Source organism: Nicotiana attenuata, unplaced genomic scaffold (genome assembly GCF_001879085.1).
Source record: "Nicotiana attenuata strain UT unplaced genomic scaffold, NIATTr2, whole genome shotgun sequence".
NCBI classification, from domain to species: domain Eukaryota; kingdom Viridiplantae; phylum Streptophyta; class Magnoliopsida; order Solanales; family Solanaceae; genus Nicotiana; species Nicotiana attenuata.
In genome coordinates, this window is record NW_017670491.1 from 280,929 (window position 1) to 353,017 (window position 72,089).

The 72,089-nt window shown below is 37.9% G+C and overlaps 1 protein-coding gene across 1 annotated transcript; it reads right to left on the bottom strand.

Moving 5' to 3' along the window:
* Window positions 1-4,782: 4,782 nt before the first annotated feature.
* On the bottom strand, window positions 4,783-33,639 carry LOC109240176 (lysine-specific demethylase JMJ25-like). Its single transcript, XM_019406812.1, has 13 exons — window positions 32,253-33,639; window positions 32,021-32,136; window positions 31,623-31,722; window positions 31,383-31,524; window positions 30,883-30,946; window positions 29,968-30,799; window positions 20,762-21,091; window positions 19,672-20,235; window positions 18,645-18,717; window positions 18,453-18,538; window positions 6,234-6,353; window positions 5,583-5,644; window positions 4,783-5,141 (listed from the first exon to the last, which is right to left on the bottom strand). Exons 1-13 carry the CDS (start codon window positions 33,075-33,077, stop codon window positions 5,054-5,056), a joined length of 3,402 nt encoding a protein of 1,133 aa, XP_019262357.1. The 5' UTR covers window positions 33,078-33,639; the 3' UTR covers window positions 4,783-5,053.
* Between the last annotated feature and the right edge of the window lie 38,450 nt (window positions 33,640-72,089).

The window sequence follows — 72,089 nt, forward strand, 5'->3', positions numbered from 1 at the left end:
CACTACATAGCTCTAATCTCCAGAATGTCTAATCAAGAACATAAAGTACAGAAGGCTAAATACTAGATGCAGGAATAGAAAGAGACTCCTCGGTCTGCGGACGCGGCAGATATACCTTGAAGTCCCGTAGAATCGCCTCGCCTCAAGAATGGTAAGCCTGAGTAGAGATACCTGGATCTGCACATGAAAAACATGCACAGGAATTACATGAGTACACCACAGCGGTACTCAGTAAGTGCCAAGCCTAACCTCGGTTGGGTAGTGACGAGGAAGGTCATGGCCCTACTGACGTTAAATAAGATATAAGGTTTAACAATGTGAAATAACAGTGTAAGTAAATAACATAAGATATAAAGGACAGCAACAACTATCACAGAGGCAAGTAAAAATGCAGTAAGAGAACACAGCTCAGCTCCAAGATAACAACCGGGATCTCCCAGGATACCGTCCTATAGTCCCCAAATGTAAATATCATATCCAGTGGATCTACCGGGTGCAGTCCCGTAGTCCAACTCATAAATGTGCAGGGGGATCTCCCAAAATGCAATTTCGTAGTCCCAAAGTAAAATACAGGGGAGCTCCTGGGATACCGTCCCGTAGTCCCAAAGTAAAAGTGCAGAGGGATCTCCCGGAATACCGTTCAGTAATACGCAGCAACAGCAAGAATTCAATCCAATCAATTTCATATCAAAGTGAAGCAGGTAATCCAAACATAGCATGGTTCACGTAATACAACTAAGGAATTTAAGGCAAATAGAGCAATTTAGTCAAGTAGACATGCTTCTCCAGGCTACAACAGGTTTAATTTCCGAACAGTGTAAGTAAGAAAAGGAAGAACACAATTCAAGGATATTTTTAATGAAAAACAGGATTTCCAACAATTAGTTCAAGTACGCGCTCGTCACCTCACGTACAAGGCATTTCAATTACCACAATATCAATCCTAAGGGGAAAAGGTCCCCCACGCAAGGTTAGACAAGCCACTTACCTCGAACAAGTGCAAGTCAACCCGAAACCACGCCTTTGCCACGAGTATCCGACTCTAAATGGCCCAAATCTATTGAATTAAGTCTCATAATGTAAATAACACTTCAAATAACTGATTCTATAATTAAATTCTAAGCTAATACGCGAAATTAGGTAAAATGACCAAAACGCCCCTCAGGACCAGGTCTCGGAATTGGATAAAATTTACATTTTCGGAAACCTCGTACTCTCACGAGTCTGTACATAACAAGAACACTGAAATCGGAGTCCAAATGACCCTTCAAATCCTCATTTAAAGGTCTCTTAAACTCAAGCCCTAATTACCCATTTTTTCCAAATTTTTCACCACTAATTAGGTCTTTAATCACATAAAAACGAGTTATGAAGACAAGGATGTTACCTCCAAGTGATTCCCTTTGTTTTCCTCAAAAATCTCTCTCAAAAGCTTCAAACCCGGATGAAAATGGTGAAAGAATAGCTCAAATTCGCGAAGGCAACTATTTATATGTTCTGGCCGAGGCATTTTCGCATCTGCGGCCCAATCTTCGCTTCTACGGTTCCGCATTTGCGGTCCTTGAACCGCATCTGCGGTTTTTCACTTAACTCCCAATTTTCGCTTCTGCGATCCCTTTTACCGCATCTGCGGCATCGCAGATGCGGCCCCTAAGCCGCTTCTGCGGTTTCCAGCCTTCCCAGGCCCCTTCCGCTTCTGCGCTCCTTTTCCCTGCATCTGCGGCATCGCACCTGCGGTCCCCAATCCGCAGGTGCGGAAACACCAGAAGCAGACAATCTGAGGCTTCTTCAAAATTCTCAAACTCTCCGTCAACCATCTGAAATCACCCCGAGGCCCCCGGGACCTCAACCAAAAGCTGAGACATCACCTAATACCTTATTCAAACTTGTACCAATCTTCAAAACACTTCAAACAACATCAAATCAACCAAAACACATCGGATTCAAGCCTAAGTTTCAAAAATCTTCTAAATCACGTTTTTGATCAAAAACACAACCAAACCACGTCCGAATGACCTAAAATTTTGTACACACATCCCAGATAACACAACGGAACTACTGCAACTCTCGGAATTCCATTCCGACCCTCGGATCAAAAGCTCGCTATCGAACCGGAAACTTCAAAAATTCAACCTTCGGCATTTCAAGCCTAAATTAGCTACAGACCTCCAAAATACAATCCGAACACGCCTCTAAACCCGAAATCACCTATCGGAGCTAACGGAACCATCGGATTTCCATTCCGAGGCCGTCTTCACACTGTTCCGACTACGGTCAACTTTCCAACATTTAAGCTCTCATTTAGGGACTAAGTGTCCCAAAACTCTCCGAAACTCAAAACCGAACATCCCGGCAAATCGAAATAGCATAAATAAACTTGGGGGAAGCAGTTAATAGGGGATCGGGGCGTAAATTCCAAAAACGACCGGTCGGGTCGTTACAAAGATTGTAAAAAGAAAAGTATCTTACTCACTCGTTCCTCAGTCCCGCAAGATTGCAAGAAACGTTGAATAAAGAAAGAAGAGTCAACCAAAAGAGTACTCATGTTTTTGAAGCAAGAGCTTAGAAAAATTAATCACCAATGTTTATTTTTAGCATACTGAGCTCTTTGAATAGCCCTTACAATGAGTAAAATTTAAGGTTAAGAAATTAATCCTAATTAAACTAGAATAAGAATATGGATAAGAAAACCTATCCATACTAAAATAGGGAAAGAATTCTAGTAGGATTAGACTACCGACTAACAATCTTAGTTTGACTAGAACTGCAAATATAACCCTACTAAAACAAGAATTAAGGAATCCTAATCTTTGAGGAAAAGAAATCCTAATATTAAAGGGAAAAGAAATCCCAACCTTGAACGGATTCTTAGACTTTTTCAATTTCTTGAGATTTTTTACTAACACTAATTAGTTTAAGTATTTTAAATTCATGGTAGCACCTTTATGAGCCCAATAAGCTTCCATTGTTGTAGAAAGCATAGCCTCTGCTTGTCCTTCTCTAGTATCACAATTTGAGCTTATGTTCATCAAAGTAAAAGAAGTGTGCTGGGCACGACACTAGCAGAAGAGCCGCGTCGGCAATGGAATAGGAAAATGTGAGTTTTTTTTTTTTTTTTGGATAAAGAAAAGAAACAATAATACTTGGATATTAACTCATGCGCCAAAAGGAAACTAAGGAACAATTCTTTGCCACGTCTGAAGCTGTGTTTAATAGATATACAGTTTTGGCAACTAAGGAACACCTCTTTGCCGCGTCAGATGTTGTGTTTAATAGATACACTTCTATGTAGGTTCTTAATTATTGGAGCCACTTTGAGGGGCCATTAATGTATTTGGCAGATGGAGTATAAGTTTGAATTGTAAAAGAAGAATTTCCTATCGAAAGGATTCTAAATTTTTTGCAGAAATTAAATGGCTAATTACGTAATAATGTACTCCATAAGTTGACCTTGTATTATTTTAGCCCACTTACAAGTTTGCAATGTGCAGCCAAATATTAATAAGCATAGATCTGAATTTTTTTTCCAGCTTTTTTATTCTCTATATCTTCAAGCGTGAAATATTTCCATTCTCCTTTTTCCTCAAGTTTCTACATACCTATCACAACTAAGAAAATTCACGAACAGACGCGAGAAATCTAAAACCTCATCTTCTTTAATGCTAATCTTGTTAGTTTTTGAATATGATTTTATGAGAAATTTGGAGTGGGTATTGTTTGAACTTATTAAAATTAGTCTAAGTAGACTGTATACAAAGTTTGAAGTCATTTAGTGGAGATTTGGTATAGTCTTAATCAAGAATTGCAAGTGAAAATCGTACAAAAAAATCGTCAGAGATGCTTATACACTTTTATACAAAGAGGTATATTATATATATAGTTGTATAAAAGTGTATAAAAAATATATATATATAAAAATGTATAAGCACAGTAGTGAAAATGTTAGTGATACACCATGTATATAGGTGTAGCAGTTGAAGAAGAAGAAGAAGAAATGTAAAAAATCCACCAAATACCTGTAAATAATGCATCAACCTTGTGTAAAATAATGTATAAGATGTGTTTATACACTATTATACATTACTTATACAATATTATACACTATTATACACTACAAATGAATCCTATTAATGGAGTTTCACTGGTTATTCTTCTTCTTTGGGCATCTTCTGAAATTTAACTCAAATCTGCTCCAAATCACTTCAAATTTGAGTTTTGAACTTCCCTTGACGATCCCAATCAATTGGGCCAACACCCAATTCAAACAACTAACAAAATCGAAAAATTCAATTTTTGAAATTGAAGTTTCGAATGACCTTTAATGGTGACTCCAAAAATAATAATTCTCTTAAGTGGTATTTTTTCTTCTCATCTTAATAGTGATTATCAGCTTTGAATCTGGAAGGAGAATTGAAGAATATATATATAATGATAGAGAAACTTTGGGGTGCAAAGTCGTGAAAGAGGAAGAAGAAGAAGAACGAAGAAAAGAAAAAAATAGGGTGGGCTAACTGGTGAAAAATAATTTTCAGATTATGTACAACCTGGGCCATATCAGGTAAGGGCTTCAAACGTGGGCCATTTTATGATGGACTATTGGGCCAAGTGACAAGGAGCTTAATTCCCCCAAATTAAATAGGGAACTCAATTCTTTTAGAATATGTTCGAAATTTTCAAAGAAACAACTCAAGGGAATGTGACCTTCAACGTAATCGACATTGAGTCACTTTACGCTACAAGCCTGGTCAGACGAAACACCAAACAAATAGCAAGGACTAGATAGACAAACCAAAACTTGTAAGGACCGTTTTCATTGAATTACTAACATAATAAACTTGAAATGCACAGAGAAAACCCCAAAACTAAACAAACATGGGTCAGGTTAGAACAAAGAGCCTACACACCAAAGAGATTTAACTATTAGATACATCTTAAGTTAGATAATCATATGCAGGCATAATCCAAAAAAGGGCATCTTCACTTAGAGTTTTTGACAATCCATTTCAAAATCCTCCTTTGGGCTATTGAGTCGTCAACCTGAATCTTGTCTCGTCTACTCATCTTTTGAATCATCATGATCGTCTGCTGAATTTTCTCCATCATCTTCTGATTTTCTGTTCTCACCCTTATCGGTGGAATCCCTACGAATCAAACACAAAAAATTAGTCTGTCACAGGATTGGCCACGATGAGATCTACACAAAAAGCGACAATAGATACAAAGGGTGAACGCTGAAATCCAAAAGTAACTAAGTAATTGCAAATGATTATAGCTTGTAAGCAAGACAATTTTCTGGGTCCCAATGTTGCACGAAAATAAATTTCAACTTAAATACTCATAAAACAAGACAGTTCTTCCCACAAAAAAGTTGAAGCATGGGATGAAGTGATTTTTTTTATATGAGCACCACCCTTTCGCAAATTTCAGCAGCTAGCACCAGGAAACGAATGCTCACGTGTAGATTGCTATAATATGTTCACATAAGGCACGGAACCACGAAATATGGGATAAGTTCACAGAAACGGGTTGTTATAGGTTGAATAATGCTAGAGTTGCACAAAAGAAAGAATAAGGAGACCTACTTTGCAAGTTCTTCCAGGCATTTTAGAGCTTCTCTCATTGCATAAATACTCATTTTCTTCACCTGTCACAATAAAGGAACCACCAAGAAAACATAAAATACGTACAATTTTCCCAAGACATTTCCTCATGAACAGATTGAAACAGATAAAATTATCTTATATATAATTCAAATGTGACCATATGTCAACGAACAATTAATTATAAGATTAGAGCTATATTCATCTGGTTCACACTCTCCTCCAATGCATGATTCAACTCAATGTCACTTTATAACATAATAAAACGCCCAAATTCTGGAGAGCTGAAGAAAAAGCAACAGTACATTGAGACATGTGTAAAGTATAAAACATCAATTGAAAATAAAAGCAGACAACTACCATATTTGTGGTACACACTTTCTCCACCAATGGATGACTCAACTCGATGTCATTTTACAACAGAATAGAAACGTCAAAATTCTGGAAAGCTAAGAAGAAAGCGACAGAATATAGAGACCAATGTTTAAGTATAAAACAACAATGGACAACAAGAGCAGAAAACTACTATATTTAACCCCCCCCCCCCCCCCAAATAAAAAAAAGATACCAAAAGTACTCCTGAACAAAAAGAAGCAAGCAAATAACACAAACTGCATATCCAAATAAATGTACCTCCAACTTGTCCTCCTTGGCTCTGTGATTTTGGGGAAGAGTGCGGAACTCTTCAGTCAGACGGATGCACTCATGAAGATTTTCAGGAGACACAAAGTCAAGAGCAACCTTTATACATGACTGTTACAGAAAGGTGAAAGTGTTTTAAGTTAAAAGCTCATGCAGTTTACATAATGATGATCCAAGATGGGAAAGCAAGTACTTAAAACAACCAGATGAACACTAGAAATATATTATTGAATTTCATTCAGACAATATAAGAATATTTTTACAAACTCCCAACTTGCAGTTAAATTTTGCGAGAACTACCACATTGGACACGCCCATACTCTGTTGATTCATTAGATGAGCATCCCAAAGCATTTCAAAAATAAGCAACACAAATGCAATTAGAAAAAGTGCTGATAAATGCTAATTAATATATACAGCACCGCGTTGTCAAAGGTGAAAAGCGTAGATAGTATCAAAATCTACAAACTTTAAATGCAAAGTTTAAGTTGCTTGAACTAAGGTGTGGGTGTCCAATACGGGTGCGGATCTAGAAGTCGGATCCAGTGGCGAAGCCACATGGTGATTAGGGTGGTCAACTAACCACCGTTCGTCGAAAAATTGCACTGTGTACATAGGTAAAATATTACGTTTTAGAAGTATATAACATATATTGAACACCCGTTGTCGAAATTTTTTCCACTTTTCTTTTAAATGTCGAAATTTTTTCCACTTTTCTTTTAAATTTGAACACCCTTGAAAAAATTACTAGCTTCACCACTGGTCGGATCCACAAATTATATGCAATGCAGGAAAACATAATTTAAAACAAGCAATTACTTTATAGACATTAAAATAATTAAAATACCTAAAATTAGGTGAGGTATGAAATAAAAGCACGTTAGATTACAAAAAATAATTTTAAATTTCTAATTCAAATGTCGAATTCGAATTTTATGTTAGATCTATCTTACTATGCTTTTTATAATCTATCACTAATATATATTCATCCATAACATTAGCTTAAAACTTAATATTACTTGTGCAAATAAACATAGTTTAAGAAACAAGACTCTAACACACAAACTAAATAAATAAACTACCCACAATAAAATGAGATTATAAGAGTTTCACCTTCCTTCATCTCTCTTAATAAAAAGCCAAAACTTTTATATCAAGTTAATCCCAACATGTCAATAAAGCACAAGAACAAATCAATATTTTTAGAATATAACCAAAAAGGAAAGAGAGTATGACATAAAATATGACAGGAGTTATTTTTCGTCACTATTTTATGCTAACTATTTTGCTCTTCAAAAAAGAGCACAAAACCCTTCTTGATGCTTATGCCAATGCACCTCCTAGGTGAGGCGAAGCATCCAACTATTTCTACGGCTACTAACAAGGCTTAAGCAAAACTCAAACTGACGTTGTAAAATAGGTAGAACATTAGAACATACATAGGTATAGACTATTCCTATGCTACTCTATGCTTCAAATTGTATGAATAAGTTGCCAGCTTTGAGTTGGGCCCACTTTTCAATTCTTACAATCTTAATTGTTTGAAAGTGTGCCCAAAATAACAACCAAGTTTGGTCAAGCACCATTTAAGTCAACTCACCACCAAAAATTTATTTCCCACTCCATAGTAGTAGTCATCTAGCACCCAGAGAATCTTGCCTTCCTAGGATGCACTATGCATGACATTTTTGTAATTGGCGCTATAAAGTAACCAACAATATATTGAATCCATGTAAATGAATGCTCAAACATTCTATTTTAAATTCTAGACGCACAAAATTCTACATTACCGTCGAAAGTAGAACCAACTGTAAAATAATTTACACTCTCAACATAAATTGGGAAGACGAAAGTATATCTCAACTCTAGTGCCTTTCCTTGAATATATGTAATTTGCAACTTCTTTTGAGATAAGTAAAGCAATATTTTGTAAATGGTAAACTTGTATTAAGCTACTGCTACAAAACATAACTACAAATTGTGAAATTACCCGATCGTATCTAGCGATGCATGTACATCACATGCAAGGGTTACTTTGCACCAAAAAGCTAGCAAAGAAGTACATCCGTCTTAAAAGCTTTCTACTTTAGCCTTAAGATTTGGTTGTTTCTTTCAACCCAACAAGTCCACCAAATGATTGAGGTATAATTTTTTAAGTCTACTGCGACTTCTTGGTAAGTCCCTCACTACTCCAGCAAAGCACTAGGTCTAAGACAACACCACAAGCCAAGTATTGCATAAGAACATACTCCAAAGTCGTTTTGTTACCTTGCAGTGCATAAATAGATGGTAGGCATCTTCGTGGTACTCTTCACATAGTGGACATCTACTACAAAACTAAAATCCCCTTTTTCAAAGATTTGCTTGATTGTGACATGCCTCTTTAGCTACTATCCAAGAGGTTTGTTGAATCAGATCTTCCATGGCCAAATACCAGCATAGTTTGATTCCAACAGCTTGTAGCATATTTTGAGAGAGAGGAAACCAATGGGATGTCCCTTCAACTTCAAGGTATCAAGCTTGAGTTGGTCAACAGTCATATTAAATAAGTGTTGAAGTAAAAGACATCTTTCCCATTTCCCAATCATTAATACTCCTGAGAAAGGACAGATCCCAGCTTTGAGTAGAATAAATTCAGCAACTGTAGCATTACAAAGGGTGGATAAGCCGCAAATATCCAGAAATTGGTCCTTTAGAGAGGTGTGTGCCCCGACCATGTGTCTTCCTAAAACCTAATTCTCCAACCATTTCCATGTAGGAAACCAATGTATGCTCAAATTTGTTCCAACGCAACCTAATATATTTCCAGACCCGCGTATCGTAAGGTGCCAATAAGATTTTGGTGTGCAAAGGACTATCAGTAGGGCTGTGCATTTGGATCGGATATTCTTAATCGGAACCAATCTACTCAATTTCGGACTTCGAATTTCGAATATTTAGATTGGATTTCGGATTATGCTTATTAAAAATTTCGGATATACGGATCGGATTCGAATTGTTTAATTTTAACCCGATACGATCCAAAATTATTAGGGCATCTATAAATACTAAACTTTTATTTTAGGGTTAGGTTTTATTTCATTTTCAGTCTGCCTAGTTTATATCGCCGAGGGTGTTAAAAAAGCAAAATGCAAGTACTGTTCAGAAGAATATGTAGCTAATACCAAAAACAGTGGTACAAGCAATTTGCTATCGGATATTCTCAAGTGTTCGAACAATCCCAACAAGGCGAAGACAAGTCAGACAAAATTAGCTTTTCAATAGAAAGGTCAAACAGGTGATGTCTCACTTATCCCTTGAAAATTTGATCAAGAGGCATGTAGGAGGGCTTTAGCTCGTATGATATTTATAGATGAACAACCCTGTTGAAAAAGATGGATTTAGAGACTTCGTGAGAACTCTTCAACCTTTATTTCACATTCCATCTCGTACTACTATGACTAGGGATTGTCTTGAGATACACCATGACGAGAGACTTGCTTTGAAGTTAATTTTTAAAGAATCAAAACAGAGAATTTGTATTACGACTAATACATGGACATCAATTCAAAGAATTAACTAAATGTGTGTTACCGCACATTACATTGACAAGAATTGGAATTTACATAAAAAGATATTGAATATATGTCTAATTACTAATTACAAAGGTCAAGATTTAGCTAGTGGTATTGCTAAGTGCTTACTTGAATGGGGAGTGGATAAAGTATTTACTATGACAGTTGATAATGCGAGTTCTAACGATGTCATGGTTAAAGAATTATCCAAACAATTTACTAGATGGAACACTAACTTGATGGAAAGTAAGCATGTTTATGTGAAATGTATGGCTCACATCATCAATCTAGTTGTTCAAGATGGGTTGAGAGAAGGGAGTGTGTCTGTGGAACGAAAAAGACATGCTATTAGGTACATAAGACAATCTCCCGCAAGATGGAAGAAGTTTAAAGAATGAAATGATTTTTATTTCATATGTGTTGGATCCACGCCACAAGTTTCAATTTCTTTCGTTTCCGCTTGATGCTATGTTTAGAGAAATAATAGGTGTGAAAACACAAGATGAGGTGAAGACATACATGGAATCTTTGTTCAATGTGTATGCAAAGAAGAATGGTAGTTCTGGTTCATGTCCATCCTCTCTAACTTCCAATTCAATTCCATCTTTTCATGTGTCCCTTGATTCATGTCCATCTTTTCCAACTCATCTACTTCTTCATCATCGCTTTCAAAATTCATGCTAGATTTAAAGAAACATAAGAAGGGTGAAGGAATTGATTCTTAAACAGAGTTAAATAAATATTTGGATGAAGATGTTGAGGAAGACTACGAAAATTTTAACATTCTAGGGTGGTGGAAGTTGAACTCACCCAGATTTTCCACTCTTACTGAGATGGCACGTGATGTGCTAGCCATTCTGATTTCTAGTGTTGCCTCAGAAATCAACCTTTAGTACCGGTGGACGCATACTTGATCCATTTATGAGTTCAGTGACTCCTAGATTGATTCAAGCTCTTGTGTGTTTCCAAGATTGGCTTTGGAACGAATCAACAACTCCGGATAAAATTGAAGAAGATTTAGATAATCTTGAACAACTTGAAGCTGGTAAGACTATCTCATTTATTCTATTACTTTACTTGTGTTCAATGTGTACTTTTTTTCTGTTTCTTTAGATTATTTTTAAACTAATTTATTCTATTACTATCTTATTCTACAGACTATATTAATACCGCAAGAGAGCCTTGCATCGTCGACATATAGCGATTGAAGATCACTGTTTGCTATTGCCGGTATATTTTTTACTATTTTTGTGTGCATCTTGTATAAGCGTTCCATCTTGTGTTCCGTCTTGTCTACTGGTCTAAAGAAACTAACAGAATCTTGTCCATCTTATCTTCACTGCCTTATTCATCAAATGACATATGGCTTATCAATTCCTTTTTGACCAATCTCTGCCATGTAATGTTTCTTTTATATTTCCATGTAATGACCCTTCAGATGACATAACTTTTAAAGGTATCCTCCCTTAAATCATGTTTATCTTCGTCTAAGTTGCTCGGGCTCTTCACTTACAGTGCTGCACCCATGTCGACACGACGTGGGTGTGGGTATGGTGTGAGATGCGTGTCGGATCTGGTCAACCGATTTTGGGTACTTTGATCAAAATCAACGGAGAAATTTGGGACAGATACAATGATTTTTGAAAACAAATCAAAAGCTAGGGTGATATGGAAGAAAATGGAATACCTTGTAAATTTTCCACATAATTTAGACATTTTTATAACTCTATTATTAAATAATTGAATTATTTGTAGCCGAATCCGTACTTGGATCTGTACCCCTGAATCATTAAATTTAGATCATGAAGGATCTGACCTCTAGATCCGCACCCGTATCGGACACTCGCACCCGAGTCCGAGCAGCTTAGATTTTCGTTTCCTTTTCTGTGATGGCTTCTTTTTCTTGTGCTTTTATCAATTTTCTGTTGTGTCTTTGAAAAAGTTTGATGTCTTCGATTTGATCCCTACGGATAATGGTGCATCTGCAGCTTGTCCTTGAATTAAGGTAGTCATCAAGCATTTGTAAGGGCTGGAAAACTGATTAATAGGTTGAATGTTCTTATTCTTTGTGTATGTGGATAGGATTGATCGTGTCATTGCTGACTGTTTATATTAGATGTAATGAATTATATTGATTGGATATAACTGATGATAATGTGCTTTAAAAATGCTCTTGATGAATGCAATAAAGGGCTCACTTGAGTAGTTAATATCTTATGAAATGCAGTGTTGCAATGTTGTCAAATCTGATATCTTTTATCCTCTCGTTTTTGTCAAATGCAGTGTTGCTGAACTTGAAAGCGAGCCAGGATTGAGTGGGATGGCCATAGAAGTTGGAACTTGGAACTCTTTTGTGTAATCTATTAATGAATTCTTGTTGAGGATTTCAGTTTATTAGATATCTATTTGGGATTTTAGTTAATTTTATTTTGCTATAAAGATTGTGTTTTGTTTATGTGATGGATTTTACCACAAGAATTGGGATTTGCAGCTTTCCTTTTCATCTGTGGATGCTATGATGTTCTTTACGAGAAAAGCCAATACTTCATTTACATCTTCCTCCAAGTTACTACCTTTACAATTTATCGGATTTGGCTACAATCCGATATTAAAATCCGAAATAGTTATCCAATTCAAACTTTAAAATCCTATCTAATCCGATATTAATTCGGATCGAATTCGGATTGCATTTTGTAGAACCCGAAATGTGCTAAAACCGATCCGATCCAATTCATGCACAGCCTACTATCAGTGTCAACTTCTTTGGAATCTCCGATCCATTTTATTAAGACTCTCATCATGACTCTTGAGATTTTTGATTCCAACACCACCACTTTTTTGTCCTCGGTAAAATTCTTCTAATTCACAAGACAAAAAGAATTGACCTTCTTTTTACCACATCAAAGAAAGTCTCTCCTTGTTTTTCCATACACTTCAAAACATGTGCCAGAGTAGGAAACAATGACTGTGCAACTGGGAAGGGCCCTAAGGATACTGTTAATCAAAGTGAGTCTACCAGCCCGCAAAAGATATTGTTTTTTTCTAATGCCAACTTTCTCTCCGGCTTCCTAGGAACCTCGTTTGATATTGTCCCTGATATGTGTCTTTCGCCCCAAAAGTAGACCCGTCTACTTTGTGGGAAGAGATACAATGGTGCAATGCAAAATACTGTGGTTGGCCGTTTGGCAGTGTAATACTCCCTCCATTCTAATTTATGTGGCAAAATTTGAAAAAGCACAAAGTTAAAAAAGAAAAAAACATTAAAACTTATGATCATAAACATGCCATAACATTTGGGTAGTTATGAGACTTTTGAAACTTCTGGTTTAAAATTAGAGCCATCAATATAGGCTTGGCCAGTTGGGCCAGCCCGGCCCAACCCGTTATTAAGTAAAAGGCTGGGCTAGAATTTTTGAAGCCTATTTAAAAATGGAGAAAAATGCACGGCTAAGCATCTTTTAAAAACTATTTAAGTTAATGATACCATTTCTTGTTTATTCCATAAATAGCATTTTTTTTACAATATTAGCATATTGCAAAAATTATGCACACAATTAATGAGTAACATAATGCACAAATCATGGGATCCATAGTTATCTTTTCATGCACACTCTCGTTCCTTTTATTTTCTATTCTAAATTTCAGCAGGTTCGCAAGAGAAAAAAGAAACAAGGAAACCATGGCTGCCTTTCAGTAACAGGCCTCGCACAAAACAAAAAATTAGAGATAGATCAAGACAACAGAGAGAAGAAAACTAAAAGAAAAAGAAGTCTTGGTTCTCAAAAGTTCGAACAAATAGAAGGATGCATGGCGAGCACCAAACCGACCCTAATCATTTTTCAATTCCTTTGAAGATTTTGTTCAAGAAGTTTGCTTCGATTGAATAAATTTTACTACGTATATTTTATGTAGTTGAATTATAATCTTATGTATTATTACTGTTTACCAAGATGTAATTTTTGAAAATATCTTTTTGTGTTTTAATTGAGTGCCAGTGTGTGTGTGTGTGTGTATATATATATGTTTTGTATCAAACAAAATCATGTGTACTCGTATTAAAGAGAGTTGTTGGCCGATAATTTAATAAACTCCAAAAATAAGTTGTATACTCTTTAATATACTCCGAAAATAAGTTGTATATTCATCTAGTCAATCAATGTATGATTAAAAACCTATGTTCAAGTTATTGTATAATATGGATATACCACTAATAACAATGTAATTAATAGTAATACACTAGATATGTATAAATATACATAGTATATATAGTAATATGTAAATGATAGAGTCTTCGTGTGTGTGTGTGTGTGTATTAGATATACTTCTTTAAACCACAAATATTTATTATTAAAAAATTATTTATTAGGTTATGAAACAACAATAATATGATAATTGAAGTATAAATAGACGATTGTAGTTTGTGTTTGCGTTGTAGAAGAAAGAGATATCAAAGGAATGAATAGGGCGTAAATTTTGATAATGCATTATAGATTCTCCGTAAAATAATTCTTGATAATATACTTAGCCGTTATGGGAGATGATATGATAATATGGGCGATAATTTAGGAATCGAATTGGTGTAGCTTTAAATATTTCGGCCAGAAATGCAGATAATTAGCTGTCGTGTTTGTTAATTACTGATTGTTGCTAGGATTTTGTAAAATTTTCTTAGATATTATCTAGTTATGTTTTTTCCCGTGAGGCTTGGCTAGGCTGCCAGGCTGAGCCGGCCCGTAGGCCTAAATAAAAATACGTATTTAAAATATATAAAATATAAAAAGTATACGACAAAAAAAAATAACAAGAAGAGTATCACAAGCTTAAAGTTTATTAAGCTCAATTGTCTTAAAACATTAATTAGTTTTAAAAATTAATCTTAATATTTAACTAATTAATATTGCATAAGAAATGTAGATGTAGATGAAAGTGACGATGTTAAGACAACTTTCTCACACGCTTATTCAAATGTGTTTGATGAAGATGATGTATTGGATATCCCATAATCACACGCTTATTCAAATGTGTTTGATGAAGATGATGTATTGGATATCCCATAAGCGTCATGGACGTTCTCTTGAATTGTTTGTTTTGAGTTTTGACTTTTAGTAAATGAAATATAGTCTTATCTTTTACTTTTTTAGTGTTTATTATGATATATTAGAATAATATAAAGAGTCATTAAGTTTTGTCAAACATTTCCAATAAGATTTTTTAAGCTTTTAAATATTTATCTTTTTTTTAGGTTAAAACCTAAAGAAAAAATAAAGTTTATATTTTAAAAAATAATGGGCCGCCCATGGGGGCCCGCAGCCCACAAAGGGCTGGGGTGAGCTAACCATTATAAAGCCCATCAAAATGGTGGGCTAGCCCAGCCCAACCATCAATTGCTAAAGCTCACGTAGGATGGGCGGGGCTAGCCCGGCCCTGCCCATATTGACAGCTCTATTTAAAATATTCCATAAAATTTATGTCCTGCAAGATATTATCATTAAGGGTAAAAAAGAAGTTTAAGTTCGATTGTTTACAAATTTAGAAAGTTGTTATTCTTTTTAAAACGAACTAAAAGAAATGTTGCCACACAAATTGGAATGGAGGAACAAGCAACTTTTATAATCAAGCTTGTAAATTTTATACACTCCAAACATGTAAATTTTATACACTCCAAACATGTGTATCCTCTAAAGCTTCTCCTCCTCTTTCCACTGCCGCACATGCAACAGCAGCAAACATACATTATCTTCATTTGTACTCATACTTACCACTAAAAGCATTCCTTTAGTTGCCATCTACATGAAAAGGCATATGTGCTCTTGGAATCCAAACAAATAAGTATTGGAACTTCAAACTCTCACTTTTTAGTAACAAATGGTAAGTACTTCATAGATAAAATTTTATTTCACATCCATTTCAATTCTACATGCAAAACTATGACTGTGTTATGTTGTTTCATAGGGTAATTCCATCACGTTTAAAAGATAAACTGCTTTCCAATCATATATTTTTCTCGTGAATCCCAAAGCACTCCACTATCCTGTGAATTATAGATTTACTAAATTGACATTGGCATCTCCTTCTAACTCGATATTCAATATGCTATATAGATAGGAAAACAACCCTTAGTACCACAAACATGTGTTTCTAAATGTTGTTCTCATTTTCTCAGTTTAAAGATGATGTTGTCGTTAATACTTTACATCCCTCCATGATCTTCCTCCATAGTAAAATTGTTCCAAGAACCTCCATCTACCATCATGTATTCCGCACTTCTCCAAAATCACTATCCTCCATAAAGTCTGATCCTCCTTACCGAAGCTTACTTACCTAACCTTGCTATATTAAATCTCAAAGCATTTACTCTTAGCTTAAACCTTTAGGAGGTAACCACCACTAATTAAAAAGGCAGCCCAGTGCACTAAGCTCCCGATATGCACAGGGTCCAGGAAAGGGCCGGACCACAAGGGTCTATAGTACACAGCTTTGTCCTGCATTTTCATTGTTTCCCACGAGAGACTTTTTTGAAACCTCTTTTAGCTTTTCAACCACACTAAGCAATGCATGCATAAGGGACATAATAAGTAATAAAGCTTGATAGTGTACTCTTGATCAGTATTTGATTACCCCTTTCAACCAAGTACTTCTTTTGTCACCCGCCTAATATTTTCCCAACTTTTCCACTTTTTGGGTTTACGACAATTTGGTTTTTGTTCAATGCTCCTCGTGAAGAATTTAACGCAACTTCCTCAAATACATTTTTTAGCTTAATAGGTATGTCTATATAGGTCGCTGCCCCTTTGGCATATAATTGCGATGGAAGTTGCATAGACTCTTTTCAAAACTACCCGGAGACCTAAAACAATGCAAGTGTAGCAAACTCAACTCTCGAAAAGGCTAAAATCAACCTACCCGACCCTTGTGTTGTTACCAACATGTATCTCTTCTATCACTATATGAATATCCAACTACTCCCTTGTTCACCCACTCACTCAGGCTAAATTCTATTTCACCAAACATTAACCTCCAACTCTACTCCTTTGAACTTAACCTCATCCTCGTCCTCAACCATTGTGCCGCTTATTCCGCCAATCAACTTTCTCTTACTAGAATTGTTAGTCTATGGAAGAACTTTGTATTGAAATCTCCAACGTTCAATCATAGTGATTTTTGTTATAGCCAACATAGGGGGATTTGCATCTATACCCATTTTTTGGGTCACGTCTTAACTTGTGCCCGCTTTGCAAAAAAAATTGCAAGCGTACCTTCTTTTTCTCGTAACTTCAACATACGGGGCTGAAGTAGCAAAGGCAATCATGCAAAACTTCAGCATTCTAGTAGACGGGACTGAAGTAGCAAGTGTGCTGAACCAAGTGTGCTGAAGTTTTTGTTTGTAATTGCTGAACTTAAGCATAGTAGCTGAAGTGTTGTTCTCTATTTGCTGAAGTTTTTGTTTGTAATTGCTGAAGTTTTTGTTTTTGTAATTGGCGAAGTTTTTGTTTTTGTAACTGGCTGAAGTTTTTGTTTTGTAACTGGCGAACTTCAACTCTAGAGCTGAAGTTTTTGTTTTGTAACTGTTCAACTTCAGCTCTAGAGCTGAAGTTTTTGTTTTGTAACTGTTAAACTTTAGCTCTAGAGCTGAAGTTTTTGTTTGTAACTGGCGAACTTCAGCTCTAGAGTCTTCTTCCCTCCATAATGATACAGCCATTTCTGCTCTAACTTCGAGAAGATTTCCAGCATCATCTTACTGAACTCCATCACTGAACAGCGAAACAAGCAATGAAAGTAATTTACTGTAATGATGGATTATGCAACAGTTAATGGAAAAACCGTGAAACATGAAAAAAGTCACGATATTCTTCGGAGAGGCATTTATGATGCGAAATTGCACTGTATATTCCAATTTTTTTCTTATTTATTTCTTCTGCACTGACAGAAATACAATCTGTGCAGTGCGATTTCAGAAAGAGGTTGAGGGCGGATATAACTTTGAGGAGGAGAAGAAGGAGGAGAAAGGGGGCTGAAGTTGTTTAAAAAGTAGGTACAAGTTAAAACTTTTTTAAAAAATGGGCATAGGTTAAATGGGTCGACCAAATAGGGCGCCCCGTGCAATTTTCATGCCAACATAGCTAACTACACTTCAATCATAGCCTAAGTTGCTCCAACACGGCAATTTAGGTGTCGCACACATGTCGATGCGACACTATGAAGGGTGTGGGTATGGAATCCGTACCGAATCTTGACAAACAATTTTGGGTACTTTGACCATAACAGAAGGAAAGATTCGAGACGAGATAAAATTAGATTCCTAAAATCAGAACCAAAACTAGGTAAATTTGAAGAAAATAGCCTACTTTATCTAGGAAATCAATACTTTACTTATCTACAACTTGAAAATAAAACAGAAATCTACATTTTACAAGCTATACATAAGTATTCCACAAAATTTATCATAATCTAGAGATATTTTATTTTTTGAATTATTTTTAGCCGGATCCCCGCATCTGTATCCATACTAGGATCCGACCTCTAGATTTGCACCCTTGTCGGACACACACCCATGTCCGAGCAACTTAGATCATAGCAAAGTGTGTGAGCGAGTTTTTGTGTGTGTGTGTGTGGGTGCATGTGAGACAGAGAAAGAGAGGGAGAGAGTCACCCGCACCTTCAAATTTCTAACTTGATGAGGGCAGCCCGCAGGAATAAAAACTGCATCACCTAATTTTTGAACAAAGGTCCATGGTTCAATTCCTGCAAAATACAAAATATATACAAAGCCATTAGAAGGAAAAACAAAGAATTTTACTCGTTAAATAGGTAGAACTCAAGCTATGAAATTCATATACGGAACACTAACCATACTCTTCCTTAAGCTTCCTTTTGTGATCCTCAGTCAAGTAAAACGTTTGATCATGTATAGGGTGAATAACCTACAAGACCAAAAAGTTGATAGATACAGAAGGCATAGCAGATCATAAGGATAAAAAATGTAACAATTAACATTTCATATTAAAGGATAAGGACCCCGACATAGACCAAAAAACTCTTTAACATTGGAAGAAAATGAAGTGATAGGCATTTTCTACAGAACCAAAATCTAACAAAACCATCTTCATATAGATATCATAAAGACTGAACCAAACTTCACTTTTACGGGTTTGAACAAGAGAAACATCTGTCGTAAATGGTTTCCTCATCCGAACTTTGAAAGATTGAGTTTCGAAACCACCCAAACCCCTCTAGTAGAACAACAACTACGCATAAGTCAAACCAGTTGGAAGATTTAGAATTATGCTTGATCTCTATCTTGGAAAAACTGATGTCCCATATTGCAAAGAACCTTGTCCAAAATGTAAATATCACATGATCTAACATGATAGCTTCTTGTTTCCTAGGCGAGCAAACAGATTCGAAAGCTGCCTATACAAAAGAGCAGCAGTAATTGCAGCTCATTGTCTTGTAAAGGTAAATAACATGATGAATTGGTTGAAAAGGTGAAAATAGGTGATCGTTTTAGGGTGTAGCATTCCTGTTTCCCCTCACTCTCAGACTGGATAGCTGAAAGAATATTTTCAGCACATCAATTCAGGAATTTAGACTCCGGCTTTCTTGCTGAAACTGCACACTATCTAGGCTCTTTTCTTCTGCCTCTGCTACAAATTAGATTTGGCCTCAGTTCTACCGACATGTAATGTATTTCAGACTCAGTTACAGGTAACCGTTGATTAGTCAAAACTATGATGAAGAGCTCTGGAACATGTGAAAGAAAGAAACAGGATAACCAAAAAAAATAATCCTCCCCCCCTCCCCCCCCCCCTAAAAAAAAAAAAATTATACTCTCTTTCACATTTCTAAGTAAAAAGCTTAGTAAATTTTATTAATACCTGTGGCACCGGGGAACAGTGGATATGCCTGAATTCTCTAAAGTGCTTCCTGAGATATTCCTCTAACTTTGGAACATCTTGCCTTCTAAAGATGTCCCAGAGTGCACCACCTTCTAAATCCTCAAATACTTCACCTTCTCTAAACACTGGGTTATTTTTGCACTCATCACTTTTACCATGATCAATCTTATTTCCTCCACTTGCTTCATAAGTGCTTGTCGTATCGATTGCACCATCTGTTGCCACCTCAGCATTAGTATCTCCCTCTGGCTTGACACAGGAAGCAGATGCAACAATTGATTGATTGTCACTATGTGGTCCAATACTCAAGCTCTGATCTGGAAGTACATCAGTTTTTCCTTTATCTATTCTACTATGTCTCTCACCTAGGACAGAGTTACCCTCAATCAACTCAGATGATGCTTCATTTTCACATTCTTTCTCGTCCTCAGACATCTGAAGTTCCCTTTTATCTTGAGCAGCATGCCTTATTTTCAATTCTTGCATTGTTGAAAGCTGGTCATGCTTCAAGGTTATTGCTTGAGTATGTGTCAACACATTCACCTACGAAATAAATTGAAAGCAACTAACTTTAACAGAGAAACCTGACAACATAAGAAAACACATAGTTAACAGTTTAGTATCACTCGTTGGGTAGATAAATGAATTGCAATATATTAAAATACACCCTTCAAGCAGACATTAAATATCCCTCAGTAAGGAGTGTAACAGAACGTATGACCATTTATTCTTCAAGTCTCAAGCATAAGTTCAACCACATTAGAGAACCTAAGATCAATTTAGCTTCTGGGAGACATGTTCAGGACTTTCAATTCATGGGTAAGCATGTACAACCAGTTTACCTAGCTTCTCTTAGTTTTAACTGAAGTCAAGGTTACAGCAACAACAACAACCTAGTGGGATTAGTCAAGGTTACAGCAATCCTTGCAAATAAACTGCATAGCATGAATATGTCTACATTATATTCAAGTTCAAGAAAAACCCCTAACCGTGCAGTATTATATGCAAAAGAAAGAGAGAAAAACCTAAGCAATCAAAAAAAAGAAGCGGACGGAAAGCGCAGGTATACCGCATCAGACATATCACAATGCAGCTTAGTCACAGAGTCTCCGCGCCCCAGCTCCTGAGGAACTCCATAAGCAATATATGTCTTTGGTCCCATGTCAGGCTTCAACGACTCTTTTGGCAGTTTGACAGCAAGATTTAGATAGCCGCTTTGTGGATGTGTGTACTCCTTAAAAGGCAAACTGCTAACAAATTCCGCACCATGACGAGGTAATCGTTCATCAAATAGATCAGATGGAGGCCAATCTTTCAACTTCAGAATCTGGGGCCAGCCAGCATCATCAAATCGACCTTCCATATACCCCTTAAAGAACTGGTGGATGTTAACTTCTACCTGCAGTTCCAAGAAATAACATAATCATCAACTTTCATGCAGAGAGTATACAGCAAATAACTAACTTCAGAAACTAAAATGGAGAAAGAAAAATGTTGTAAAACATTGAACATCACAGGCTCCACTACACGTGAAGTCCTACAAAGTCTTTTGGGAATCACATTGAGCTATAAGATTTTCGATTGCTTTCAAAGTAAAAGAATAGATGGATTAACGTGGCACATTCAGGAGGAGGTGCCTTGGTGCATGTTATTTGCAGATGACATAGTGCTGATTGACGAGACGCGAGATGGAGTTAACACGAGGCCGGAGGTATGGAGACAAATCCTAGAATCTAAAGGGTTCAAGTTGAGCAAGATTAAAACGGAGTACATTAAGTGTAAGTTAAGTGGAGTAACTCATGAGGATGAAGTGGAGGTGAGGCTTGACACTTAGGTCACCCCCAAGCGGGATGGATTCAAGCATCTTGGATCAGTAATCCAAGTTGACTGGGAGATTGATGGGGATGTCGTATTGGAGCAGGATGGATGAAATGAAGGCTTGCTTATGGTGTCTTGTGTGATAAGAATGTGCCACCAAGACTTATAGATAAGTTCTACAGGACCTACTATATTATATGAGGCGAAGTGTTGGCCAATTAAAAACTCTCATGTCCAGAAGTTGGAAGTAGCGAAATGAGGATGTTGAGGTGGATGTGTGCGCATACTAGGAGAGACAAGATCAATAATGAAGATATTCGGAACAAAGTAGGGGTAGCCCCGTAGAGGATAAGCTACAAGAAGTGAGGCTGAGATGGTACAGGTATGTGGGAAGGAGATGCATGAATGTCCCAGTAAGGAGGTGTGAGAGATTGCACATAGTGGGTCTAAGGAAGGGACGGGATAGACCTAAGAAGTACTGGGGAGAGGTGGTAGGCATGATATAGTGCTTCTTCAGCTTACTGAGGACATGATGCAAGATCAAGAAGACTAAGAATTCAAGAAATTCAAGTAGTCCAAACATCCATTCAAGATTAGGATTTCTTTTCCATAAGATTAGGATTCCTTATTTCTTGTTTCCTAGTAATTTGATTCTTGTTTTAGTAGGATTATATTTGTAGTTCTAGTCAAACTAGGATTGTTAGTTGGTATCACATTCCTACTAGAATTCTTTTTTCCTATTGTAGTTAGAATAGGTTTGTATTAACATTATTCCTATTCGAATTTAATTAAGATTAGTTTTTCTTAACCTCATCAATTTTATGTAAGGCCTGTTTAAAAGGCTCAATATGCTGGAAAAAAAAATTGGTAATTAGTTTTTCTAAGTTCGTGCTACAAAAACGTGATTTATCTTTTTTTTTTTTTTGATGAAGTAAGGTGTTGTATTGCTGGCATCAAGAAGATGCAATTAATACAAAAGAAGAGATGTTAGCTCCAGTACATCATGTGCTATTCTAATCATAGGGAGCTAACCAAAAAAATGGGCCATCAAGCTAGGCTCATTGAGCCAATAAAGTCTAGAAAGGGGATAACATTATTTACAGGGGAGATATTACTCCAACTAAAAAGATACACCAGACATCTAGCTTTCAAAAAGTGAATAGGAGTTGAAATGCCATCAAAACATCTTCGATTCCTTTCTGTCCAAAGACACCAAAATATGCAACCTGGGACCATTTTCCAGATACTTTTGATGGCTGGCCTTGCTGACTTTCCAAAAGCTCCAGCTTTCAACTGCTTCCTTAATGTTCTGGGGTAGTGTCCAGCTGATACCAAAAATTGAGAAGAACATGTGCCAGAGATCAATAGCCACTGTGCAATGCAGAAATAGGTGATTGATTGATTCTGAGTTTAGCTTACACATGTGGCATCTATTAACAATCTGGAAGCTCCTCCTACAAAGATTGTCTTGTGTCAAAATAGCACCTTTAAGAGTCGTCCATGCAAAACAGCTGACCTTTATAGGCATTTTGGTTTTCCAGATTAGCTTCCAAGGCCACAGGTCAATAACTTCATTCAAAGCACAAAGTTTATTGTAGCTTGCCTTCACTGTATATGCCCCTTCCTTAGAAGTGCCCCATCGTAGCTTATCCGTGTGCTGGATACTCATTGTACAATTTGCTAACCTTCCAAGTAGGTCAAGCACTTCTTCTATCTCCCAGTCTTGTATGTTTCTCCTGAAAAGGACCTCCCAAGTGTTGTTGGATCTATTCTGTGCGACCGTTGAGTTAGGATCAGTAGCTAGGTGGAATAGAGTGGGGAAAGTTTCTTGAAGTGTGAAGTTCCCTAGCCACTTATCCTTCCAAAATTTCACATGTGCTCCATTACCAACTTTGAAGGACACTTCTTGTTGGAAGACTTCTTTTAGGCTGTTGATGTGCTTCCAGGGCCCAACCCCATGAGGAGCTCTTGTGGTTCTGATACTCCAATTATCCAGGTGACCATATTTGGCTTTAACTATTTCCTTCCATAAGCTTGTGCCTTCTTTCCCATATCTCCAATGCCACTTCATTAGCAAACTCTTGTTGTGTTTTGAAAGATCTCTAATGCCCAGACCACCTAGTGACTTTGGTTAAGTTACAGTTGCCCACTTCACCAAATGGAATTTGTGACCTTCACTGTTACCTTCCCATAAAAGGGATCTTCTCAATTTGTCTAGCTGCTTTTGGACTTTACTTGGCATAGGGAATAGGGACATGATGTAGGTTGCTATGCTGTCCAAAACACTGTTGATCAGAGTCACCCTTCCACCCGTTGACAGATACTGCATCTGCCAAGTTGCTAACCTTTTTTCCACTTTCTCAATCACACCATTCCACACCTCCACTGACTTATGTTTTGCTCCCAAGGGTAGTCCGAGGTAGGTAGTAGGAAATGAGCCAATGTCACAACTCATTATACCAGCCAGCTCGTCTAAGTTAGGTACCGCATTGACAGGATATATCATGCTTTTCAACACGTTTATGTGTAGACCTGAAATAGATTCAAAAATAAGGAGGGTTAGATTGAGGTATTGCAACTGCAGTTTTCCAGCCCCACAGAAGATTAGTGTATCATCTGCGTTTAACAGATGGGAGATTGAGATTGAATTCCCTGAGTTGCTGCTTATCTTGAACCCTTCAATCCATTCTAATTGCCTTGTTTTATCAAACATTTTGCTCAAACCTTCCATTGCTATGATGAAAAGAAAAGGCGAGAGAGGGTCTCCCTGCCTAATCCCTTTCTGAGGGAAGAAAAAGCCAACTGGAGATCTGTTGATGAGGACTGAGTATTTGACAGTGGTTAGACTGAACTTGATCGACCTTATCCATCTTTCACCAAATCCCATTCCCCTTAGTGTTGACAGAAGATACGACCAGTTGCCTTGATCAAATGCCTTCTCTATGTCTAGTTTAAATAGGATTCCAGGGACTCCACTTTTAAGTCTCTCATCTAGCAGCTCATTTGCAATAACAGCTGCATCAGTTATCTGTCTATCTTTTAGGAATGCATTTTGTTCCCCTGAGATTAGCTTCCCCATCACTGTCTTCATTCTTTATGCCAGAAGTTTAGCCATTATCTTATACACACTTCCAATAAGGCTTATTGGTCTAAAGTCCTTGAGCTCTACTGCACCTTTTTTCTTCGGGACAAGTGCAATGAAGGAGGCATTGCTAGACTTTACCATATGACAGTTATGGTGGAAATGGTTGATTGCTGCCATAATGTCCGGCTTGATAAAGTTTCAAGTTTTTTGGTAAAAAACCATTGTGTAGCCATCAGGCCCTGGGGCTTTATCTGGTGCACAAGAATTGATGGCTGCCATCACTTCTTCTTTTTCAAAGGCTCTTTCCAGCCACACTTCTTCATCCATCGAGATCCTAGCTAAGTTTTCAAAGTTGACACTAGGCCTCCATTGCTCACTTTCTGAATAGAGCCCCTGATAAAAGCTTAGGATTTTAGCTTTGATGGATTCTTGGTCCTCGGTGATTTCCTCCCCTATCTTCAGTCTGTCAATGTAATTGTTCCTTCTGTGGGAGTTAGCCATTTCTGAAAGAACTTAGTGTTCCTGTCACCTTCTTTAAGCCATAAACATCTTGATTTTTGTCTCCATGAGAACTGCTCAACCTTTGCTATTTGCTGTAATTCCACTCTTATCTGCATTAGTTTCTCCTTTTCAACTTGTGTTTGGGTCCTGTTCTCTGTTGTTTGCTCCAGCATTGCTAACTCCTCCACTAGTTTAGTCTTTTGTGTTTCCAGTCTGCCAAACTCCTCTCTGTTCCAATTAGTGATGTCTGCCTTGAGCCTTCTCAGTTTCTGCATAAGTATAAAATTTGGGCTGCCTCCTATCACATAGCTCTGCCACCAATTTTTAACCTTATCAATGAAACCCTCCACCTGTAGCCACATATTCTCGAATTTGAAATAAGAGGGGGTGGCTTCCCAGTCACCACACTCAAGGAGTAGGGGTCTGTGATCATAGATCACTCTTGGGAGGGCTAGCTGCTTGATAGCTTTGAAACTGTCACACCATTCAGGGGAAATTAAGAACCTATCTATTCTCGAAGCTTGCAATGAGCCTTCACCTCTGAACCAGGTATAATAAGCTCCTTGTAGAGGCAATCTATAATACCCAGGTCTTGAATGATGTCTGAGAAGTATACCATGGCCCTGGACCTTCTAACACAATTGTATCGTTCACTTTCATACCTACAAACATTGAAATCACCCCCTATAACCCATTGCTCATTCCAGATAGATCTGATTGCTGCAAATTCTAGCCATAGTTCCTCTCTTTCAGGATTTGTGTGTGGGCCATACACCCCTGTAAAACACCATCTGAATTGTTCATGCAGACTTTCTAGCATGCATGATAGAGTGTAGTAACCTTGATGAGTATCCCTGTTTGCCCATTGTCTTTTGTCCCATAGGATGATAATTCCTCCACTGTTACCTACAGATTTCAGCTCTGCCCACTCAACCCATCGATTACCCCATATTTGCCTAATCCGGGATACTGGGAATTCTTCAATTTTTGTTTCTTGCAAACAAACAATATCCGGCTTCCACTTCTTAATCAGTGATGAAGTTCTAGTCCTTTTATCAGCTTCATTCAATCCACGCACGTTCCAGCTTAATATTTTTACTTTCATCTAGAAAAAGCTTTGTAAAACCTGTCCCTATCCCCTTTCCTTTTACCCTCGTAATTTAGGCCCCATTTCAGTCTTTCCAATTCTGTTTTTGCTTCTTCTTACCCCTTCTCTTTTCCCTGCCTGGTGATTTTTGTTTCTGTGGCTGCATTTGCCGCTTTTGATCCATTCGGAGGATGATGCCCATAATCTCATGTTCAAACCCTTCTACGTTAACCCCAAAAGCCTTGCATGCCTTTAACATCACAGCCTTTGTCCATCTTGTATGCTCGTAAATATTTGGGGTATCAATTACTTGCATGCTTGAAGAGCCTTGTTCATACCATGGGAGAGCAAGTGTGTCGCAAGAAAAGAGCTCGACATCTGAACTGTCAACAGCTTCAGTTGATTGTGGCATTTTCCTGCAGATTTTTTGCAGAACCTTTTCTCCTTCGTCGTCTACCTCTGAGTCACGGTGAAGGAGGTTTAACACTGGGCCCTTCTGAGAAGGAAGCTTCTAGTTCTACCATTAGTGGGTCAAAATAATTTATAGAGATGGAGGGGTTGGGCTTCAAAACACATGGGTCAATTTTAGGCCCAGTTGCTCTCCAGATTTGCTTTGTTAATTTCCCCCTCTGTGCATGCTTGCCTTTTGGGACCCTTTTTGTAATATTCACGATCCACTAAGAGGCCCAAATTTTGAGCCCTCTCTTTAACCCCACCATTTGATTTAGTATGCCTCACAGTTGGTAACTTGTATAACTTGTACGTATGCCTTGAGTTTGAGGCTGCCACGTCAGCCACTTTTGAATTAAAGGTGATCGGTCTATTATGGTTAAAGACCACTGGGTTGTTCGTTGGGTCCTTCGCTTGACTCGAGGAGGGTTTATCAAAGACTGCCGCCTTCTCTACTCCAACGGCGACTGAAACCTCGCCGGAATTTGCAGGTTTTATGATTACGTCCTCCAAAACTAAAATCTTGTAGCTCCTGATGCCTATTTTTAACTCGACAACCCCTGGGTAACTCATCTCCTTGTCTTTTACACAGATTCTGGCCCAGAACATGTGTGCCCTGTTTTTCGTGTCCTCATCGGTGCCTATGAATCCTCCAAACTTATCTCCTATGAAGCGAAAAGTTGTTGATGTCCAGCCATGCAGAGGAATTCCAAAGGCTTTGACCCACTTCTGTCCCATTTCACCTTTGGTTGGAGATGATCCAGATTCCGGCGACCACCACTCAAGGGTTAAGTGTCTACCATTCCAGAACCAATCCCCTGCTTTTACCCTAGGTGCTTCCTGTCTCGATGGTAGCTCGAAGAGGAACTGATTGTGAGCCATCGGAGTGACCATGAGACCGGCTGTTACTTTCCACCTTGTGATAAACCATTTTTGGATGACTTCAGCTTTGGGGCTTTGATTGAAAGGGTCGTTGAAACATCCAATCAGGCACTTGGATAGGAATTGGGAGCTTTCATCGTCAGCAGCAACACCTTCAGTAGCAGCAACAACATCTACTTGCTCGTTAACTTGTGTAGGCCATTGTGGAATCTTTGCAGCCACTAGAAAGGATCTCTTTTGTACATCTGCAAATTTTTTGAGCTTGTAGTTGGAAGCCTTCCCCAAAAATTGTAATATTCTTCCTGTTATATCTCCCCGCCCCCTGTTGTAATCGTTTTCTGGTATTATGATTGCAGATTTCCTGTCTCCAATCCAAGTTTCAATTCTGATGTATCTGCCATAAACATTGTAATTTTGGTATACCCTGTATAAGTAGGCTTGTATCTTTCTCCCCCACCTTCTGTAGAGATTCCCGGCGCCCCGTGAAGCTTGGTACATTTGCTCACATACCCATGTGATGTTGTCCTCATCAATCTTAATTTTACTTGTAAATCTACTGCCCCTTCCAATCCATAAGAACCATCTTTCATTGTCTTCACTGATGTCGATAAGCTCGTAGGACTTGTCACCTGAAATAAAGAAGAGCTTTTCCCCCATGCTACGCGAAGGAGAAATTTCACCGGAAAAGGAGTGAAATTCCACCAGAAAGGGAGTCCGAAGGTGGATGAAAAAGTAGGCACATTTCCCAAGTCGTTAGAAAGGAAAACTATGTGATGCCGGTTCCAAAAACGTGATTTATCTTTTACTTCATTCTTCATCCTTTATTCAATACTTCTTGCAAAATACCTTCCCCAGACCCCACTTGTAGGAATATACTTGGTATATTGTTGTTGTTTCGAAGTACAAGAATAAAAAAGATAAAAACACATATATAAAATAGACACAAAAGGCACATGCCGCAAAAAGAAAAAAAGGACCAAACAAGAGCATGTTCCAACACAGTTTTAATTTCTTTATAAGAAATGGTAAAAGATTGAACATTGGGTCTAACATTTGTATACACTGCTTAGTCTGAAATTTCTGAGGTTGCTACTAGGTTTGTACTTCATAGCAAAATATATTACTCCCTTCGTCCCATTTTATGAGACACACTTCCTTATTAGTTTGTCTTAGAAAGAATGGCACATTTTCATATTAGATATAAGTTAACTTTAAATTTTTCATTTTACACTTAATGAGGTGATTTATTCACAAATATTTATGACTTATCTTAGTCCACAAATTCAAAAGTCTTTCTTTCTTAAAGTTCGTGTCTAGCCAAACAGTCCCACATAAAATGTGACAAAGGGAGTAAATGGAAAAAAGTTAATGCTCCCCTCTATACTCCTTCAATCTCATATATATTGACTTTGCTTTTATTCGAAGTCATGAACTTTATCCTCTGACCGCAAGCACATACTCCCTCTGTTCCAATTTAAATGACATACTTTCCTTATTAGTCTATTCCAAAAAGAATGACAAATTTCTATATTTGAAAACAATTTAACTTTAAACTTTTTATTTTACCCACTTGCCCTTTAATGAGAAGCATGTATAGCCACAAAAATGTCACAAAGCTTTTACCCTTTAAGCCTTTAGGACCACATGTTTCAAAAGTCTTTTTTTTCTTAAACTTTGTGCCAAATCAAACTACATCATCTAAATTGAAACGAAGGGAGTATTACCGTTAAGTCAAAAAGTAAGTGGCTAGTGGTATTTTTCATGAAGTTTCGAAATGAAAAAATATCAACTTCTAAAATTAGAACAAACGTTAATCAAGTTATTCTTCTAAATTGTACTACGTCAGACAAAATTAGACCCAAGCAGCTTATAGATTCCGAGCACTCAAAAGAACATATATTTGATGAATTAAAGAGAAAGCAACATTATGCACAATTAATAGAATAACCTACTCGATTAAAGAGTTAGGTAGCTCAGAAGTTAAACCCTAAACAAACTATATGGCATTTTAACTAGTTCCAGAAAAAGTCATCACTAGTAAAGGTAGGTACCGAGCAAAGAACAAACATAATCCAATAGGAAAACATTCAAAGAGATACTTGGAACCTACAATCACAACCATTAAGTTGCTTTAACCTACACATACTAACAAGTTTAAAATCATACAAAAACACTTTGTATTAAAAATCAAGTGCTTAGATTTTGATATAAATTGTATATTGATTGGTACTTCTATTTGTAATATAATTAAGTCCTAAGCAAGAGAAAGAAAACTGATACACTGCACTGATGGACAGAATATTTGATATAATTCTGAAAGTAAATTTTGTTAAACTTAACTAAAATAATTAAATGTCTACCAAAACTAAGAAATTGATTAGCAAGACAAACAAAATTACTTAGAAAAGGAGAGATTTTTGATGAATGTGATACTCGCAAGTATTAAACTGACCTCACACCAATCTAAGCAATTGATAGCAATAACATCCAAAAGAAGAGGATGGTTTAAGTTCTTTATCTGGCGACATGCTCGCCACATAACCATGGGCTCCCAGCTTAACCCTGACGCAGTCTCAAGCACATTGCGGACAATCACAGGCTCACCTTTCAGCCAATGACATTGGAAATGCTTCAGATCCTCCTGCTGAAGATCTTTAGCTGCTGGACAGTATAAATAATTGTCATCAAAATCGTCACGAGATGCTGCTTTACACATTTTACTGTTCTGCATATCATTTTCATCCACTGACTTTCTACATAAGCATGGCCCCTGAGGAATTTCAGGCATGTGTTCCAATTCAAATCTTTTGGCAATATCTTCAGCTTTTGCCAACAACTCAGTGACCTGACATTTTGGCTTTGTCAGCAGGCACTTCAGCTCTAAAATTCCCTTACCACAACCACCAAAATTCTCTGGTGGACAAGGGATGCTACCATCTTCATTCGATTTCCACTCACCAGCAGGACCACCAAATTTTTCTGACAGAAGCCCTCCGTTATCCTTAGATTCCATTTCACATGCAATCTTGGCATCTTCCACTGAATCATTTTTAACCATCTCCTTCTTGGAAGATCTAGTCCTCCTAAAGTTTATAGGTTTGTATCCGGGTATCTCCTCAGCATGCAAATAACCAAGCCCTTTGTCAGTGAATTCCAAGATGACTTCTTCTTCACCTCCCCTAAGGTGACCATCTCTAAGCTCCCGGCAACAAGTAAGGCAAAGATCATAGGAACAGCTGGAACAATTTCTGTGAAAATCAACAATGGATGTTTTGCAGTTGTTGCTGCACAAAACATTGCTCAACTTACTGTACTGGAACATAATTCCAAAAGATTGACATGGAAAGAAGAGGTTCTTCATGCTTACCAGTACATTCGCTCATTCTTCTGACACTTTGCTTTGTGCAGCTTTAACTCTGACACTGGTAACCCTGCCCAGATGAAAAAAAAATGGGGAGAGGGGGATTCTTGTTACGATAGGAAGCAGTTGAAGATGCATTAACACATTAGGTTTTCCTGGAAAGATTATTCTCTCTACCTACTATGCGGAACTATATTTTCTTATATAGGAAATACTAACTAGTATGTTACAGTATTCCCTCTTCAAACCCTTTCATACTCAACACTCTGCATATACATGGAAGAGAAGTGGCTATTTTGTTATCTTTTCTAGCTGTGGTGATATATATATATATATATATATATATATATATATATATATATATATATATATATATATATATATATATCACCTAACAGAAGCTAAAATGCATACTAACAGTTGCCCAGATGAAAAGAATATGGCATATCACACGAAAAAGTATATTGAACTATTATGGCATCCTATCTTAAAGGAGACAATGCAACCTTGAATCCTAGCTTCAATCTCCATCTCCATCACTTGCTCTGCGTTGAATCTTCTCAAGAAAGGCAAAAGTGTTTGCAAGATAAATTTAGAATATAGACTCTTTTCTTCTTCGCTAATCTCAAATTCTAAGTTCTTCAATGTCTGCAAGAAAATTTCGGATAAGAAGAGTGTATTATACACTGTTAACTTGCAAAATAGGACAGTAACTTAATAAAAGTGGAATGGGTGAAGAAACCAGCCCTTATTGGCCCGTCCAACCGCAAGCATGATTTGCAATTACAGTTTTGACGACAAACAGGACAAGACTCTGCAAAGGCCTCCTCAGGCATCCCAGGGTACCTATTATTGATCATAAAGGTAAAAGGCTCTGATAAGAAAAACGAAAAGTAAACTACACAAATGAATGAAAATTGGTGTTGCAGTTGACATTTGACAACATTGGGCAAAATAGACTGGATATATAAAGCTTCAAGTTGTTAAAGTGTTGCAGTTGACACTCATCAAGAGACAATTGCTCAAGTAAAGCCACAAGGAGCAAAGTATTTTGTCTCTTTGCAAGTCCAACTTACAATTAAAAGTTCAAAACAGTTACTCTGACAAATGAAACTATATTATAGTTGGTAAAAGTTTTTGGTACCATCTGTTCATGCAAGGAACACAGTATCGCTTTGTTTTACAGCGGGTACACCGAACAACTCTTCCTTTGTCATTCCTCTGGCACTGATGACACATATTGGATTCAAATTCATTCCCCTGTCCATGTTTTGATTTCAAAACAAAGATAATTAGGGTTTAGTACTCATACTCTAAAGGAATAAACTAAATGAGATTTTTCAATCAAGAATCCATAATAATGTTAACATCTTTACATTCTCATCCTTCCTCTTTCTGTTTCGGGGATTTACTGCATTATCGTGCACATCTTTCCTTTGACGAGTAGAATTTCGGGACTCTGATCCTTCCTCTTTCTCTTCTCCCTCAGCCTTATGCTTTTTACTCGTTTCTCTCTGCTGCTCTCTACTCTCCTCTGCAGAATCTCCACCACTTCCATCACCATTCTCTGCGGCATCTTTCGACCTCTTTCTTCTGCGGTTTTTACTTCCAATTTTCTCACTATCACCATTATCTTCTGTTTTCGTGCCACCCTTCCGACTTTGACCCCTTCTTTTTCTACCTGTTTTGCGGTCTTCTTCATCCCATTCAGCCATTTGCTGATTAAATCCCTTTAACTTCTCCATAGCTATTTGACTTGACTTCCTTGTTCTGCCAGTCACTTCATTAGAGTCAATCTTCTGTTTCTCCTCCTCTTCTCTCTCGCGATCAATTTCCTCTTGTTTTCCATTCACGTCATTATTTTCCCTACCCATCATAACAAGATTATTGCTTTTCTTCAAAGGAACCTCTTTCTCTTCAGATTCTTCTTTATCAATATTTTCCTCCATTACAACATTCCCCTCTGAAAAATTCTTCTTTTCCTTATCTTTCTTGGGGGGTCTCCCCCTTTTTCTTTTTGGTTTTCGATCATTAACCTCCGTCAAAACCTTCCCTTCTTCTTTAGCGTCTAACTTTTCCTCAAAAGAAGCAAACTTTCCCTCAGTATCCCCAATTTCCTTCTCTTCCTCCATAATACTCACACCGCCCGCTGGAGATTCCATTCCCTTTCCTTTATTTTCACTCTCCTCTCCTTCTCCCATTACTATTACTATCCCCCTTTTCAAGAAGCTCTTTTCGCTAACCAAAACGCAAACTGTTTACCCTCCCTTGATCTCCTCCTCCCTCAGTAAATAAGTAACCTGTGCTGAACCTTTTTTACTAGCAGTATTTCCTGACTTGTTTGAGATGGAACGGCGCCGTTTGGAATCGCACTTCATGGCAGATATTCTTTTACCATCTTACCCTTGCCTTCTCCCCTATCCTTCATCGCGTATGCGGTTCAAATTCTTTCAATTATGACCAAAGTAGTATTTATCTATATACTTAAAACTTAAGTAGAAGAAAGATGAGGTGAAAAAACTATTGGCGGGTTAGGGTTTGGGTAAGAGTTAAAACTTAAAAGGTAGGGCAAAAAAGAGATGGAAAACTGTGGGTGAGAGGGGAAGTCGTAGAAGTTTTTCGAAAAGTCCCGCCTATTGTACTGAAAAAAAAAAAAAGACCCGCCTATTTTGGGAAATTACTGCGATTAGCGCAAATGTGCGAAAAGCACTGATGGCATAACATTGGTAATCGACAGTCGCTGGATTTGCGTTGAGATCTGGGAAGACCCATGAAGTGCTGTTGTTTTAGCTTCGACTAGTAGTACTTTTAAGGACATTTTCTTTTATAGAATAAATAAACAAAAAGATAAAGTACAGCGGTTGCATATATTGGGGTTTGTTTATTTTAACTAGGCAGAATAGCCTAAATGACACTTATACTTGTGTCACTTTGTTATCTCGGTACTCAAACATAATGAAGTTTCATTTAGACGTCTCTACTCGTTCAAAAGTAATATTTTAAACCCTTCTGACCATGTATATTCCTCAATCGTCTCGTTGTATTATCCACGTCAAATAAAAATATTCCATGTCATTATTTTTATTCACAAAACTATTTTTGGAAAAGAAAAAGTTGAATCCTAAAGTTTTCTCTCACAAACACATTCATGCCTATCTCTCTCTGAAAATCAACCATTAGCAGAGCCTACCCTATGCTCTAGTCATAGCAGAGCAGCACTATGTTTGTTAATCCTCCTTGTTACGAGCTAGTCTGGCCCGGTGTCTAAGCTCGGCTTTTTTCCACCTCACAATCAGGTAACATAGTGAAAAGAGGGTATTAACCTGGAAAGAAGAGAAGTGCGCAGCAAATTAGTGAGTGAAAACACTAGAAATGACGGAAACAAACAGAAAGGAATGACCAAATAAACTCACCAAGATTATTATCGCAATAACCAACAGAGGCCCAGACCAGAGTGTGGAAAGAAAAATGTCGTGGCCCGTGTGAATCGAAGTAATTCTGGCGTGCAAAGCTTTTCCAGTTTGTAGCTAATAAGCCATTAAACCTTTCAGCGCTATACACTCCTCCAACTGCATCATAAGGAAACTAAGTAGCTGTTAGTTAACAGCCTCAAAATTTATGCTTTCAATTAAGCCACAACTTTTTCTTTTTTACTTTCAATTTGAAAACCAACAAATATGTAGTTTTATGGATCCAAAACATAGACAATCAAGACGAGGAAATGAATAAATTCCAAGAGTTTAGCTTGTGTTCAAAGAACATAAAATGCAATCGCCATAAAACTGATGCTTCTGGGCGTTAACCCCCCTTTATTTTTTTCTTTTCTTTTCATTTTTTGGTATTTTTAATTAAAATCATAAACTTTTACTCGCTTCTTAATGCGTGTAGTCACGCATTTTATCCAACTCAGCAAAGCAAATGCCACATAGGCTTGGTCAATGGTCAGAAGGGTTTAAAATATTATTTTTGAACGAGTAGAGGTGTCTAGATGAAACTTCATTATGTTTGGGGACCGAGATGACAAAGTGGCACAAGTATAAGTGCCATTTAGGCTATTCTGCCTTTTAACTATGGGTCGTTTGGCAGGATGCATTAGCTTTGTATATTAATAATACATTATTTGGTAGTCATTTTAAACTTATGCATTGATTATGCAAGCATTAGTTATACATCCTATTTGGTATTATCCTATGCATAACTAATGCATAGAAAACCATGGTATTAGCAATGCAATGGGTTTTAATGCATGCATTAGCTTAGTTAAAGACAAAATTATCCTTCAAAATTTATGCTTGATTAAAATATGCTAGTTATTATATTAATGCAAATTTAAAATAATCCAAATAGTGAGAAATAAAATTATATCTCTAGTAAATAAATAAATACTTAGCATATATTTTTTTTATAAATAAATATTTAGTTCTATATTACAATAGGTAGACAAATCAAATAATTTTTTTTAAACTTTTTCGTATAAAAACATTTTTCAACATATGTTTCTTTTAAAAAGTTAGAGTGATGGATTGGTTTTGGGCATTTTTGTAAACAAGCAATGCTTTTAGAAATTATGCAATGCTTTAATACATTAAACCAAACAATGGATAAAAAATATGCCAGCATAACTAATACCAGCATAACTAATGCAAGCATAACTAATACCAACATTACTAATACACCCTATTCAGCATTATTCTTATGCACCCTACCAAATGAGCCCTACTAAAATTAAATACAATATTTATTTAGATGATAAAAATAATTTTTCGCATAGTAATCTTACTAAATATCTTTTGAATATGCACAAATAATGAATTTAGTTAAATTAGTTGTACATTATTATGTAATTATATATATATATATATATATATATATATATATATATATATATATATATTATAATATAATTTACGAATATGATAAATTGTATCTCACCTGACATCTATTTATGAATATATTTTGGTTTCTAGTATTTCGTCCTTATTTATTCAAATTTGCATTTAACCAATTTAATTCGTAATACTATAATTAAATTTTATTTTATATTCTGATTTCTTGTATCGTCGATGGTCTTTTTTCTGAAAAATAATTTATGTACTCTAAATTTTGTGTAAACTTGAAAAATAATTTTACTTTGGTGAATTTGGAAAGGAATAAAATTGGATTATTTTTCTAGTTAGTTAATCAAATCCATGGAAAAAGGTCAATTCAAGTACTTAATTATCTTTTAATCACTAATATGATTAATTTTTTTTTTTGAGGATTTAAACTTGTCACGATCCAAAACTCACTATAGGTCGTGATGGTGCTCAACGTCATCGTTAGGCAAGACAATTGTGAACTACTAATTTAGTTATGAACTTTATTATTTTTGAAAAATCGTAATCTTTATTAGATGAATAGATCAACACATAAAAATCATGGAAATTTACAATTTTAACAGAATAGATAATATAAGTGTGTAATGCTAAGGAAAATCACAAGCAACTCCTAGAACATCCCAAAATCCGGTGTCACAAGTGCATGAACGTTTACTAAGGAGTATAATAACAATACAACATCTGTCTGGAATGTAAATAAGACAGGGTAGAGTAAAAGGTATGATGGAGACTCTGTGGGCGGTGATACGTAGTCTGGTATGTAGCTCATCCTAAAGTCTCCTCAACAGTTGCGCCTACGCACCAAGATAACTGCCAATTGAACATGTCAGATCCTGCACACTTAGTGCACAAGTGCAACATGAGTACGTAAATCAACGTGTACCCAGTAAGTATCTAGCCTAACCCGGGAGAAATAGCGGCGAGGGGTCGACATCGACACTTACTAGAGGTCCAATAAAGAAATATAATAAATCATAGGCAGATATGAGGCACACAGCAATAATGGGGTAAATCTGTTAGTTACTGTATACGGTAAAAATCAGAGGGCTCGATTTTATGATCACTAGGGCGCCTAAAAAAGGACCACCCCCGGAAGGCTCGAAGGCCTCATTTGTTTGCACTTAATGGAGGTCTGGATCTTAATCATTCATATCTCAGACAATAAGTGCGTTTGTTTTTAAAATCTGAATCTTGATTATTCAGATCTTAATCATTAAGTGTGTTTGTTTTTTTTACTTAACAACCACTTAATGGGTCTGAATAGGTCTGTATGATTAACATCTGTAACATAGACTTAATTTCATTAAGATGTTATCACGTATTCATTATTAACTGCAGCTATCGCCTATCATTATCAACTACACCATGCCACCACCACCACCATACTCAGCCACACCACCACCACCACCACTAAAACCACCATCACGCCACCATCATCCTCAATCATAGCCGCCACCATTATCGACCATCACCGTCCACCATCCCACCACTCCGACCACCATCATTCTCACCCACAGTCAATACTTATCCACCTCAACTACCACAACCAACCACCCCATCACCATTAACAACAACAACCGGCACTGTCTATCATTATAACCTACCACCACCTTCTTCAATCACAAACCACCACCCGCCATTATTAACTATCACCACCCACCACCCACCACCCACCACCATCATCATCAATTATAAATCCCACCATTACCAATCACTACTAGCTACTAGCATGAACCACCATCATCAACCAAAACTACCACCAACCATCGCCTTTAGTCGGCATTCACCCGTTAGCCATCACCACCAACAACTATCATATTTTAAAAAACTATATATTTTATTGATAGAATATTAGATTTTTTTCAAATAAAGTTAAATTTTATGCATTCGGATGTTAAAAATCAAACAGTCTTAATTTTTAGTATTCAGATCTTAATACACATCTTAATATACTCAGACATGTATTCAGATTCAGATGTCTCAATCTTAATACACATCTTGATATTCAGATTTAGACGTCTTAATCTTAAAAAAAACAAATGAGGCCGAAGTCTAGCTCGGAGTTCGCCCCTAAGGGTTCATAATGATCGACCTCGAGGCAATGCAAACCAATGGCTGCGACGCGCTAGCGGGCGGTTCCCAAGGCATATGATCAAAGCTGACAAAACCTGCAAGGGAAAATACTAGTCTGTGCCAGACTAGTAAGTAGCTATGCCAGCTATATTTCTTTGTAATAATTACCCATGTACTATGTCGGGATTTCCCTCCATATATAAAGGGGACCCTTGTCATTTTGTAAAGGGATCTGATACTCAAGATACAACACACTACATTCAATACAAGAACATTCTCTGCTCTCTAGCTTGAACACATTCACTTGGTTTCATTATTTACATTTATTGCTTATATTCACTGTGTTCTATTAATTGTTATTTTTTTATTGCTCATTATTGGTCAGAAAGAGCCGCAATCGCAGCTCTCCTAACTGTTAATCCTCCATCGACTGCCCTTGGCAGTGCATCCGACTCGACCTCGAGGCCCCGAATAAACAAGCTCGATCTGCCATTCGCTTCGATTATTACATTATCTACGATCTATCATTTTAATTTCTAATCCTTCACCTAGCATCTATTGCCTAACAACTAGCATAAAAATAAATTACATATTTTTAGAATTACAAAATCAAATCTAATTGTTATTACCATTTTCAAGGTAAACAGCTTGGCGCCCACCGTGGGGCTTAAAATAATAGTGATTGTTTTCTTGCTGGTTTACTACATAACGCAAGTTATCTTTCACACTTTTTCTTGTCCAAGATCTTTTTGATTTCAGGTCAAAATGTCTAAGTCAGTAAACGCACACGAAAACAACAATCTTGAGGGCCATGGAGAAAATGGTGTAGTCGTTCAAGGTGCTGATGTACCACCACGAAACCCTGAGGATACGCAAGAACCAATTCTCGTGTGGTCTCACGCAACGCTCAACACGTCGAAATAAGCTCGTATGCTAACAGGAGCGTACGCCAAGGAGACCAACAAGAAGCTCAGAAGACCCCAGCCGGGGAATAACAGGAGGTTAGCCTTCACGTCATTTTCAAGATGTTACAAGCACAACAGATGGCGATTGCTCGGCTGTAAAGCCACCAGAAAACTCCCAGCACAGTAGCACCAGAAACGGCTCCCCAAGCCGAGCAGGCACCAGAAAGATCAAGCAACAATGGGTCGGTAGCTGATCCTGCCATCATAAGATGCTCGAAGACCTCACAAAAAGGATCGAGTCGGGCGAGAAGAAGATAGAAGCCAACGACAAGAAGGTAGAGACCTACAATTCTAGGGTCGATCAAATTCCGGTCGCACCCCCGATCTTGAAGGGTGTAGATTCGAAGAAGTTCGTACAAAAGCCGTTCCCGCAGGAAGCAGCCCCAAAACTCATTCCAAAAAGGTTTAGAATGCCCGACCTTCCGAAGTACAACGGAACCTCGAACCCCAACGAGCACGTCACTAGGCGCAAGGTTTCCAAAGGCTCGAGACCACGGTCGAAATTTATCCCGAGGGGACATCGGTGTCCAACCTCGAGGCAGCACAAGTCAGTGGTTACGGTAGCATAGTGGGAAGTTCCCTAGGCGTACGACTAAGGCTGACAAAACCTAGAGGGCTAGCTCTGGCCCGTATCAGGGCATTGAGTAGCTATACCTGCCCCATATCTTTGTAATTAATGCTTTTGTATTATGTTCCCCCTCATATATAAAGGGGAATCCTTGTCATTTGTACACGCCTGTTGCTCAATACTAAGAAAGGCACGAACATTCTCTCTGCTATCTAACATATTCTCTTGATTTTACTATTTCATTTATTGTTTATATTCATTGTGTTCTATTTATTGTTCTTCATTTATTGCTTATCATTGATCATACAGGGCCATCACCATAGCTCTTATAACTATTATCTCCCCTCGACTGCCCCGAATCGGCCAACCAGCTCGACCCCGAGGTCCTGTAATCGACAGCTCGAGGCCTCCGATCTGCCACCATTTGGTTCGGTTATCTTGCCATTTCTGAACCATAATCCTGATTTCTAACCTTTTACTTAGCATCCATCGCTTAACAACTAGCATAAAAATAGATCACGTATTTTTAGAACCTCACAATCAAATTTAATTATTGTTACCATTTTCACGGTAAATAGGGATGTCATTAGCAAGAGCCTTGATAGCCTTGGCTTTCAGCAAACTAATAATAAGGAGTTCAGAATAACATAAGTGACAATGAGGGAGAATGGACAATAGCCGAGGGACAGAACATAGTCAAGTTGAGCACATAGAGCAATAATCAAATAGGCTCTAGGTTCTAAGAAGAGACTTAGCAAAAATTCAAAGAACAAGTTCAACACCTAGTGCATAAGTAGTCACACATTAACAAACAGATTTGCAGGATTGGTATGCACAGACTCATAATAAGGAAAATGTTCAGATTATGTTAAGTAGATGCTAGTGTTACAAGAAAGAATCACATTGATTGGCAACAGAACTTAGACATGGTAAGAACAGATTATTGCAACTACGGGGAAGTCAAGACATACTAGAAGCATACAGGATCAAACATGCTACCTATGTAGGATATCACCATAGTAAGTTCAAAATAGGATAGAAAGCAGTCTTGTGATGTATAGTTAATGCTTATATTCATCAACTAATCTATTAAAAGGGATATGAGAGGATGCCAGGTAACAAGATTGATAGCAAAATTAAACACAAAAGAAAGGCTAAAATGCAAAGGTTCTTAACATCAGTAAGTTGCCACACATAGGCTAGGTGAGCTTGAAAAGAAACTAATCAACTCAAATCAGGTTCAAGCATGCCTTAGATTACCAACATAATGAAGTTAAAGATTAGGGAGACCTAAAATTTGAAGTAAAGCAATCAGAATTGCATGCAATAACAGCCCAGAAAACATATTAAACTACAATCTCTAGAAGTGAAAACATATGCAAATGACAGGCAAACAGGAATGAAGTGACAAAAGTTCAGCAACTCAACAGTTAAGCGAAAAAACAAGAAAGAACAAAGTCCACAGTAGCAAAAACCAGAACTTCTAGCGATGGCTTTCAGCCAGCCAAGAACCAGAATATAGAACAAGAGTATATGAGAACCAAGAGTAGTAACTTATGTTTTTAAGTGAATTTCTTAAAGATTCTCCTCTTGTCCTAAAGGGGAATAGGGAGGGGTTTATATAGTGACAGAGATCGAACAAGTAAATAAGGAAAAGTGTAAATCAAACACCAAATAAGGAAGTATTATCATGCAGAATCAAATAAAGAATCGGATTTAGCGAAAAAATAAGTAAACCCTCATTTTAAGAAAATATTAATAGAATATTCACACACAAAGATGAATAGAGACACAAATAGCACCAAAGTCAGCAAATCGAACTAATTAAAAAAACAAGGGACTGAGAACCCTAACTTTTAAGGCAAGTGAAAAAATCGGTAAAAGGAAAGTCAAACTCACACATAATAGGACGAATATAGACAAGATGACACTCAAAATCAAAGGCTTGAACCAATTTTGGTTCGATTTGAAGAAAAATCTGTAAAGCCTAGTATTAGGGTAAATAAGAATCAACAAAATATAAAAAAAAATCGCACTCACATGGTGTAGAATAAACTTGTGTAGACGGAATATTGTCCATATTCAAGAAATGGGGTCAATCGGACAAAATCAAAGTGGTAATACTTGCCATGTTTAGGCAAGTATTAGGTAATACCATGGAGAATCAACCAATAGCAGAAATATACAGATATGGTAAGTGAATGAGAAGGAAATCCCATTAGAAGAGGGATTAGGAGAGGGGTTTCGAGAGGTGGCAGGTTAGGGTTCTTCAGAGGGGAGAGAGTAGAGAAGGTTTAGGGGCGGCGGGGGGTGAGAATGATTTAGGGTTAGGGGGTGTTAGAGTGATTAAAAGGGAGGGAATAATGTGGGTCGTTGATCTCTGAGATCAACGACCACGATTAGCTGGGGTCTTGGGTCGGGTTGGTTTATACAGGTCGTGACCGGGTATTAGATAGGGTTGTTTGGTCTTGGGCCAGGGGTATTGGGCTGATGTATTGGGTAACTGGGGCTGGGTTATTGGGTCCAAAATAATTAGGAATTTAGGCTAGTTTTTAAATACCCAATATTTAGCAAGAAATAATTTATAAAAATAATTAATAAATAGAAAAAATATTATTTGTGCACTAAAATGATTTAAAATAATCACTTAACATTATAGAAATGCAAAAAGTCATTTTATGCATAAATAATGTAATTATACATTAATATGGGCTATTATTGGAAAATGTGCAATTAGCCCTAAAATGCAAAAATTTAGTTATAAAAATGCACTAAAGAATATTTAAAACATCATGTTTGTATAAATGATAGGTTTAGATGATTAAATCATCATAAAAAATAATTTGCAGGATAATTAATGGATATTTATATAATAAAATGCTGAAATAAATTGATTTATAAGTCTTAAAAAATTATGAAAAATACTTGTATATGCTAATAAACCAAATGATGGAGCATATGCACTATTTTAAAAGTATATATATATAAAATATGAGGAAAAAATTGGGTATCAACAACCGTTGCACTTAAAAGGGTTGCGAAGTATTATTTATGTTGTACGGGGTGATCCTTTAGGCTTAAAAACTTAGGACCCCCTCATTATGTCTAAATGTTCCTTATGTACTTAGTTTGTTGAAATCTAGATTTTGCTAAGTTGTATATCTTATCGCCAAAAGGGTTGTACCCATTGGTATAATGAATGAAGTCTATTCTCCCGAATTATTCCTTCTATTTTATTTGTGAATTACTTCTTTGATTAATTGTTTCATCTCACTTAGAGTAACTAATTGCTTACCTGGATCTTTGTTCCTTTAATTTAATAGTGGATTAACTTGCATGCTCACTTAGGATAACTGATTATAATTCGATAAATCTCAAAAAGTATAGAATTCGACCGGGAATCACATTTGTGGACCTCGGAGAGTGCCTAAAACCTTCTCTTCAAGGTATATTGAGCCTTTACCTGATGTTTGATAACACGGACTAGATAAAATAGAGTTATTTGCAAATAGGCGCCCTAATGCACCTCAAAATCATTAGGTGATGACTCTTCTCTTTTAATACCCGTTTCAAAAAGTTGTCACATGCCAAAACTCGCTTTCGCGAGAAAATGGGGCACTACAGGCTCTCCACAACATGGCTGCTCGACCTGGCAAGCGTAACCTTCTGCTCGACTTAGGCATGTTCCCTCTCTCAACAGAAGCCTTAACCGTTTGAAACAATATTTTGTTTCGATTTTCCCCTCTTCAAGATGGCCAAAAACTCTTACTTGATGCTTATCATGAACAAACACCTTGAGCCGACAAGTTCCCGATCCAAAGGACCCTCTGGAACAATCACAATCTTCTCCTAACATTCTAGCCAAGTATGCCTTGCTTAGCAAAGCTGCTAACCCACTGCTAACAGAATTACTTACTCGCTGACGGACGTTCATAATCAAGAATATTGGAGCTTTAGCTAACCATTTGTTCCATATTGCAACAACATCCCAACAATATCACATGATGGCGCAATTGCTAACCTATACAATGGCGCAAAAGACAACCATACACGCCTTAATGAAATCCATCTGAAAATAGCAACCACAACACAAAAGACATCCCCAAAGATACCTCAATCAAACTAGGATGCCCCAAAACCAACTTCCAAAACACAGACAATGGAGATAATAATAGCTAGGAAATATCCTGATTCTAAAGGTTGTAGTTCATGGCTAACAAAGCAAATGCTATCCATAATTCTCACAACTAATCCCTTGTAACTAGTAGTATCGAGTTCACCAACTTGACTAGCATGAAGAATATCATTCTGCTTTAATGTGATTTATACACTGACATTCTACTGATGCTCTAAGAAAATTCAGCTCTCATAAGCTGTGACATTCAACAATAGCTTCACTCATCTTTCTAACACTAGCTAGATCAACCTTCCCCAATGGCTTCATCTCATGTTACATTGAAATCACCTTTGCTAATACCAATCACATATGATATCAACTCAACATTACAATGCTCATCTTATCCTCTACTCTTATACCAACTATCACGTGTCGACTCCTCCAAAGTGTCAGCGGCAGACAAATAGCCCGTGCGACACCCGTAGTCCTACCTCACTACAAGCCAACCTTCTCTTATCCTAGGTTTCTCTGGCGTGACCTGTGTCTATAAAGAAGCTTCCTCAGAGGCTTAACTTCTCTTGTGCCGCCTGTTTGATTCCAAAGGCTTCAGCTTTATCTTATTGATATATTCCTATGGTGCATATCATAGGCTGGGTCTTGGGCTTGCGCACACCCTGGGTTAGCTACGGACATGATAGTCCCTCGCCTGGCACTGAGCGTCGCTCTCGCACACACAGTCCAATGCTCAAGCTTGACACTTGCCTTGTGCCTGTGCACATGGCTTGTGCTTTGCTCGAGTAAGGCAACCTTAAATTCTTATCCTTTATCATGTGCATATTTCTTAATATGATTATGGTTATGGCATTTCCAAACATAGTCCTCATGATTGTACATACCCAATTTCCCCTCCGTTAGGTATCGTGATGGAACCTATTGTTAGGGACTAGGTAAGCCTAACATTTACTAAATATCAACAATAATAAGAAAGACTAATCGTCTCGATATAGAATCTTTATAGAATTTACAATTTCCCAAACCGGTAGTACAAGTCATGAGCTCTATAGAGTTTACTACAACTTCTAATTACAATTGTTTAGAAATAAGTAAAACAGTGTGAATACAAAAATAAGAAGGTGACTCCGAAACCTGTGAATGTTGCAACATGTTTACCTTGAGTCTCCACAGAAACGATCCGCACAACTACTAACGATCCAATACCTGGATCTGTACAAAAAAATGTACAGAAGTGTAGTATGAGCACACCAAGTCGGTGCCCAGTAAATATCAAGACTAACCTCGGTGGAGTAGTGACGAGGAACAGTCAAGACACTTACTAGTCTAATAAACTGAACAAGTATAGGCATAGGAACAACAGAACATGATATCTATATAAAGACTACGCGATATGGCTAACAATATAGTAACTGCAATAAGGGAGGAAACAACAGTGACAGTGGAACACCATAATAAGGACACAGAAGAGTGAACGGAAACACAACCCAAATCATTATCTGCCCGAAATCAGATCCATCACCGGCCATTAGCCTTATATTCAATAGGAACCTGTTTCAAAACCTCCACAACACTAACGATGATACAAGAACCACGAAAGCCTCATAACTAAACACCCGAATCAACAAGTCACAACTAACACCACCGGGCACACACCCCACAAGTTAAAATTTAAGAAGCACAGAACAAAAATGACTGAATATTTAAAGAGAAACACATAAGAGAAATATCAAACAAGCCCGACAACAACTCTCTATCAGTACTAACCTACAAAACATATAACAAGGAAAGAACTAAAACATATGAACAAATCACAAGGATCCCATCCCGATATAACTTCCACCGCGGTACACAGCCCGGTTCGAAAATCATGAGGGTCCCGTCATAAATAGGGTATACATCAAACCAGCTGGAACCTCTCACTAGATCAATTCCGTCAACAAAATTACACCACGTACCGGCTCCCACACCGGCGGAGCATAAAAAATCATAGCTCGTAACAAAAAATACTCAGAAATAACATCAAGCCTACCGTAATGGACAATACAAATTTACTACTAGTCTCGTAACTCTCAATAATGAATAAAAAACGACGATAGGCACGACTACCACTCATAAAATCTCCCAACAGAGGCAAACACGTAACAAGAGTGCCAAATCATGAAACGCACCCATAAGTGGAGCAATAAATAAGGGAACTCACCTCGATAAGCAGAACTGTAATGAAATACGGATGGTGCCCCTCTATAACAAATTGAAATCATACCTGTATGATATCATCAAGCGCAGCGGCCTCAATCCTACTATATGAAACACATCAAAGGGTCGGGCCTCCTCCTTTTGGGCGCCCTCTACTTACCTAAATGCCTCGCTGTGACACATCTGTCTGAAATCTAGGACAATGCCACCATGTGGCTAGTATCTCCACACTCAAAGCAACCCCTCTGCTGACGTGGCTATGGGAAACTGTGCGATACGGGTACTTTGAGACCCATGAACTCCTGAATTAGTGTGCGAAGCCTAGAGCGCAAACTGAACTGGCTGACCCACTAAACCTCTACCATTTCACACCCTGTCTCCAAAATAAGGACCAACAGATCTCTCTGGTCTGCGAGGCCTCCTTGCCTCCCTGTACTCTCTCTCCTGATCTCGTTTGTCCTCTCGCTCCCGCTCCCACATGCCCTCTAACTGGTGAGCTATCCCTACCACCTGCTGAAATGAAATATCTGACTCCAACTCCCGAGCCATGTTGAACTGAATATCATGCCTGAGCCCCTCAATTAATCTACCGACTCACTATCTAACTGTAGCGACTAAGGCAAGTGCATGTCTGGCCAAATCACTGAATTTGACGGCATACTCTAATACTGACATAGGGCCCTGGTGTAGTTGCTCAAACTTCACGCGCCATGCATCCCGAAGGGACCGAGGTACAAAATCTGTCAAAAATATCTCCAAAAATTGAATCTATGTAAGGGAAGCTGCATCGGCCGTTCTACCCAACTCATATGCCCGCCACCACTGATACGTTGCTCCCTGAAGTTGGAACATAGTAAAAGCAACCCCACTGGTCTCAACAATACCCATAGTGCGTAGAATGCAATGGCACTTCTTTATAAAACCCTGTGCTCTCTCTGAAGCCAAACTACTGAATGTAGGAGAGTCATATTTCTTGAACCTTGCAAATCTAAGCTACCCTTCCTCGGATGCTGCTGCCATGACTATGGGCTGAACTGGAACCACAGGTTGTGTCACCATGAAACCTGGAACTTGACCAACGTGAACTCGCTGCTCTGGAGTGTGGGCGGCGGGAGTCTGAGTCCCTCACCCTGTCTGTAAAGTAGCTGATGCAACCGAAATCAACCCCGCCTAAGCCAATGTGCCAAACATGCTCAAGAACTGTGCTAAAGTCTCTTGAAGTCCGGGGGTAACAACAGGCGTCTCTAGTACTTGTTCCCCAATTGGAGTTGCTGGCAGCTCCTCAACTGCTGCTCCGGTAGGTGCTCTAGCTGCAACACGTCCTCTTTGTCGGCCTCTACCTTGCCTCTGGCGACACCTGCTCCGGGAGCAGCGTCATCGATAACCGCAACTCGTGTCCTCACTATCGGTGAGAGAATGGAATGATAACAGTTCAAACTTCGAGATCAATAAGCTCGCACGATAGGAATGAAAAAAGTGAGATTGTCCTAATAGTTCCGTAGCCTATCAAAGATAACTACAGACGCCCCCTTACCGATTCACAAGACTCTACTAAACTCGCTTATGACTCGTAGTACCTATGAACCTAGAGCTCTGATACCAACTAGTCACGACCCTATTTCCCCTTCGTTGGGTATCATGATGGCACCTATTCTTAGGGACTAGGTAAGCCTAACATTTATTGAATATCATCAATAATAAGAAAGACTAACAGTTTCGATATAGAATCTTTATAGAAATTACAATTTCCCAAAACCAGTAGTACCAGTCATAAGCTCTACAGAATTTACTACAACTTCTAATTAACACTGTTTAGAAATGAGTAAAACAGTGTGCATAGAAAAATAGGAAGTTGACTCTGAAACCTGCGAACGCTGCAAAAGGTTTACCTTTGAGTCTCCACAGCAATAATCTGCACAGCTACTAACGATCCAATACTAGGATCTGCGCAAAAAAATGTACAAAAGTGTAGTATGAGCACACCACATCGGTGCCCAATAAGTATCAAGACTAACCTCGGTGGAGTAGTGACGAGGAACAGTCAAGACACCTACTGGTCTAATAAACTGAACAAGTATAAGTATAGGAACAACAGAACATGATATATATATATATATATATATATATATATATATATATATATATATATAAGGACTACACGATATGGCTAACAATACAGTAACTGCAATAAGGGAGGAAACAACAAGTGACAGCGGAATACCATAATAAGGACATAGAAGACTGAACGGAAACACAACCCAAATCCGAATTCACAAATACAGTAAAGACAAGTAATAACTCAGTACCTACGACAGTTTTCACATCAGGTCTTAGCCAACAAACTCCAATAAATTAGTCAAAACCTTCAAGTATAAATCCTTCACCCATAAGTTTTTGAATAGAAATCTTTAGAATAGAATCCTTCCCAATAAGGATAATTCGAAATATATTTCCTTCAAACAAATGTTCTTCAAGAATTGTTCTTTCAAGATAAATACTTTTCGAATATAAACTTTTCAAATAAATATCCGTCGAATATAAGTCACCCTGTGACACCTCATCTCATAATCATACAATATGGGTCTCAATATCTGAACCCTAACACTTGGCATCCTGTGCCCGCATCACACCTCATAACTGCACTAACAATGCACGTGCCAAATAGAGCCATTCTCAAATGGAAGGCAAGTAAACAAGGGTGTGTGTCTATACTCGGCAATATCAAAATTCCTCTTATCCGATAAGGGTGCTTAGCTATGTGTATGCCTATGCAAGTGTCCTAATATAGTTCATACCAACTAGTAAATATAAGGAAGAGAGCTGACAACACATAGAATGTTTAAAAGAATGTAAGCATAGAAGATTAGCAGCTGAGAACACATATATAACAACAGGGGATCTCCCAGGATACCGCCCCGTAGTCCAAAACGTAAATGTGTAAGGGGATCTCCCGGAATACCGTTCCGTAGTCCTAAGGTAAATATGTAGTGCTGGGGGATCTCTTGAAATACCGTTCCGTGGTCCCAAAGTAAATATGCAGGGGGATCTTCGGAATACCGTTCCGTAGCCCCAAAGAAAATATGCAGCGGAACCAATAAGATAACAGTTACAGCACGACAGAAACCTCATGCATCACCACAACAAGTACAATATCAACAATGACAATAATACAAAGTACGACAAGTAAATCAACTCAAGAACTTTAAATCACAAAGAAACGGTAGAACTCATTCACAGGGAATAACCACAATAAAGAATGCTAAGCGTAAAGAGAACAACTCAACAAGGAGGGAACTAATATGCACAACGATTCCACAATATACAGTTCGACAACAAGGAAAACTAACACGAGTCAAATAGTTCAAAATAAGGGCAAGTCAACTAAAACATGGGATATCTAGACTTCTTTTAAGGTTGGGCAATTACGAAGAATATTCAACAATTCAATTAAAGATAGACAGCGGAAAGATAATCATAACCTCAATTAAGACTAAATAATTATAGGATGAGATGATGATAAATTTCAAATAAAGATAAGCAGTTATGAAAAGATAGCATGACAATAGAACAGGTAAAATCTTCAGTTGAGTCAAATAAGAGTCAAATAGGCAATAAGAGTGAATCCTAAAGCAATTAATTCTAATTTAAGCATGTAGAGGTGAAACTGGTAAATAGGAACTCAGTCATATCAAGAACAACTACACAGTGAATATAAGGACCTAAGAACCGTAAAAGGCCAGTTTTCCACAAATAAGTCCGAGTACGCACTCGTCACCTCGCGTACACGGACTACAATCAACATAGAAGACTCAAATCCTAAGGAAAAATCCCCCACACAAGGTTAGGCAAGATACTTACCTCAAAGAAGACAAACCGACACTCTAAAATGAACTTCTCGGGTGAAAAGACCTTCGGATAGCTCAAATCCAACCAAAATAACTTCAAAGCACAAATAAAACTCATAAGAAACTATTCCGGATCATAAAGTATCATTCTTTAACAAAATCCAAAAATCGGTCAAAAAGTCGACCCCCGGGCTCGCACCTCGAAACTCGACAAATTTTTACAAAAACCGACTACCCATTCCGATATGAGTTCAATCATACAAAAATTATCAAATTCCGATACCATTTGGTCCCTCAAATCATGATTTATTATTTTTGAAAGATTTACAATTTCCCCCCAAATCCTCCTTTCGATTCTCCTAAATTTGATGTTAAATCTAAGATATAATCACAAAATATAGTTGGAAATTGGTTAGAGACACTTACCCAATGATTTGGTATGAAAATCTTCTCTCAAAATTGTCCACCCTCGGACCTAGGGTTCAAACTATGATAAAATGAAGCTAAGATTCGAAATGCCCAGCTTTTAGCAGGCTGCAGATGTCGCATTTGTGACTCTGGGTTCGCAAATGCAAACTCGAAAAAGCGAAACAGGAAACAATCCTGGCTTCATTGCAAATGCGATAGGGAGTTCGCAAAAGCGAACTCTGAAGGCTTCGCAAAGCGGTGCTTTCTTCGCAAATGCGACCCAATCCCCAGTAGCCTAGGTTCGCAAATGTGATGACTACCTCACAATTGCGGTAGTCGCATTTGCGACCAAAACCTCCCAAATGCGAGAAAACCAGAACTAGCACACAAAAAGTTAATAAAACAATCCTAATCTAATCCGAAACTCACTCGAGCCCCCGAGGCTCCAAACCAAACACCCACGCAAGTCTGAACACATAACACTAACTCGCTCGCGCGATCGGAACACCAAAGTAACCTCCAGAACCACGAATCGGATGCCAAAACACATGAAAATCATCATGAACTTCAAGAACCTCTAGAATTGAAACCAAGCGTCTGAACCATATCAAATCAACTCCAAACGACACCAAATTTTTCAAGCAAGTCCCAAATGATGTAACGGAGTTCTTTCAACTCTCGGAATCACATTCCAACCCCGATATCACAAAAGTAAACTATGGGTGAAACTTCTCCCTTTTCCAAACTTTAACTTTTCCAACTTTCGCGAAATGCCTCAAATTACAATACGGACCTCTAAATCCTAATCCGGACGCGCGACTAAGTCCAAAATCACCACAATAAGATGGTGACATCATCTGAAACTCATTCCGAAGCCGTTACATAAAAGTCACATTCCGGCCAAATTCTCACTGCTTAAGCTTGCAAAACTAGATTCCTTCTTCCAATTCGACTCTAAATCATCCGGTAACTGAATTCAACAATGCACGTAAGTCGATACACATAATATGAAGTTGTTAAAGACCTTACGCTACCGATCGGAGCTTAAATTCTCAAAATGACCTGCTGGGTTGTTACAATGACATACTTCCATCTCGTATAGTGCAGTGTCTCCCCACGACTGCACGTCTAGTCCAACAGACCCTTGCTTGTAAGGCTGAACACAATCAATGTTCACAAGTCAACACACGAGGCTCTTAAGAGTGGTGCCTTGATTGTCCAATCAACATGGAGGTCTTTATCCATTCTTACATTAGCCCACATGGCCTAGTCATTCCATATGTTAAGCCTTTGACACTCGTTGTGAGCCCAACGCTAGCCTTGATGTGTGGCGCTATCCATAGAGTTTCCTAACTTGTATGAATATCTTAGACACTCCTTAGAGATGCCTAGGATGGCCCTTGAGGTTCCCCCTTAAGTTCTCTTACTGGCGAGGCTCGATTTCAGCATGCAGGGGGGAGGCTGGCTGAGAATCCATTGCCTCTGACCCCCTTATATATGCTTTAAAAGAAAAATCCCAAATACCCCCACATGACATGTTTGGGCCAGAGAATCATAATGGACCTTTATCTCTACCATAAACTCCAAATGAGGCGTCGTTTATTCCTAATGGCTTCTCTTGACTTCCTTCACACCTCCATGAAGTTTCATCTGATTTCCATACCCGTGGAAATAGATATTGCCTTCAGAAGCTTAAGCTAATTATGATAATGCCGCTACTTCTTGGCTAAGTCAAGCCCATTGTCTCTAAAAGACGCCAAAGTTGGTAATCATATAGAAGGTCATCATAGGAACAAGGCCTCCAGCATGAATCCCTTGATTATACTCATAGCTCGAAAACACATGGTACTGACACTCAGACTCGCACGGGGCCATCACCTATAAACTAGACCCTTGGGCTCCTCCCAAGTCCTTGCTAAAACTCATTGGGCATGTCATGCCCCGAACCTGGGGGGCGAGACCGGCACCCGGTGCCTCACCTATTCTTGCGTACCAACTTGCGACTAAGGAACTATGTACATATGATGTCATATTTTGGCCATGGGCCACATTGCAAGACAACTGCAATTGCTGACTAAATATCAATATAAAGCTCGCCCAACAAGTCCATCATAATTACTACAGCTGACAAACCAACCAAATATACATACAAGGCCTACAAGCCCAACATGTTGCACTAACTGATAGGATGTGTCTACAAGCCTCTACTGGTAGATATACTGTGATCGGAATAGCTCCCCGACCTACTTATTACATATATACATATATACACAAGATGTACATAAAGCTCTAGACCCGGCAACTCCGAAAGGCATGTAGCTTACCGATCAAGCTGATGTCGCGCTCCCTTTTTCCTTTCCTCGCAGAGGGAATCGAGTTTATGGCATTTTTTTTGGTATGGGACAACTCTTTCCTTTTGGGAAAGGGGTTTGCATTTTTTGAAGAGTCGCCACCTAACGATTTAAGGTGCATTAGGTCACTTATAGGGTTCATTTATAACTACGTTTGATAACCAGAGACAGGGTAAGGACTTGAAATTATCCTAAGGGGAAGGTGTTAGGCACCCCTCAGGATCCACTAGTGTGGTTCCCGGCCAGACAGTTTTGTGTGAATTTGTACAATTAACAAATAAACAAGTATGGCTCAAATAGTAGGGGATTTAGTTTAAATGCGCAGATGTTTGAAAAAAAGTTAATGAAAAACAGGATTTTGAAAAGAAGTACAATCTAAGTGTATTTGTGAATATAAAGGGGTGTCCTAGGTTGGTTAGCCTATAGGATCACATCAGTACAATGCCCGGTAATCACTCCTTAAAAAGGGGCTACATGTGGCATTAGTGCACCGGTCATCATATCCATATCTACCCTTTCCCGCCCCGTGAAGGTAATTAAAGCGAAGGTTGGTCTCGACCCCTATTGCATGATGTTACCCACCCCTTCCTATCAGTCCCGGAGGAATTTAGGACTCCTATCCTATAAAAGAGGTGGGGGTTCTGGGCAGACCCTCAGGTTTACAGGCAAAATACGCGACAAACAAGAACACATAGGACTGCATTTAGGGGGAAAACACAGAAAACAGATAGAAGGCTCAAACATACCTCCACAAGTAATGCACACAGACAGCACGGCTCATACACAGATAAGGTCCACATTCAGATCCTAACAAGGTATTCAAGTGATAACAACATAGTCAGATTTATTACATGACTCAGAAAAGAAGTCCGAATCAGGCTTGCCTACTGGTTTTAACACGTTGACAGTTAAACACTAATCACAAAGACGGTTCTGGTTTAATTTAAAGTTGATTGCCTAAGGCTTGCCTAGGCGCGAAATACAGATGACTACCTTTTATATAGTGAAACAAGGCAGGTTTTTCTAAAGCGGACTCTTGAATCCCTATAGGCATGATATCTAATGACAAATCAAGGCAGTTTTTGAAAGACCTTGTTTTAGAGAAAATAAACCATTAACTAAACAAGTTTCAAACTAAAACGTGGACTGGATTGATTTATTTAACTAAGCTAATTTTAGATCTATAGGAAAAATTTCTAGAGTTGTTCCCTATAGGCGTGGTTCCAAAATGAAATTTCAGAACATGTTTACATGGGCAGAATCACATAATAGCAGCTTATTTTATTGTTATTATCTACCCTATAGACAGAATTTCTAAGTGTGGATGAGATGCTGAAGACAATACATATAAATCCTAAGTGGCATGATATCTAATGCATGGCTTGCTTGGCATGTTGTACCTAGACATGGCCGCTATTGCGTATAGAGAAAGTAAACCTAGGAACATAATTTCTACCCCGGATTATACTACAACATGCATATTACCCACCCCTTTTCACTGTCCAACCCCAGAGTTGTTTACAAATAATTATTACAGACCAATACTGAAATGAATTACATAGGAAAAGTAACAATTACACTATAGAGAGCCTGAAACAGGCCCAAACTTTCAGCACCTGATTAGGACTTCCTCCCTGAGTTATGCAATAAATCACCTCAAGTGCCAAGATTGTTCCATAGTCTTTCTCATATCTGGGTGTGTCAGAGTTCCCTAAGGACCTCAAGGGATCCGGGGCAGTGCTCACACCCAGATTTCATAGCCAAGATAGAGTAAGTGCAGTGTGGAAAGGCCAGCTTTCATGTGTCCAAGTTTAGAGGGAGCTCAAGGGTCCCAAGGCAAGGCTCACACAAAAGGGGCAGAACCTAATGATCTAGGAGTATAGTGAAAGTGCAGGACACATATTTGAAAAGAGTTTGTTTTAAAAAACGCGGACTGACAGGTCCCTTTTAAAAGCATTCAATAACAGAAATGGTTGGAAGCAGTTGCATTAGTAAGACAGAGTCCAAACATTTCAGGGTAAGACCACACATAGCAAGTGAATGAATTCAGTAATCACACCTGGGGTAAAAGGGGATTGGGGATACATATATATTGACTACAGACACTTGACCTCAGCAGAATATTAGGACTGGTAGGGAGATGCTCAGAGATAGTTGGTCATTGGCATAATCACAAACCAGTCATGAAACACATAGAGGAGGGATAAGGGATTTGGGATTCACAAAATGGTAAGTGCACAGTAGGTAAAAGAATACAATCGTCCAGGCATGCTTGAATCACATGAACTTAAAGGGAGGGGAATCACATAAACATGCTTAGATACAACATGACCATAAGTAAAAGCAGGCCAGAAATAAAAGTAACCGAAGCGGGAATAGAAACATGTTGTTGTTGAGGCTTTAAATTAAACTAGGACATACCAGTGAAGATAGAGGTAAACAAAGTGAAAAAACCAAGGTTTGCAGATGATTAGCCTTGGCTTGCAGCCGGCCAATAGTAATAGAAGAACACAGAATTTTCTTTAAGTAAGAGAGAGGTTTTTTTTGAAAGCCAAGTTCGTCTTTTGTTAATGAAAGACTTAGGGTATTTATAGCTTTAAAAATAGGTAGAAAAGGTTTAGCACAATTATGGAAGTAATCACAATTAGAATCCAATTAATACAAGTACTTCCTTTAATCAAGGAATTACAGCTTAAACGGATACTAACATGGATAACTAAGGAAAGAAAATCAGTTGAGAAAGATTGGTTTTTACCATATAAGGGATAGTAAAAGTATAGAGCATATGATTGAGTCTAAGTACAGAATACACTAATTTGAGGAAAGGATTCAGCAAGAATGAAGCACCACAACAAATAAGGGAATGGAATCAATCAACTTAAACAAATGAGTAATATTTTAGGGGTTCATAAGAAAACCTTGCAATCAAACCGTAATTTAAGGAAATCAGGATCAATCAAGAGGGAGTCATGATTTTGCACTTCGACATATAAATAGAGAAGAATGAACAGGCGTATCAGACATGCAAGGTCAGCCATATCGATAGAGGAATAAACTAGATGAACACAATCATACAGAAGTGACACGAGTTGGCTAAGGAATCAATAGCAAAAAGGAACCCATTCGAAGCATGGTGGTCAACAGAGACTTGAACAAAGTCAAGTAGTTACAGCTAACACATAGAACCAAAGTGAAGAAACCAATCTAATACACAGAAACAAGTAAAGAAGGTCTTTAAAGCTCACAGTAACAAGTGAAAAAAATCTTTAAAAAATTAGGGTTTTAACAGAGTTGAGTTAAAAAGTGGTAAGAACTTAGAGTCGGTCAAGATAAACAAAGAAAAAGGTCTCACCATAAAGAAATTAATCGAAACGGGTATACATACAAATCACACAAGCAAAGATAGTTCCAGAACCCCGGATAAAAACCAAAATAGTTAGGGTTTTCAACGTGACGAATCAGGTAGAAGAAAAACATAAATAAACCGTTTAAACATAGTAAAATCATATATAGTACTGAAACTCATAGGAGAAATCATTTAAAGGAGGTTAAGAAACCCTAGTCTTGAAAACGAAGAGTCATTTTGGAAAAATTGGGAAAAACCTTTGGGGAAAACACTTAAAAGCTCATAATATACACAGATCTAAAACGGATCTAAAAGAAATCGAAAAATCTTTAAAGTTAGGGCTTCGGAGAACCTAGAGAAGGTGAGAAAACCTTGAAAGTTACCGGTTTTAGCCGGAAAAGTCATATATCTTACTCGAACGGCCATGGATGGCCGAAAAACGGCATGAGAAACCATGGGAGGCGAGCGAACCGCCTCTGGTTCACTCGAAGGCCTCAAAACGATGACACACATTCAAAAGGGAGCATAAAGGCTGGTAGGTGATGAGAACACCATGGATTCCGGCAGGGAGATGGCCAGAGAAGATGGATAAGGTTCATCGGAGAGGAGGGGAGAGGGGAAGGTTCTAGAGAGAACCAGAGATAGAGAGAGAGAGATGAGAGACCGATTGAGAGAGAATGAGAGATGGGGGGGGGGTGTATTTAGGGTTTAATTTAGGAAGGGGGAATGGGGACCGTTGATTTGAATGATCAACGGTCAAGATTGAACGGGGTAGGTGGGTCGGGTATGGCTTGGGTTTGGGCTTGGGTCCGGTAGGTTTTCTAATTGGGTTGGTGGTCCGTTTGATTTAGGCTAGAATTAAAAGCCAATTTTGGCTATAAGTTAAATAGCCATTTTTCCCATTTAATTTATAAAAAATAGTAGATAATTTCTGGAAAAAAAATAATTCAAAATGCTAAAATGATTTATAATACATAATTAGCAATTTAAAAATACAGGATCCGATTATATGCATATAAAACATAATTAAATCTGAAAAGGGCCAATATTGTAATTATGTGCAATTTAGCTTTAAAAATACTAAATGTAATTATAAAAATATGTAAAAATTTCCTTCGCCATATTTTGGCATAAATATAGAAATCCAATAGATGATTGTCAAAAATAATAATTTTGGAAATAATTATTGGGGATTTTATGGATAAAAAGGGAGAAAATAAATCAATTTAAAATCCTTAGAATTATTAAAAAAAATAATAAAAACCTTGGACATGCTTATATATGCATATATATGCTATTTTGAAGGTAATTTGAATATTTAAAATATATAGGAAAAACTTGGGTATCAACAGCTGAACTCGGGCAACACTTAACGAGAAGGCCTACCCGTCTGTCTGTCTGAACCTGAGCCGATTCTCTTGAAAATCCTTCTTACACATGCCAATCGCGATGAAACACAAAACAGCGGATCGGAGTAGGGGAAAAAATCCATATGATATTCTTGAGAAAGATTGCACCGTACTCCCTTATAATTACAAATCTCACGTTACTTTTAATTGTTGAAAACCTTACATGCTTAGGTGATATATGCAGATGCATATTTTGAACACTCACGTTACTTACCATTTTACTTACAAAGATTTTCTTACGAAATCTTACTTAGACATCCTCCAAAATCTTAAGGTTTTTGGATGTCTTATAGGTGGATGTGGCAGCCACTATATCCCATAATTTGCCACCTTATCTAATGATTTATGAGTCATGAATGATAAGGTGGTTTGCTGCCACACGGGGAGGGGACTTATCCTTATCACAATTTCCAAACCACTTAGTTCCTTAATTAATTGTTAATCCTCATTAACCAATAATTATCCAATTATACACATTATTAGGAATTATCTCAAATTACTTAAAACACTACTTACTTTTGACACATCTTACTATCGTGGTCATGTGGTACCTTGTATGACACTAGTCCATAAATACCGAGTATTTTAGCTCGGGCCATATTTTATCTCAACATGCCAACTTTGACGAAACCCATTTTCTTTGATTTGCTTACCCTCGCACCTTCACGAATTTACTCATTACTTGTTTGAAATAGCATAATGCTTAAAATCTCAAAATAATCTCATTCCTGAACTTACGTCGATTAACTTACGACGAAACTTTAATGTACGAAAAATGGGGGATGTAACATCATTCCCCCCTTTGGAACATTCATCCTCGAATGTTGACTGATGCAGTTGTTGTTATCATAACCTATAATTCATCCGAATACTTTAGTACTCTCCTTGCCATCTAGGCAACCGTTCTGTGAATAATTCCAAAGGCTAGGGCATTCCTCCCTTTATTCCTCTTCCTCATACCACGACTTGTGGTCGGGATCTTTCCAATCTCGTAACTGTTGCTACCTTCTATCATGCAGCCTGTACGACTTTGACCCTGTTAGTGCACTTATGATACTCTTCTCCCCTTTTTCCTCTAGCTTCTAGCTAATCTCTAGGCCTCACTTCGCAAACGTATACAAAGCTTGATAAAATGTCCTCTGGGCATTTGTAGGTGTACTAAGTTCTTTGCTCGGTAATTTGCTGAAATTACGATTATTGCTACATCTTGTTTCATAGACCAGGTTATCTATTCGCATGATTTTACTGCATCTAGGTAGGTCATACTATACCATAACTCTAAGTTCGAGTTATCATTGCGGAGGCCTGCTACTAAATTCCAGCTTGCTCTTGTTGGTTATCCCATATGTATAAATCTAAGTCTTTTAATGCTTCCACATTACTGTTCACCTTAAGAATGATGACTTAATCTCAGCTCTTACCTTGTGACTTTTGTCCATCTATTATGTTTTGCCTCAATACTGATCTATAATGTACCATTTGAATACTTGAAACTTCTTACGTAATACATTGCCGCTAGGGCCCACGTCTCATTGGGAACATCTGGAGTAATTAGATTGATCCACTTGGGGGTGATACTGTACTTCCATAACCGTATTTTATAGCATCCCAATGTGGTTCACCTTATGTGGGTATTTTAATCCCGTAGAATCCATGAAATCCTCTTCAAATTTACTCAATCGGAGGCCCAAACGTCATGATTTATCTATCACAATAACACCTTTATTCTACTACCGGGTCAGCATTCCATTTCTTCTAAATGCTACTAGTCTTAGACTCCTTTGAGCTCATTTAGGCTATACTGATCTTTATATAATTTATAGAACCCATCAGCTCTGTCTCATTTTCGTGGGCTTAATCCCGAGGGCTTATCCATTCTTATCACCTTTTCACTCGCCCTTTCTTATCCTTACTCCTGTCTTCCTACAACCTTGTCTCTCTATCATACTTTAGCTTGCGACCCATACATATCCATTCATACTACTCGCCACCTTCCTTCAACTTCCTTGCACCATATATTTCCTTGTGTTATTCTGGATCATCAAGCGAGACATCACATCGTCTCTAATTCTTCTTTGTTCGCTTAAATAGACCTCTCAGTATCTAGAAACCATAGGCTGGAAGATATGCCACTGACGATGCTGCTATCATTCCTGGATACTGAATCCTAGTGCTTCTAGTCTTTTACTTGAAGTATGGACCACTCACATCCTTCTACACTTGAGTATTTTGTACGTTGTCCACCTTTACCTTACTTATATCAAAATATCACCTCACATTCTTCTATCCTTTTCATAACCTCCCTCCCACATAGGTATAAATCACACCCACCATTTGAAGCTCTATTATAATACTTGCACTCTGGTGCCTATACAATCCGGTGGGAGTTCCATTCTGAATTCTTATGAGGCTGGTATTTTTCTAACTGGCTTTATCGTAGAGCTGATATAGAATATGGTCGTTGTACTATCTCTTTTGTACCTCTGATATTTAGAGTGATTCTACAATGTTCTAATCAGGATTTCTATACTCATCAGGGTCTAATAATCAGACTCCTAATTCACTTAGGTTATGTAACTCTTTTGTTTCCTTTTCTATCTCAGCCTTTGAGTAGGCTTACTTTATCTTTAGATTTGCGTCTCAGGGTATTAGTTATTACTTTTAGCCTTTCATGGCGCTATGGAATTTCCATGATACAATCCTTTAACAATTCAATCCTTTGTTTATGATCCGAGCTCAATTCTTTCTTTTAACTTATACCGGAACTTTCTATGGCTGAATGATTGTCAATATATAAGCTGCATGGATAATACTCCCAACTCATAAGTGTGTTCATAACGTAACCAACTTTGGATCACTGATCGAATAATTCCTTTCGTCCCAACTTAGCTTTCTTCAAACGTAAGCTATTCCCTTTCCTGGTCTTTCTGCCCCTTTGTTGCGTGCATACTTAGCTTATCTGAGTTCCCACGCATTCCGGAATTTCCGTGCAACTCACATGATCTTGAATATTACCTTTTGATTTTTTTTCTGTCTTTTTTTCCCCTCTTCTTCCCTTTAATTAGCCCTGATAGGTGCCACTTCCTTATGGAGTGCATATAATGTTGTTGTGAGACTGTTGTTACAAGACCATTTCCTCTTTAGATCACTGTGTTTAGGTTGAAGCCTTCTTCCTTATTTTCCTTAGCTAGTCTTTCACTGTGGTACTTAGGGAGGACCTTCTGAGTCTTGTAAAGTTATGAGCTTATTATATCGTATACTCGACGAACCTTCTGATGTCCTTCCTTGCCTATACTTAGTACTTATTCGTAGTTATTTACTTCACGCCCTTGAGCTTGTAGGGTTGCTCCTGAGCTTAAATTGTGACTGTTTCCCCGTGGCACTCTCTTTTATTTCTGCAACACTCATACAAAACCTTTAACTATCCCAACTCCTATCTGAATATTTTTCAAGGATCACGATATCATTATCAGCGAGACTGGATTCACTATGTTGGGGTTCACTATGTTTATCTTGCACGATCTATTGATTTATCTGTATCCTCTTATCTAGCCATAACTAGGTTCTTCCTGAATCAACTACTAACCACTCGTTGGACCACTCTCATATCAATATTCCGTGTAATCTTTCTGGATTTATTTCCTTTGTCTTAACTTACCTCTCGCACTGGCTCCTTATTTATCAATAACATCCCAGACAGGAAACCTTACTTCCCTTCCTTGACATCGTGTTTGCATAATGTTCAGGAATCATAGCATATCTGTAGGATTTGAATAAGTGCAATCTCATTCCTTTCTCATTTTTTTGTCGCATTCTTCCTTTACCATTCCCTAATTACTAGAACCACTTAAATCTGACTTAATGCCATATCACTCCATATTCCCCCTTTAGGAGGGTGCTAAGATTTTGTACTATGATGATCTATGTATAGATGCTTTACCTCTTTATCTTTGGCTTCTTGTCACATAATCGATGACCCTTACTCGCATTGCGGAAATCCTTCTATACCAAGAATAATGAAATTCCTTATTCACCAGGGTGACACCTAGTGTAACTGGCACATATAGTCCCTTAAGCTTAACTTTGCTCCCATTACTTGCTTTAGGGAAACGTCCTCCTGAATGACCTTTAAGGGTTATTCTTCTATTTTCCATTCTATTATCGTTAGAACGCGATCTCTAAAATTCTCATGATGTCGACCATTATCAAATTAGTCAGTTCCCAATTCATGTTTAGCTTACCTTGTTCACCAGCCCATACTGATATCTATTACTTTAGGGTTTAACTTTTCCTTTTGACAGTTGCATTGGTGTCACGAACTTATTTCTCGAAATGAGGATACAACTTTATGGCCTATACTCTTTTGTTGTCTCCAGGCCTGGCACCTCTCATTTTTTTCCTTCCCTCGATTATCAACTATGTATTACTGTCATTTCATTTTATTTTTCCACTGTTGTGATCCATGTATCACATCTTACTCATAGTTCTTCCCTATCTCTATTCTCATTATTCTGCTAATATTTCTGCCTATCCCTTTCTTGTGAACACTTCAACAAGACATTCTTTTGCTTTTAGCTCCCCTTGCTTCATTCATCGGCTCTTCGGATTTCTCAACGTCCTCGCTCTACTAGGGATGAGAGTCACACTAAGGTAATATTTATCCTTTCCAGGCTTTTAGTGCCTATCTTCTGAATTTTTTTGATCATGCTAGTATTCACTTCTAATTGTAATATTCTAGAGTATACCATCTGGGTGTCTCACAAGAAGATCTATTAGTACTTTTGTAATATCCTCCGGAAATGTCAACTGACACAACCAATCCATTCACCATCTTGGGTTACTCTAACCCCAGCTGGATCCTGATGTTCCATCCTTTTCTTAAACTACACCTGTTAGCCCCCATAGGGCATAACTGAGATGGGTGTGGCCAATTGTACATACCGGTTATTATTGTACTTGCCATATATTTCGGATTGCCTATATTGCTATAATTTTATTATGACTCTATTGATGGTACTAATATATCGTCTCTTCGTCTTCTTGAGCCGAGGGTCTCCTGGAAACAACCTCTATGCCCTCGGGGTAGGGGTAAGGTCTGCGTACACATTACCCTCCCCAGACCCCACTAGTGGGACTACACTGGGCCGTTGTTGTTGTTGTAACTCAAAATGCTTATATCTTTCTTCCTGAATTACTAATGTTCATCTCTACTAATTAGGTACCCCGTACCCTTCTTTACCTCGCTTCTTTTATTTTTCAAAACTTGTATCTTCTAATTCTTCCATTGATTTTTTTACCATAAGAGTGGATAGATATTTTTGCCTTAGGGATCCATATCAAGAAGCTTACACCTTTCAGTACACACGTGATTTGCTGAAGACCTCACATTTACTTATCATAAGCATGATACGAAGTCAAGTTCCTTTGACTCAACTCTTCCATAGTCATATCTCTTACCAATCGTCTTTCTAGATGTAGGAATCGTTGTATTAGGAATATTATAAAATTTAGGAATCTGAATTCTTACAAGTGAGCTCTACCACACGATCTAGAGTAAGAAAAAAGAGTGACAATCTTAAATGTCCCGTAGCCTCCTGCTTATAAGTGTGGTGCACAACACACCCATAAACAAGACTCTACCTCTACTAGACACGGCTTGTAGACTCCCTAGGACAGAACTGCTCTGATACCACTTTTGTCACGCCCCGAACCTGGGGGGCGAGACCGGCACCCGGTGCCTCACCTATTCTTGCGTACCAACTTGCGACTAAGGAACTCTGAACATATGATGTCGTATTTTGGCCATGGGCCACATTACAAGACAACTGCAATTGCTGACTAAATATCAATATAAAGCTGGGCCGACAAGGCCATCATAATTACTACAGCTGACAAACCAACCAAATATACATACAAGGTCTACAAGCCCAACATGCTGCACTAACTGACAGGATGTGTCTACAAGCCTCTACTGGTGGATATACTGTGATCGGAACAGCTCCCCGACCTACTCATAACATATATACATATATACACAAGATGTACATAAAGCTCTAGACCCGACAACTCCGAAAGGCATGGAGCTTACCGATCAAGCTGAACTCGGGCAAAACTTAATGAGGAGGCCTACCCGTCTGTCTGTCTGAACCTGAGCTGATTCTCTTGACAATCCTTCTTACACATGCCAATCGCGATGAAACACGTAACGGCGGATCAGAGTAGGGAAAAATCCATATGATATTTTTGAGAAAGATTGCACCGTACTCCCTTATAATTACAAAATCTCACGTTACTTTGAATTGTTGAATACCTTACATGCTTAGGTGATATATGCGGATGCATATTTTGAACACTCACGTTACTTACCATTTTACTTTCAAAGATTTTCTTACAAAATCTTACTTATCCATTCTCCAAAATCTTAAGGTTTTTGGATGCCTTATAGGTGGATGTGGCGGCCACTATATCCCATAATTTGCCACCTTATCTAATGACTTAATAAGTCATGAATGATAAGGTGGTTTGCTGCCACATGGGGAGGGGACTTATCCTTATCATAATTTCTAAACCACTTAGTTCCTTAATTAATTGTTAATCCTCATTAACCAATAATTATTCAATTATCCACATTATTAGAAATTATCTCAAATTACTTAAAATACTACTTTCTTTTAAAACACCTTACTATCGTGGTCATGTGGTACCTTGTATGGCACTAGTCCATAAATACCGAGTATTTTAGCTCGGGCCATATTTTATCCCAACATGCCAACTTTGACGAAACCCGTTTTCTTTGATTTGCTTACCCTCACACCTTCACGAATTTACTCATTACTTGTTTGAAATAGCATAATGCTTAAAATCTCAAAATAATCTCATTCCAGAAATTACGTCGATTAACTTACGACGAAACTTTAACGTATGAAAATGTGGGATGTAACAGGGCACTCTTAGGGTATGCAATACAATATCTCTAAGTGGTCATTTTCTCCTGCATAGTCCCTTTGCCTAATGCTCCTTCTTGAAGGCCATTGTCAATATGTGCCGCCCGCACGACCAACAGTTGCGCAGCCCACTCGGGTCGCATATCGTTACATGCGCTAAAAATCAACAAAGGCAACCCATAATAGAATTCATGTTCTTGTCTGAGGTATCTATTTGGGGATATGGGTTCACATTCCTTTATTGAGAGATTGTTTGAGCGTATTGATTTATGTGTTGGTTGTGAGTGAATATGAATCCGTCCCTCTAGAGTTACTAAACACGGGAATCCTGCTGGTAGTGTGCATTCAAGATTTGTGGACACATGGATTTCTGTTTGTTTGGTATAAAATTAGGGTCTTTATCATGCATTGACATTGTAGACTTTTGTTGATGCATTCCTTATGAATGCTACTTGATTCATATTCTTTTATATGCTATTTTGATGCTCTAATTAATGAATTGATCATGTTACATGAAGGAACAAGTATTACTTTTCATGCTTTGACTGTGCTTAGTAGATACGGTATTCCTTGTTGTTTCTTTTAGTATTGCCTATGATTATTAACTATACATATTTATGGAGAGTGAGTATTCTTGTCAAAACCTCGCCACTACTTCGTTGAGGTTAGACTTGACACTTACTATGTACATATATATTTTTGTATTCATACTACACTTCTATGTATTTTTGTGCAAATACTATTTTTGAGTATGAGAAGGGCCCAGGAGGGAGCTCAGTAGTTGATCACTTGAGAGACTTGAGGTAGAGTTGCTTATCCCCCTGTCACACTCCAAAATCCCACTAAGGTCGTGATGACACCTAACCCAAGTAATCCAACATATTTAAACAGCGAAATCAAGACAAAATAAGGTTATAATCAACTGCTATAATATAAGTAAAGCATGCATAAAGCTAACATCATCAACCAGATACAGAAAGTACTATATCAATCTTCCAAAACCCGATAGTACGAAGGCATGTGCTACTAAATAGGGTATAATTGAGTCTTGAAATACAAGAATACTGTCTAAAATAAGAAAAACAATATGAAAGATTGGAAAGGGGCTCCATTCTGCGAATCTAACATAGGAGCTCACACAAAGTCTCCAAGGTCAAGCTACTAAGCACCCTCCTAGACGCCATTGGGACCAACAACAAGATATGCATAAAAATATGCAGGAGTATAGTATGAGTACAAAAATAACGTGTACTTAGTAAGTATCAAGTCTAACCTCGATGAAATAGTGGCGGGGTTTTAGACAAAAGATACTCACTACCATAACTGTTCTGTCATAAGCTTTCACAAATATAGAGAAATCACCAAACAAGCAACATGTAAGAATATCACATTTATTGTAGAAGAATAAGTGACATGTTTTTCGACAAAAATGATCACAGGCACAAATTAAGAAACCAATTTTGCACATATATGATATGCAACATCGTATATTTATTAGTATGCTTCTACATGAGTTTAGAATGCCTATGCCTGATAAAAAAATCAAATTTTACCTCAACCGGCATTCCCCAGTGCCCTGACACTCCAGTGTCGACACTACAAATAGTGAAATATTGGAGAGTGACCCTAGGGGGATGGATTCGTATCCACACGCAAAACAACTAACTAGCACACTAAATGCACGGACAACTCACATGCCATAATCATCGCAACATGCACGAACAACTCACGTGCCACAACCTCAGTCCATATAGAATAACTATATGCAGGGATGCACACATATGATCAAGAGATAAGAGTATGTATAGGATGAATATTAGCAAGAGAGATAAATATGTAGGGATATACGTATGTGTACAGTGTATGACTATGGCCACAACATATTGTTTAACATTCAATTAGCCCATCATGTCCAAATAAGGTATCAAAACCTTAGACATGATATCTAGCATGAATAAAAATGCTCATGTAGTCATACAAATAAATAAAGCGTATTACAAATAGAACATGTGTCAAAACAAGAGATAAGGAAGCCTAAAATCTATCCCAAACATGGTATAACCTTGGTGCCCGCATATAAGCTCATCACTTCGCATATATTTCACCCCCAAACACGTAGTATTTAGCATACAAATCCATTTTATGAAACCTTTCCTCAAATCAAGGTTAGCTAGGATATTTACCTTATTCGAAATAGACTTAAATCCTCCAAAACATCTTTCCATTGTTCCCGGCCTCCAAATGTCCAAAATTAGCCAAAGAACACTCAACAAAGTCAAATAAAACCATAAAAATCAACTCCAAACAATAAAGCTTTGATCTTTAGTCAAATCTCAAAAGTCAACAAAAAGCCAAACTGGGCAAACATGGTCAAAACCTGTCACGACCAAAAATTCATCTAGTCGTGATGGCACCTAACCCAACCCGCTAGGTAAGCCGAATAATAGCCAACATAATTCCTATGAAAATAATTAGAAAACAATAAGTAAAATAACTGAATTCCCCTATAATAACCCAAGGATTGGTAGTACAAGTCATGAGCCACTAAGACTTTATTTACAAAGCTGGTATGAAATAAATACAACATCTGTATGGAATGTACATAAACAAAATTCGAATCTAAAACTACCAAGGACAAGTGGTAGCTATATCTAGAAGGCAGATACATCTTGAGTGCCAGCTCCTGTTGTCCACAGCATCTCAACCCCAAGATCTGCACGCCAGGTGTAAAACTATAGTATGAGTACAACTAACCCCATGTAAGCAAGTATCATAACTAACCTTGGTGAGGTAATAGTGGAAAGAATTATAAATGTTACTCGCTAATTACCTGTACAATTTATATATCCAACAAGTACATAACAACAATATGATTAAATCATGAAATCATAGATAAGACCACCTTGGTGCAATTAATAACTTAGCGTACTTTACCTAGTCAACAATCCAACATATAAAGAAGATATGCAAATAAATCAGATAAACAACCAAGGAAAATTGCAAGTGAAGATGAAATGCAATAACCAAATATCAACCCCTAGCAGTGCGCAACCCGATCCAAATAGAAATCACAGTCTGGCTCTAAGGCCCACATAAAAATTTCAATAACAAAACAAACCACTGATCAGTTTTTCCTAAGTCCACATCAACCAAAAACCCTTCGGTTTCTAACAATCCGCATGTCCACTATCAAGAAGGAACATGAGAGGGTGATTCTAGAGGGATGGATCCATATTCACACGCTGTACGGACAACTCACGTACTGCACGGATAACTCACATGCAAATAATATCAGCCGCACAGACAACTCACATGCCATAAAAATAATATCTTGGATTCACACGGACAACTCACATGCTACACTGACAACTCATGTGCTAATAATATTAACAGCAAAGACACCTCACGTGTTGCACAGACAACTCACGTGCCAATATCCCAATCTGCCCAGTATGTTCACAGGCTTAATATCACAATCTGCCCGACGTGGTCACATGCTCAATATCACAATCTGCCCGGTGTGTTCACAAGCTCAATATCACAATCTGCCATGTGTGGTCACATGCTCAATATGATAATCCGCATGGCGTGGTCACGTGCCACCAATCCAATCCATATCACACAGAAAGTAGATATACAAGAATACAAGTACATGATCAATGAATATAAAATTTCATACCCTGGGACTGGTATAAGTGATATGCTAAGGTGTATGCATGTTAGAACTGTACAATTATATCTCAAATTAGGAAAATACATCATGAAAGTAGTAATTATCAGGTTCAACCAAAAGATTAACCTCTATGTAACCTTCAACACGTTTCAAATAGCTCACAACAGGGTACAAATATAAGAACCACTACAACATGAAGCTTAGGAATCAATCCAAGGCATATCATAGCCTAATCACTACCCCAAACATGAAAAATACCTCAGTGCACACACATGGGCTCAACCTCACACATGTGCACCACCCATAACACGTAGCTATCACAAATAATCCAGGCAACTAGTGCCTCTACGAAGTTTAGGTAAGATACTTACCTCAAGCAAGCCAAATTGATACTCTAGAAGCACCATCCCGCTAAATTAACCTCCAAATGGCTCAAAACTAGCCAAAAGCAACTCAAAAACATTAATTAATTCCATAAGAGTTAAACCCAAACGATAAAGGTTGAATATTTAATAAAGTATTCAAAGTCAACCAAAACGTCAACTAGGGCCCGCACCCTGAAATCCGACAAAACTTACAAATTCCTACAACCAATACAAATACAAGTCCAACCATACTAATTTTATCCAATACCAACTCCGAATCGATGTTCAAAACTCAATTATTCACTTTAGAAAAGTTTAGACAACCCCCCCAATTTTCCATTCAAAACATGGATTGGTTCACAAATTTTCTAGTCTAATCATGTTAAAATAAAAAAATTGAGGTTGTATACTGACCCCCATGAAAAAACGAGAAGAACGCCGCGAAAATCACCTCAAACGGAGCTCTAGAACTCAAGATATGCTCAAAATACCAAAAGAACGCAATCTGATTTTCTTAACACAATAGATTCCGCTTTTGCGCCCAAAAAAGCGGCACCTGCGCTCTTCCAACAATCATTTCCGCACTTCTGGACAAATTTTTGCACCTGCGGGGTCACGGGTGCAGACCCCATTTCGCATCTACGAAGCACCAACTTTCTTCCCCGACACTAAAATGGGCATAACTCCCTCATATGATATCCAAATTCAATGATTCTTTTTGCTATGGTTTCGTAATTATGATTCAGATCTAATGATTAAATCAAAAGAGAATTTAGATCTCATTTTATTAATATGGTACCATTTATCCTTGAAGAAACGATGTCTAAATATCAAATACGAGTGCAACACAACCCAAACCTATCCGAAACTCATCGGAGCCCCTCGGGACCCCGTCCGAACATACCAATAAATCCCAAAACATAAAATGGACCTGCTCGAGGCCTCAAATCGTAAAATAACATCAAAACCACGAATCACACCTCAATTCAAGCTTAATGAACTATTTCAAAATTACAAATTCCGAACTTGTGCGAACACATCTAAACAACTCGAAAGCACCTCAATTTTTTTACACAAGTTCCAAATGACACAACAAACCTATTCCAACTTACAGAACCACAACTCTAACCCGATAACATCAAATTCAAATCTCGATCAAACCTATGAAATTTCCAAACCTTCAAATTGGCAACTTTCGCCTATTTGAGCTAAAACCTTATAGAAACATCCGAGCATATGCACAAGTCCAAAATCATCATCCGGACCTAACAGAACCATCAAAACTCCGATCTGAGGTCAAATACACAAAAGTCAAACTCGGTCAACGCTTGCAACTTAAAGCTTCCTACTTCAGAATCGTTCTTCCAAATCAATCTCGAACGACTTGGAAACCAAAATCGGCAATACAAACAAGTCATAGTGTTGATACCCAATTTTGCCCTCATATTTCATAATGTATTCTATATACTTTAAAAATATCATTTTTCACTATTACCCAATTTATAGGGCTTATATAAGTATTTTCTATATTTTTTAAATGCTTTAAACTTAATTTTCTTGCATTTAATTTGTTCAAATATTTATTAATCTTCCCTATATTTTTTTTAGGGTGACTTAATCATCCAAATTTATCGTTTGTACCAATATAAATTTTATAATAGTTTATTTCATTTTTATATAATTACATTTTGCATTTTTTTATTTATCTACATTAGTTACAATAATAGCCTATATTCTACAAATAATTGCGTTTATTATATTATTTATGCTAAAATAGTATTTTATATTTTTATAATATTGAATTGTTATTTTAAGCATTTTACTACATAACAATATTTTTATTATTATTTTATTAGACATTTATGTATACGGTCAAAATCAGGGAGCCTGATTTCGAGGTCCTAAATTGGGCTATGAGTCCGAGTCCGGGCAAATAGAGATGGAGGTTGGACCCAGCTGAGGGACCCATACCTCGAGGAAGCTGATCGAAGGCCTGGCACGACCTACATCAAGGGCAGCATAATCTCGAAGTCAATAAAGAAAGAGCGGGAATTTCTCAAGGGCACGTGAATCAGGGCATTAATTAAAGGATAAGATTTGTACGAAATGGTACAGGTCCGTACTAGGTTGTTATACACTTTACCAATAGAATTCTTTACTACAATTAGGAATGTACTATATTGGGGTTTTCTCCTCCTATATATAGGGGACCCCAATCATTTTGTAAGGATCATCTGATATTATTCACTGCAATAGAACATTCTGCTCTGCCTTTCTTGTTTAACGTGCTCAACAATTATTCTTCAGCTTTATTGTCTTTACTTTATTGTTCTTAGCTGACCTCGAGGTCCTTGGAGTAATCGAGCTCGAGGCCCCTGTTGCTCCAGCAACACTGATTTGGTTCACCTTTTGTTCTTACTTAAGCTTAATATTACTTGTATAATCACTAGTATTAGAATATATCATATATCTTTAAAACTACAAATTATCTCTAGCTGTTACTCACATTTTCGAGGTAAACAATTTGGCGCCCACTGTTGGGCAAAAGATAATAGTTATTATTTTAGTGCCACTTTTCTGATAAAACACGTTATTCTTCACACTTTTTCTTGTCAAAGTTTTTTGATTTCAGGCCAAAGTATGTCTAGCACACAAAACGCACCAGTTCATGACAGTGAGGGACTCGGAGAAAACAACGGTATAGTGCTTGGTGTACCACCCATAAACCCTGAGGGAGTGCCAAACGTGGAGCCAGTTGATATCAGTTCGCACAACGCTCTAAACACGGACGCAGGCACATACCCCGTAATGAATGCACACAGGGAAGCCCGAGCTGGAGGCCAGGAAACGCGAGGAATGGAAGAAGGAAGAGTCATCATCCAAGTGATATTCGAGATGCTGCAAGCTCAGCAAGTTGCCATAGGTCAACTTCAGAGTCAAAATAGGACTCCAAACACCGTCGAACCAGTGGACGCTCGGCATACGGAACCTGCGCCTGAAAGGCCCGATGAAAATGGCTCGGGGACTGATCCTGCTATTATGAAAATGCTCGAAAAGCTGACCAAAAGAATCGAGTCCGGAGAAAAGAAAATTGAAGAAAATGACAAAAAGGTGGATACATATAATTCAAGAGTCGACCAGATACCAGGAGCACCTCTGATTTTCGCATCCCCCAAGTGCAACTCCAATGCCCATTCCCATGAAGTTTCACATGCCCGATATACCAAAATATAATGGAACAACTGACCCTAATGAACATATTACTTCATACACTTGTGGAATCAAAGGAAATGACTTGAATGATGATGAAATGGAGTCAGTATTGCTAAAAAAGTTTGGGGAAGAATTATCAAAAGGAGCTATGATTTGGTATCACATTTTAGCTCCTAACTCTATTGATTCATTTGCTATGTTGGCGGACGCCTTCGTGAAAGCACACGCCGGGGCCATAAAGGTGGCCACAAGAAAATCGGACGTCTTCAAAATAAAACAAAGAGATGATGAGATGCTAAAGGAGTTCGTGTCCAGGTTTCAGATGGAAAGGATGGAATTACCACCGGTCTCCGATGACTGGGTAGTTCAGGCCTTTATGCAAGGTTTGAATGAAAGAAGCTCGATAGCATCTCGACAACTAAAACAGAACTTGATCGAATATCCAACTGTGACATGGTCGGATGTGCACAATTGGTATCAGTCTAAAATTAGAGTCGAGGACGACTAGTTGGGAGCCCTCTCGGGCTCAGTTCACCCGAACAGATTCGCAGCCAAGTCCCCAAGGGACAGATATCGGGGATCAAGATTCAACAAGGAAGGATATCAACCGTACATAGAAGATAGAAGGAATGTTTCAAGGCGTAATGCACCTCGGAATGATCGAAGAGTAGATCGAGGCCAAAACTCCAGGGGACTTATAGGCAAAGTCGGGTCCGACAGGCGCTCGGGACCAGTGGAGGCACCCAGATTATCAGAATACAACTTCAGTGTCGACGCCTCAAGTATCGTCTCAACCATTGGCAAAATTAAAGATACTAGATGGCCCAATCCTATACAGACAGATCCTT

Excerpts from the sequence above, each read along its gene's own strand:
- LOC109240176 (XM_019406812.1), bottom strand. The coding sequence starts at position 33,077 with ATGGGAGAAGGAGAGGAGAGTGAAAATAAAGGAAAGGGAATGGAATCT. Across the intron at positions 6,354-18,452 it reads ATCAAGTTAGAAATTTGAAG|TCATGTATAAAGGTTGCTCT; the intron begins GTGCGGGTGACT and ends TTTCTGTAACAG. Across the intron at positions 5,645-6,233 it reads CCAAGGAGGACAAGTTGGAG|GTGAAGAAAATGAGTATTTA; the intron begins GTACATTTATTT and ends TTATTGTGACAG.